General features: G+C 34.7%; 3 protein-coding genes and 1 non-coding gene across 6 annotated transcripts; 1 reads left to right on the forward strand and 3 right to left on the reverse strand.

The window, feature by feature from the left end:
• Positions 1-10,405: 10,405 nt before the first annotated feature.
• Positions 10,406-15,064, forward strand: LOC141692283 (metacaspase-1). Of its 2 annotated transcripts, XM_074497046.1 has the most exons (6): positions 10,406-10,874; positions 12,658-12,988; positions 13,356-13,476; positions 13,575-13,799; positions 14,554-14,624; positions 14,843-15,064. In XM_074497046.1, exons 1-5 carry the CDS (start codon positions 10,517-10,519, stop codon positions 14,584-14,586), a joined length of 1,068 nt encoding a protein of 355 aa, XP_074353147.1. In that variant the 5' UTR covers positions 10,406-10,516; the 3' UTR covers positions 14,587-14,624; positions 14,843-15,064. The 2 variants fall into 2 exon arrangements, with proteins under 2 accessions (XP_074353147.1, XP_074353146.1); XM_074497045.1 differs by lacking the exon at positions 14,554-14,624 and having other exon boundaries at positions 10,408-10,874.
• A 478-nt stretch (positions 15,065-15,542) lies between these two features.
• LOC141693495 (eukaryotic translation initiation factor 4G-like) lies at positions 15,543-24,556 on the reverse strand. Of its 2 annotated transcripts, none has more exons than XM_074498624.1 (11): positions 24,509-24,556; positions 24,019-24,229; positions 23,294-23,436; positions 23,060-23,197; positions 22,900-22,949; positions 22,722-22,778; positions 21,428-22,243; positions 20,911-21,315; positions 17,798-20,826; positions 16,159-16,353; positions 15,543-16,044 (listed from the first exon to the last, which is right to left on the reverse strand). In XM_074498624.1, exons 2-11 carry the CDS (start codon positions 24,180-24,182, stop codon positions 15,714-15,716), a joined length of 5,328 nt encoding a protein of 1,775 aa, XP_074354725.1. In that variant the 5' UTR covers positions 24,183-24,229; positions 24,509-24,556; the 3' UTR covers positions 15,543-15,713. The 2 variants fall into 2 exon arrangements, with proteins under 2 accessions (XP_074354725.1, XP_074354726.1); XM_074498625.1 differs by lacking the exon at positions 24,509-24,556 and adding an exon at positions 24,322-24,446.
• A 19,978-nt stretch (positions 24,557-44,534) lies between these two features.
• On the reverse strand, positions 44,535-44,641 carry LOC141694758 (small nucleolar RNA R71). The gene has a single exon (XR_012564042.1). It is a non-coding gene; the product is annotated as a small nucleolar RNA R71 (small nucleolar RNA).
• A 7,615-nt stretch (positions 44,642-52,256) lies between these two features.
• Positions 52,257-52,925, reverse strand: LOC141690721 (uncharacterized). The gene has a single exon (XM_074495497.1). The coding sequence runs from the start codon at positions 52,923-52,925 to the stop codon at positions 52,257-52,259; it is 669 nt and encodes a 222-aa protein (XP_074351598.1).
• Between the last annotated feature and the right edge of the window lie 19,164 nt (positions 52,926-72,089).

The following is a 72,089-nucleotide window of genomic DNA, read 5'->3' on the forward strand; positions in this document are numbered from 1 at the left end:
CAAGCAGCACATTTGGAACACTCTTTCTTCATGTGTCCAGCCTTCTTACAAAAGTAGCAAGTTGTTTTTCTATCCTGCTTCTCTTGCAACTACTGCTTGGGTTTTCTACTTGAAATATCCTTATCTCTCTTTCTTTGCTTATCATGAGAGCTTGATTCTAAGTGAGCACTCTTAGTCTTCTCTCGTAAACCCTCCCCTCCTCTTGCAGACAGTGTGAAATGAGCTCATTAAGAGTTTATTTTTCCTTTTGAGTATTTTAACTCACCACAAAGTGTCCAAACTGAGGAGGTAGAGAAATAAGAACCAAGTGTCCAAGTAACTCATCCGAAAGTTCTAACTTGAGTTACTTGAGTTTTCTAGCAAGATTAGACATCCCACTGATGTACTCTCTTATGTTCCCCTTTCCCTTATACTTCATGGTCACGAGTTTTGACATAATATTACTCATTTCCGCTTTCTCATTCTTAGCAAAATTGCTCAATTTCATAGAGGAACTTCTTGGCACATGTGCTCTCAGCAATAGAGCCCCGAAAGCCAGTTGGAATCGTTCTCTTCCTGATCGCCAGATATATGCTATTAGAGCATTCCCATTTCTCAATTTGATCCGTTTTGGGATCATCCATAGTGGGAATTGGTTGCTCTTTCCTTAGCGCAAGGTCAAGATCCATACAACCAAGAACGATTTCAAAATTTTCTTTCCACATCACATAATTTGTCCCATTCAACATTGAATCATGCTCAATTGAGCGGAAGCAGAATTAACACTAGCAGATATTGAAATAGAAAATAGATATACAACAAAGGCTCAAAACCATTATATAAAATAATGTGATAAATTTTAAATATTGACAACACCATCACAATATACCTAGGGCAATATTAAATTTTTAGACTTTGGATAGAAAATTTAATTTACAACTAGTACTCTCAATGCGATAATCAGATATTAATAATTGATTTATGTCAAGTAATATGGCTTTCTTTGGACCGACTTATTATTCACATCAAAATTTTAATATTGTTACACACTTATTATCATAAGAATATTTCAATTTTGGCCAAATATTACCTTCCTTTGGGACGATAAAATTTTTATAAAGTTAAATATTCAATCATCATATTAATATTTTTAAGTAAATTAATTTACACAAAAGAGGTTATTTTGGCAACATATTGCTTCAATAAATTTACTTAAAAAATATCTGACCACCTAAATAAATAGGTTAATATTAATTTCCATAAACTTAAATTTAAATCACAAATTACTACACACATATATACTTTTTATTTACAACATGATCCTAAAAAGAAATGTATTAATCCAATAGGAACAAGCTGTAATCCATTGGAGACAGGGTTTATCTCAATTACTCAATCATAATAGAAAAAAAAACTATATGACAGGGTGTACACTGGCACATAAAAGACTTTAACAATATTTTTCTCTGAGGATGACAAAACAGAAAACATAACCAAAGCATATATTTTATTGTACATCACCTAAATTGATACAACCTGATGAAATTCTATGCAAGTACAAGTATATGGCAATGTAGCACATCATGTGCTTGAATTTATAATAATAAACTAAAGCACTTTATCAAGATCATTAGGATTATACTAAACTAAAGCCGAACAAGTCATGTACAACCAGAATCATGTAAAAGTCTTCGCAGGCAACTAATGACAACTCAAGCTCGTCCAAAAAACTGAATCCAAAAATATATATAAAAATTTTAAATTATATCATCAACAAATATGCACTGTATAATTTTATCCACGGAGCATAAAAAAATTTGTCCATATAGTGTCGGAAATCAATAACCGAACAAATTCAACTAGTTAAAAGGCAAACAATACGAATCATAATTCCCAATAATTAAATATGAAGGAAGCTCTGATGTCAATTGATAGTTACTAACCATTCTATAAACACATAATTCTCTAAAATAGAGACAATGATCGTAATATCAAATCTAATTATCGAGATTAAACTGAAAGCGAAAACGTACCTGAATCCATAAGGCGATGATTATGACAATATATGAATCACGAATATGTTCTTCATTATGGTATTCCTCAACCAAGTACTTCTTAGGATTTCTCAATAGCTCTCTCTAATATGTAAAAGATGAGTCGTGTAACGTACTTGATATATTGGGGACTATAACCCTTTCGTATATCGCCTAATAAAATCTCTCAATATAATTTAATTGGGCCCAATATTATGTATTCACTTGTTTGGTCCATACAACAAATTAAAATCTAATTGAGTTCTTAGTTGATCACATAATTTAACCCAATAAAATAAATAACTAATATAATATATTCTTTTGTAGCCCATAAAATAATAATTATTATTAAATAATAATAACACTTCAAATATCGTCTTGATAACTAATTTTATTACATCTTCTTTACAATAGAATCTAAGAATATCAACCAAAGAAATGTGAGTGTAGAGATATAATATCAACATAATCACTAAATGTCGAAAATATATGATAGAAAATAGTTTAGAACTTTCAATAATCAAATTTCAAATATTCATCCATTCGTATCACACACACATATTATGTGTCTGTACAAAGACACATATGCTTTAGTGGCACGATGGTGGGAGGTTGCACCCCGTGCGAGGCACGACCTCCATGTACATACATACATACATTCTCTAATGAGCTTGTACGCATACTAAAATAATTTTAAAATACGGTAAAAATGATCTTTTAACTTTATTTTATATTTGAATAGTAATTTTATAATGTTGCGTACAGTTGTCATGAATCAAACATTATTTATCTGATAGATTTGCTAAAATTTCAATAAAGACTATAAAAATAAAGGTTATCACTTAATTATCTTCTTTTCTTTTTATACATACCTTCAAGTGGTACGGGCTTATTTTTTTGGCGTCTCAAAATTTGATTTATTAGATTGGGACTTAAAAAGTGAAGTTGAAAAAATGGATAAATTCGTTACTAATTCGTCTCATCTTTCTATTCTTAACACTAATGTTGAGTAAGGAAATTATATAAATATGATAGAGTGAAATAAAATAATAAATAATAAAGTTAATAGAGAATGACATGTCATTTTTTCAGATAATAACAAATAAAATATACACTCAGAAAAGTATACTGATAAAAATGGATTGGATGGAAAGAGGTGTAAAGCTGGTTATTATATAATTAAATAAAACTTTCGGTACTAATATTCTTAGTTGAAAAATAAACTTGATAGCGAATAATGAAATACATTACATATAAGTATTAATTTATATTAAATAAAATTTTAATATTTTATTTTTTGTATCATTACCTAAGTATTCTAAAATAATGTTATAAAACTCGTCTAACCCGCTCGCAAGGGTTGGCTCAGTTGGTTAAAGAGGGGATAACTATCATCTTGGTCACAGGTTCGAATCCCACGAGAGGAGAATTTATGATTATGCCTCCAGAGTCAGAGCATGTCGCTTAAATGCGGTTTAACTTGGTTCACGTGGTTTGCAGACTATTGTGTAAGCCCACGAGATTTACCCAGTGTGCACCCGAAGGGTAGCGCCTGCGGGTTACCTACGATAAAAAAAACTCGTCTAACCCAAATCTATTCTTGAGCTGGTTTTTTGTAACACGAATAGCAACACTATTTTGAGTTTAAATCGCGTTAAACTCGGATTGTACATCAAAAAGGTTAGAAAAGTTAAAAACGGATAAAAGAAAATTGCAACAACATAATTTTCTTTCTTTTTCTTTTTAATATAATAGTCCAACAAAATTTACTCAATCATATCTCTTAATAATGTATAGATACTTGATCATGTACAAATTTGACGATTTTCATCTCCCTAATTTTGAAATGTGTCTTATTCTCAGTTTTCAACCATCTTGTATGAATTATATTAATATTTTTTTTGTTATCCGAGAAAATATATACTGATAAGAATAAAAGTAACATGCATATGTGTGTGTGTATACACTTACAATTTAGTTTTTAAGAGTAACATTGTGATATATTTGATGATAAAAATATTAATTTTGAAATTATAATTTTAACCGTAACGATGAAACCATATTTACCTCTTTAGGATAATAATGCATTATATACAGGATATAGGGCCCATTTGGGATTTTTTTTTAAAGTATAACTTATGACTTAAAATTGGAAAGTGTCATATAAGTGATATGAACATCATGACTTATAAGTTATTTAGATTTTTGGATAAATTAAGATATAAGTCAGTTATAAGTAATTTAGGCGTCTGGATAAATTTAGATATAGGTTAATGACGTGTTCGGTAAATTTAACTTATAAGTAAAATGTTTTATTTTAAAAAATTGAAATTTAATAATAATTTTAATTAATAAATATAAAATTAAAAAATATAATTAAAAATAAAAAATATTTAATTTTTTATGATTCTTTGTACTTGTGCATGTATTTTAAAATTCAATGACCACATATTTAATTTTTTTTTAAAAATAAAAATTTTAATTTACTAGAGAAATGAAATGTCGGATGGATATTTTGTACTAATTGAAATGTTGGTGGGTATTTGGGCCATACTTATTGACTAAAAAAATAAAAATAAAATTTAAACATAATCATTATTATGCGTAAGTTTATATTACTGGAGTAGTGGAGCTAAGTTTGTGGTTTAGATTTAAGACACCTAAAATATGAAAGTACTGGTTGTCTAACATTCAGTTTTTTACCATATATGATGTATATATGGTCATTTAAGATTTTAGCCAAACCGTCTCACCAAAACATAAATGGACTATGGACCCAATATCGGCCATTTTCCTAGAAGCCAAACAGGCATATAATGTGCACATGTGTTTCATATATATGACTGTTTCATCCCCCTTTCGACCTTCCATAACTCCTCAACAAATCTTTGATTAACTTTCATTTGATTTCTCTCTTTTTTATTAATATATGCTAATTTTGGTAAAATTAATTATTTGGTCATCGTAACTAACATATTATAATATATTATCATAATGGGAGTAAAAATTTAAAACGGGGGCAAAACGATATAAAAAGAACAATATTTTTTCTACACGTATATTATATAATGTGAGATTGCAAAATATACTAGATTTGAAAGGAATACAAGATTCAAATGATAAGTTCAGTCTTTTAATCAAACATATAGACATTCAATCACGATCTTATGATAAAAAGAGATCGTTCTCGATCAATCGATGATTAGTACAAAACTGCGAACATAAAATATTACACATGTATCTACAATTTTAGAAGATACACGTAAGATTACAATATCGTAGAGTATATTTGTGCAAGGCACGAGTGATGTAGTCGTTGTTAATAGTGGACAACAAAAAAAGAATGACGCGGGCCATCAAAGTAAATATTGGACAAAATATAAAAAAATAACGAATCTTTTGAAAATATGCATAAGACCAATCACATATTACACTACAATAAAATTTCATTTTCATAAAAATCGTTACTAACAATAGTTGTTCTTTCATTTAATTCTTACACTATATTCCAAACTTTATAATCCAATTTATCGTGAAATATCACATAAAGCCGTTAATTATTTAAGCTTATAAATTAAATGTCACGTTACTTGGTTGGTTCCCAATGTTTCAATTCCTAAACTTTCATTAATGTTCTAAACTAGCACATGCAATGTTTAACTATCATCATTGTTAATAACCATGCTCGACTTAAATTTCTTCGGTAATTTCTCATTACATAATTGATTTAATATCGTTTAAAATAAAGAGTGAAGCGTAGTAAGAGAGTGAGTTACAATAATCTTTACTCTCAAACTACAATTTTAACAACCCAACTAATAAAATTTCTCAAGATAATAGTTATTTAAATCTAAACTCCATTAAAATCCGATAAAACTTTCAATTCTTGAAATAAAATACAACCAAATTACAACCAAACCAACAAACTCTAAAGAAAAATCTAAGAAAATACAAAACTCCTCAAAGTCTTGGAACTCACACTCTTCCCCTTAAACAACCCACCTAAAAGAGAGAATACATGCCGGGGGAAAACAAGAAAAACAAAGGACCGGCAGTGAGCGAAGGGCTCATATACGGATATAAAATAAAGCATAACTGAACAAAGATTAAAAGATGATGAGGTTAAGAACACAACTGAATATCTGAATGAAGCACAATAATAATAGTGAATGAGACAATATAAAAAAATGAATACTCAACTCACAAAACAAAACTAAATGCTTACCACCCAAAACTTATCATACTCTTACACATATCCTTATCAATTTTACATAATAATCACAAATAATATAATCGAAAGAATAATGATAAAATGAAATCATACCCATACACATACTCTTATACATATTCTCACACTTACAAAATAATACATAAAATAGCTTACATACGAACATGGGAGATAATCTTACACTTACAGGATGTCCTACATTTTCGGTAATCCAGAAATATGTAGTCATCAAAACTTACAGGGGCTTGCACAGCACAAAGCAAATGCTACCCAATATCTTACAGGGGCTTGCACGGCAATAAGCACGTGCTACCCAAAAGGCCAAATCATACACATACTAGCCATGGCTATACGTGTCCCACAACTTCGGCGACACGCCAATACAATTTAAGTACACCGCATAGGAGGTGCCAAGCACGAGATTATCCACTCGCGACGGATGTCTTACAAACTCTCAAGTCATACAAATAACATAAATAACTCAAAATAAATACTCAAAGATCACACACCCAAATATCTTACATCTCCAAAATCATATATAAATATATCAAGATAACCTCAAAACACTATAACCCAACATCACGAAACAAAATAACATAACAAATCACTAATTATTGATAAACTCAAATCTGATCAGTTTCAAAGAATGCCAAATAAATGCATAAAGACTAATTAAATAAAAAAGTACGAAACACGAAAGTCGTAGGAAATTCCGAGACCTTTCCAGAATGGTAAGGATCGAAAAAACGAACAAGTAACGAATTCAGAAAACAAATAAATGCGGACTGCAGAACAGAATCAGCCCCTGATTATAATTGTATTTTGATGTTTAAGACATCAAAATCACAGAATTTAGCAGCAGAATGTAAACGCAAATTGTAGATATCGAAAATAGCTTTCCAGAATGGTATTGCTCATAATATTTGAACAAATATTCAATTTATAATGAATTTATGAAGTTAAGCCGAACAAACAGAAATTTCAGCAATAGATTACACAAACAACAGATTTTGACATATTTACAAGTAGAATTTCAGAAAATACAAAGAACGAAAAACGAAGATAATCAAATTAGCTTTCCAACGAGAATAAAATCACAATCATACGATGAACAATGAATCGGATGCGAATTTAACAAGATTCAGAATATGCAATATACATACACGAATTTGAATACGAAAAGAAAGAATACAAGAAAGATATCCGTACCTCGAGATTTTAATAACCGAGAATGAAAATCAATAAATTTAGAACCCCAATCACAAGAACCCTAATTTCTTAAACTCCAAATCTATAATCACCGATTTGACTTTGTTGTTCATCTATTTATCCTTGTCTTGCCTTCTCTTTTCCTCCTTTTCTATCTATTTTACTGTCTCCTCTTCTCTCCATCTCTTTCTCTCTTCTCCTCTTTTCATAGAACGTAAGTAATCTCTTTTTGTTCTTCTGTTGTTTTTTTTCAAACCCTAACTCTTTCTTCCTCCTTTCTTTTTTTTATTAAAACTCTCACTTTTTTTATAATAGCCTTACTATTTTTTTAAACCAATACCCTTAAAACAATATTCTGAATATAAGAATAAAAATTAAATTATAAAACTATTTTAACTGCAGCACACTGACATTAATAAATAATTAAATCAAATAATTCAACTAAAAATAATTATAAAAAATCGGGATGTTACAACAATCACTTTGAATGATACACTTTCGATGAGAAATGTTATTTCCAGCGTGTTTTTCTATTTTCAGAGCAAAAACACGTGAAAAGACCAAATTATCCTCGCATTAATTTTTTTCAAGAGGTATTTATGTACATCCTTGGGGGCAGTTTTGTTTTTATACCATTTTTTGCTCTAGAAATTAAAAAATTGATGTGAAAGTAACATTTTCCCACTTCCGATGCACGAATTTTTATAAATCTATTCACGTTCATCAACTGTTAATATTTTCAAAATATATTTCATACACGTAATAATACTTAAAAGTTAAAAGAAAACTATAACCGAACAGATTCATGCATTACACGGGTTTAAGAGCTATTTTATTTCAAATAAGTAATGTTTTATTATTTTAAAATATTTAACTCTTTTTGTGAACTTATTTAATCCATTTAAACCATTCCAACCAAATTTAAATTGATGTACAATACGTAGAGTTGAGTTTTGAATTTTTTAGGTAAGTGCTTTTTTAAATAATTTAATTGAGTTGAGTTGTAAAATATTCCTGAGCACGTAATTTCGAAGAATTTAGAAAACAAAAAGTCAAAATTAGAATGAGAGACAAAAAAAGAAGATAAAGAAAGATACATTTTCTCACAATTTATGAAACTTTGCACAATATCTTGAAAAAGTAATATTTTGTTCCTTCCCCGTATTTTATTAAGTTTAAATATTTCAAATATAAAACAATCATGATTGCTAAATGCATTAAAAAAAATTCTCCGTGCAGTAATCAGTAATTACTATTATGTCCCTCATCTTTTTCTGTGCAAAGTGGACAAAATTCAGTAATACATTAAATACATACATGGTCATGAATAACTTATCAATTCTCAATTTCACGTACACGGCATCCTATGTTTGTAAGTACTTCTTTGATTTTATTTTTTATAAGGCATTTTCACTTTTGAACATATTTTAATATTTTAATATACTTTGAGTGATTAGTTAAATATATAAATTTTAAATAATATTTTATAAATTAAAATATATACATATTGTCTATTTTATTTTAAAAAATACAAATAATATTTTTAATTATTCAATCAAAAAATATTAAAATATGTCCAAAAATCAAAACTCATATAAAAAATGTTTTCTTTTAATCTACCCAAGGTAGTTTAATCTTTTTTATCTCCTTTCTCTTTTTTTTAAGTATATATTTTTACTTTGTATAAGCAAATTTTTCTATTATTATATTCCGATTACAAACATAATTTACTAAATTTTGTAACCTTACTTTTATGTGTTCACTTTTTATATTACAATAATTATTTTAATTTGAATTAAGTATAAATATTTTTTAAATCAATAATAGTATTTCCATGATTTTTTAAATAATTGTATTACATTACATTAAATTATTATTTTATCAAAAATATTAGTCAATAAGATAATTTTGGTTAACAAATCGGTGCAATATGATTAGTTTTGGTTAATAAAAGATTACAAGATTTGTAGTAAATCTTAAAAAAAAACAAAACATGTATCTTGATTACGGGGCTATTTAATGCTTGTAAGATTACAAGGTTGCTATTTAATGCTAGCATGGTCAGAGGTGAGTGACATCTATACTATACCAATAAAAAGAACTCGTTTTTATTGGAGTTAGTGACTAATGTGTGTCATTGGGTACACTTATATATATATAAATTAAGACGAGAAACGAAATCAAAATGTTGTTATACCAGTGAGCATAATAATCGAAGCTTCCGGAAAGCTAAACTTATTAATCAACATATACTTCGTACATGGGATTTTCTATTGTGTGCCCAAGGGCACACAATAGTCACTAACTCTCATACAAATGGGCTCTTCTTATTGGTGGTTGAATAATAAATGTTAATGGCTCCCTGCATTCACATCAATTCCATGGTTGGTTGGTTCACACCTTTCTAAAAAAGTTTAGCACCTTCCAAAAAGAAAAAACAATTATAATTTAACTAAAAAAAATAAACCATGTATTTAATATAACTACATACTCGTATGAATTATTATCCAACTTAATTTCTAATCACACTCAAATTCTATCTTACCTCTTTTATAGGGAACCAAACACTTTCATGATTAATTTTAGTAATTCAAATTATAATATAACAAAATAATTAATAAATCAATAAAAAATAATAATAAATCAATATTAAGAAAAACAATACCAAATCATTCAAATACATCATTTAAGGCTACCACTTTCATATAGGTACTGCATCCGCATAATAACACGGAGGTCGTAGTAGAAAGACTTATTAATATTTTAACTATTTAAATTTTTAATCCTTCAATAATATAATACATATAAAATAATATGTAAATCTTTTAACTTCATTAATCTTAATAATAAATATTTATTATTTTTCTTAAATTATTTTAATATAAAATAATAAAATTACAAATATTATAATCAGACGGTGAGGAACAAATATTTACTGCATTCAGAAACCCAAAAAAATCCATAACAAATCACAATACATATTTATATACACACACGCATATACAATACATCTCCTTCAAATTCAACCTATACATACAATATTCACACAAACATATTCTAATCAATCATGTATTACAGCAACCCGGCAATGATGTTAATCAACTGCTCAGGTTGTCAAACGCCTCTACAGCTCCCACAAGGCGCCAAATCAATCAGATGCGCGATTTGTCAAGCTGTGACCCAGATCGCCGATCCACGCGCCGTCGCCACGTCATCTCACGCTCCGTCTCATCCTTCGCCGTTCAATCACGCGCCTCCGGGACCGGCGCCGTCGCCGCACGGGAGGAAGAAGGCGGTGATTGTCGGTATATCGTATAAATTCTCGAGACATGAGCTGAAAGGATGTATTAATGATGCGAAATGTATGAAGTATATGTTGATTAATAAGTTTAGCTTTCCGGAAGCTTCGATTATTATGCTCACTGGTATAACAACATTTTGATTTCGTTTCTCGTCTTAATTTATATATATATATATATATATATGTAAGTTTTTATGTGCTCTTAGGATTGTTGAATTTTCGAGACTTTGTTTTAGTTATGATGATAGCATGTTGATGAATTAATGCTGGATGTGTTAATAGAATTGATTAATTGGTTGTAATGAATACAATGTAGTTATTATATTTCTTAACGATAATGACATGTCCATAAATTGATGCTGGATAAATTAATTGAATTGATTAATTGATACGGTTAGTTGTTCCCGTTGTAATGAATACAATGTATTTTCTTTCAGTTGATTAGCGGATAAGGCTTTATTGAATTTTGAAATTTGTAGATTGCGATTTTATTTCTTTTAAAACAGAGTGTGATGTTATTAATTTATAGAGGTTTTATCATGCGTTGCTTGTGTCTTTCTTTATAATTGTGTGATTGTTTTTTATGTTAGACTTACATTTTGGGAGCTACATGTTTTTGGTGAATAAATCGACCTTAGGTTATGTTTTTTTTAGTATAATTTATAATCTAACAAGCAGTATCCGTTCTTAGATGAATTTCGGAGTGAGAGAGAATTGAAACTACAACCTGGGATGATAAGAGACTTACCACGTGGACTATCTCATCCTTAGGATATGTTATTCCATGTTATGCGTAAAATTTTGATAATTTGTATTTTTCAATAACGGTTTGCTGCATGTTACCTGTGTTTCTACCAATCGTGGAGTTTTAGACTTGGCATGACCATTCTTGATGTGTGAATTATATTTTGGGAGCTATGTATTTACATTAGATAAATCTGCTTTAAGTTTTTTTTTTACGTTGTGCAGAAAAATTTGATGATATGATTTTTATATTATGCATTAAATTTGCATAATTCGTATTTTCCAAATAGAGGTTTACTGTATGTTACTTGTGTCTCTAACTATGTTAGAGTTTTCTATTTTGCTGTATCATTCTTGATGTTAGAGTTATATTTTGGCAGCTACATGTTCACATCAGATATATCTGCCTTAAGGTTATCTATTTTATGTTAATGTATAAGTGTTGATAATTTGTTTTTCTTAGAGTATTGCATTAGTGTGTGAATACACTTTCACATGCATGTATATGGTTGTTTTAATCTGATTGAGGCTTTTATTTGATGAGAACAGGAACTTCAAAAAATCTTCTTGGTTGGTTTCTTTATTAATCGTAGGTGATCTGCGATAACTGTTGTGTTTTATATATGCTTAGTTTGGATTTTAATTGGGATTGAAATTACGGGAATTGGGTTTATTGGTATGGTTTTAGTAGTTTTATGTTTGGATTGAAATTATTTTGTGTGGTGTAGTGAAAGAAGGAGAAGCAATTAACATATTGGGAATATAGAATAATAGCGGTTAAGAACTTGTGGAGATGGAAAACGTTTCATTTATGTTAACCAAGACTTACCTGCTATGCAAGTTCGTTTTATCATGCAAATCTTGTATTAGATCAAATCTGTAATTAATCAACTGGATGAGCATATAATATATCATTATGTGAACTATTGACCAGTAAGTTATAAATATCTGCTCTTGGCTACACATTCATGCTGGTGTGGCTTAACCTTAGTCGCATAAAAAAGTGAAAGTGAGTTGTGAGATATTTTTGTTCCTTTCAACACTCGTTATTAGTCAATTATCTAACCACAACTATATTTCCGTGCTCTGAGCTATATAATCTAAAGTCGCTTGTCTTCACTGGTTTTCTCTTTTTATTTTTCTTATTAAAATTTGCAATGCAGAGGAAGAAACAGATCCCTACAAAATTCCAACTAAACAGAACATGAGAATGGCATTATTTTGGCTTGTACAAGGATGCCAGCCAGGAGACTCCCTTGTGTTTCACTATTCAGGTCATGGTTCACGGCAAAGGAATTATAATGGAGATGAGGTTGATGGATATGATGAAACTTTGTGTCCCCTAGATTTTGAAACCCAGGGAATGATTGTTGATGATGAAATTAATACAGCAATCGTAAGACCTATTCCACCTGGAGTTAAGCTTCATGCAATAATTGATGCTTGCCATAGTGGCACTGTGCTAGATTTACCGTTCCTATGTAGAATGAACAGGTTAGGAATCATTTTAAGAAACTCTAGTATAATCTTACATCAGAATCGCATCTGTTCATCACAGTTGTACATTCCTGTTAGTGTATCACAAACTGCAAGGTTGCGAGGCCTATAATCATGTAGCATAAGACTTCTATTATAACCTATTTAAGTTACAATGGAAGTGAGGGAAGCTTAAATTTCTAGGACATATAATTGCTGAGATTGATATTACTGACATACTATTTTATAAATTGGATATGGTGGCCAATATTTCAAAGAATTTTAGTGTGATTCATTTGCGCCAACAGCTAAGCAAGCTGGAATATATATAAAAAGATCATGAAATTTAATCTTTCTTGACAAGTAATATCCTTCTCTGATTAAGGAGCGGACAATATGTTTGGGAGGATCATCGTCCCCGATCTGGTATTTGGAAAGGAAGCAGTGGTGGTGAAGTTATATCTTTTAGTGGTTGTGATGACAATCAAACATCTGCCGATACATCAGTAAGTTTTATAACTGTCTTGCATTTCTTTGAAATTTTCTATCCGGACTTGGTTTTCACTTTTTGTATTTTGACTAAATTAGTCTGGAATGTGAATAGGCTTTGTCAAAGGTCACTTCAACTGGTGCCATGACTTTCTGTTTCATCCAAGCAATTGAGCGTGGACATGGCCAAGGTGCTACTTATGGGAGCATACTAACTGCTATGCGCCATGCCATCCGTGGTGCAGGAAGTGGTGGAGGTGGTGGTGGTGGTGGTGATGTAGTGACAACTCTTATTGGCATGCTTTTGACAGGGGGCAGTGCTAGTGGTGGCTTTCAACAGGTTCCTTCTTACAATGATATATTATATGCTCCATACAAAAATATCTAATATCTCTTTATCCATGTGTTTTCAGGAGTGCATACAAGTAACAAAAAAAATTAAAAAATTAAAATTTTGTCCTAAATTTTTGCATTTCTACAAATGTACATTTCTGTGAAAGAGTGTAAACTCTAGAAGGTTGATGTTTATTGAGGGAGAAACTGGAGTGATCAATATACACTCTTAGTAAGGAGGTTATAATACCCGTTAAATTAAAAGAACATTCAGAAAGCAAAAAAGATGTTAAAAAGGAACATATAGAAGGGAAGGAGTGAGCAGCTCTTGGTAGAATAGACAGTCTTTTTTTTTATCTAAGTAATGCAAATCACTTGACATACGTTTTTGTTATACTATTGCTTCTCTACTGAAGAAGTTTTTACTTATAATAGTAAGTCATTGCATGTATGTTGCCTGGTCTATTGTATCTATATAAATCTTAACCTTTTTAATATATAAATCTAGAAAAACTCTCAACTACTACCTAGGATTGGATTTCTTAAATAAAAACCCCCATATTACAGGAACGTTGGGTTCTCCTGGATAGAATATGAAGCTTTTATAGAGTGATCTGTAATGCTGTTACACTATGCATTGTGTTTGCACTTCTGCAAACATGAAATCATGGCTACGTAATTACTTCAGAGTACAAAGATGCATATACAGCCTACTTTTATTGTGATTATTTGGTGAGACCTTGACATGTTGTACAATGTAGATGGGTGTGAGGCAAATCGAAAGTAAAAGATAATCCCAAAGAAAAAGGAGGAAATGCCAAAAAATAAAAAGGTTGAAGGCATACTGCATTTAAGTCACTGAGTTATCTTGGCAGCAAATTTGCAAGAATGTAACAAGTAGTTCCTGGCTTGTGAGAGATTGTATCTGACATTTATTATTTTGATTCTTGCTTATAATTTCACATATTATACTCCTAGAATTATATTTAATAACCATGGACCTCACTTTCTGAAATTCCCTGATGTTTATTGTGTTGCATTTGTTGACAGGAGCCACAATTAACTGCTTATGAGGCCTTTGATGTGTACAGGAAGCCGTTTTACCTATAATAGTGCCTGGTGCTACCAAAAACTGTTAAGATTCGTAGTAATTGGAAAGTTTTTTTAGTGAGGTAGTTTGTGTCTGAGCCAGTGTAAACTGTTTATACAATTTTTTGGAATGTTGTAAAATAATTAACTGCATGTGAACTTTTTGTACATTCTTTTGTTTGATCCATTGTGTTCATGAAAAATCTTTCATTGTTTAAATTTAATGAACAATCTTTATTGTTTTTTGTCAAAAACAATCTTTATTGTTTTTTTTGACGAAACAATCTTTATTGTTTTAATTCCATTGCATATGGCTAATTATCTCTATTGTTTCATGAGAAGTGAACTGACTAACGTCTTGTGTAAATATGCAGCTTCAGCTGCAAATTGTAATTGCAGATTATAAAAATTTTGAACTTCCATGCCCTAATTCTTGGTACGAACCTTACAAAAATTAGCATCGGTCCGTTTCCACTAATACCTTTCAACGTTAAGTACGGTTAAAACTAAAAAAGTGAAGCCACAACCCCTGCACAAACCTTCATTAAATTAAAATATACGTCCAAATGGTAAAGGACCTTCCTACAATTATAAATGTTCAGAATATTTGTTGATAAACTGAAATTTTTGGATGTTCATTAAAAACCATGGATGTTTGGGATTCTGGATAATATATATATATATATATATATATAATATGAAGAGGGCTATATTTATAAAACCCAACCCAAGTGACCATCTAGAGATAAATATATCTGCAATATGAAGAGATTCACTGATAGGGCTGGACATAAAATTTCTTCTATGCAGATTACAATAATCATGGCTACACTTAGATAAATTTATCTAGCGTCAATGCCCTTTTAGAGTTCGGAGGCCGAAAGTTTTCTAGACGTAAACTAGAGCCCGTGCAAATTTCTTTCAAGACCTGTTCTCCTTTTTCAGTTTTAATAATCTCCAGGACGCTTCCAAGAACTTCAGCTGCAAGCCCTATTTCTACAAGCTGTCCTTGTTGTTCCCCACCTTCATAAATTAACCTTCCAATTTCTGCCATGGGAAGCACATTTTCCAGCACAAATTTAGCAAAGATACCACCAAGAAATTCTGGTGCTTTAGGAGCATCAGTTACAGCATCCTCCAAACAAGCTAGAACAGATTCAAACCTGGCAAAAAAACAATTATGAAGTGAAAGAACACCGGACAACATATTTTGACCTTCTAGGATAAAACTTAGTCAGTGAAGTGGTGTAAGCAAGAATCAGGTAACCATTACATACCCTTCTACAAATTGAGGTCGACTTAACAAGGTGTCCCGAGATTTTGCAAGGTTGACCAGAAGCTTAGCAAGTAGACCCCTCTCCATGTCCTTCCTCTCGAAGGAATCAGTTATCCAGATGGATATCATTGATGGATAAAAGCTGGGAGCATTCAAATCTTTGACACACAGGGCAACTTCCATCTCGTCTTTGGCACTGAGATTTAAGAGCATCTTTTGAGTCAATATACAGTAAAACTGAAAGAGGAAGCAGGGCTGTATCTCAAAATACTTTAATCAACTCATCACAACTTTCGCAAACAAAGCAAATGCCTGTTATTCTAGATGAAGAATCCTATATGAAAAAACCTGGGCTACGGCTGCGTAACAAGCCAGATCAAATAGTCAAAAGAGCCTGGGAGAGGGCCTAGTAACAAGCCGGATCAAATATTGACACTTGCCCAGGTGACAAGTTTCAGGAGTACAAGGCCTAAATCAGACTAATACTACGGCCATGGCTGAAAGCAATGATTAACTAGAAAGGGACCTCAATCTGAATAGCAAATGGAGAAGGAAGCCAATCCTAAATAGAAACATGCTCCTTAATTTTGAAGGGAGAATTCAAAACCTAGTAAGTTCAAAATCTATCATGTACACCAATCTCATTAGGCTTATTGTACAGGAAATTTCGTTTGACTAATTCCCACCACTCAAAGAAGGGAACAGCCAGCCATCAATGAATTGACTAATAATAAGTGGTAACAATAGATGGACTCATAGAGTACTAGGAATACAAGACAACAAAGACCTAAGACCATTTTAAGCTGTACACAAACAGTGATGCAAGAAAAAGCCTCTCCTATGTGTGCATATAAGTTGATGGGTAAACTAAATTTTGAAAAGATGGACTCTCACGAAAGGTATAGTGGAAGGAAGCAACATAGAATATAATATTATACTGCATTTCTTCACAGTAGCAATCATTATGTATACTGGCTGACCTTATTTACAATAATCATTTTACTTTTCCTGTATTTTCATACCAAAATTCATTGATAACTCCAAAAATGAACTATTTGACTACATAGAATGACAACTGAGGCTCTACTAAAGGCCTAGAAATCAGATATAAACAGTATTTAGGTATATTTCGAATTACACAGGGTTAACTTTAAAATTAATGTTTATTTTGTAAAATATATAAATGTTAGCTCTCTCTCGACTTGCTAGTATCTTTAATCCTTCTAAACTATAACCGTCAATTAGTAAAGGTGCATCAAGATTCAAAAATACTACACCTAGAAACACAAGGGTAAACACAAAATTCTAAGATTCACATTCTTTGACTGTTTTTATTGATAGCAATAGCCGATGATCTGCTGGGCGCCTAATGACAGCAAGATAAAATGCAAATACACTAAAAAGAGCAGATATAAAGTACACAGTTTCATATTGTTGCAAGACCACTAAGAGACAAAATACACATTCACCCCATCAAATCTCAGACTTAAAAAACAATGAACTTGTAAAACTAGCATATATGATATGTTAATTTCTATCATACCCAGCACACGGAATAAAAGGGCAATTAAAATTAGCTTTTTAGTTGTAAAGATAATTAAAAAGAACAACCACAAGCAAGCAACAAGGTCTCATCATACCTGTAGAATTCTTTAATAGTTTCCAATGACTTTTTTCGCAATTGTTCTTCCGGCAACACCTTTTCCGTAGGAATGTTTCCTACAGAAATAGACTCCATACCTCTGGAAGGAGGCGTATTAGGCCGAGATCTGTTAAAAACACGATCTGGATTCGGCATTTCCCTGTTCATATAAGTCGAATTTCCATCCGTTATATTCATGTGGTCATGAGCAGACGGGCTGACAAATCTCTGAGCAGATCGCGGAATGAGTTCCTCTCTTGAGGTATAAACTGGCCGGTCTGTTACAGAACCGTACCCATTGAGACCAGGGGTAGTCCTTCTGGAATCTTGATTGTGCATGTCAGAGAAGGGTACGCTTAACATTGGGGGCTGTCCTCTAATAGACATTCCTCTGGCAAGACCACCTTGGGGCACAAGGGTAATGGAGTCACCAAGGGGTCTTTGTGGCAATAGGTTCCTGTTATCAAAAGGGTGTCTCTCATCTGTCCTAATATCTTGAGTGGCATAACCGCGTGGTTGTTGTGGTGCTCCACGGAATCCTCCCATATGGGAATTTGGCGATGATAATACATTTGACCCTCTTGGAGCAAAGTCCATGGGTTGTTGACCCCTTCTAAAAGATGAACCCATACTCGGTCCACGAGCCAATCTGTTAGCTTGTGCCTGCCTCTCATTCGCAGCATCCCTGTGCACTTCCTCGATCTTTTTTGGACCTTCAACTTTCCTCCTCTGCTGCCACTTGTTTTTCCTGAGGTCCATTGAATCCTTCAGCATGAACCTCACTCTCGAAGAGAGCTTCATGTTATTAGATAGCTTGGCCATCATATCAAAATATGCATCCATGTGCTCCTTGGCTTTAGGGTGATCTATCATCTCTCCTATTGTGCTCATTAGTTTGCACAAGGCTTCTACATCTTCCTCATCAGGATTTTGGTACTGGCCCAATAGTTTCTTAATGCATTCATGCATAATTCTCTCTGTTAACATCTTTTTCTTGTATAATTCCCCAATAAGTCTGATGTTGCCCAACATTCGCCTTCGTGCCTGGACTCTCTTCTCTTCCCTTTCTTCATCAGATTGTTTAACCTCACCTTCCTCTTCAGCTCTGTTGGCTTCTTCTTGTTCCCTCTCACCTCTCTCAAACTCCTCCTGGCACTTATTCAGAAGTAACCTCTTAAATGTAATTTTTTCGTTGTCTTCATTAAAATCAGGCAAGTCGCCAGCAAGATGATAGCAGAAATCAGCATACATCTCACAAAATGTCGGTTCCATAAGAGCTTTATCAAAGATTTGAGATATCACACCAGTGAGAGTACCAGCATTGTCAATATTTACTTGCTTGACTTGCTCAAATAGTCTTTCAAAGTTTTGCGGTGTTAACTTATTCAGAATAGCTTTCAACTGCCTTTGCTTTGCCTGTTCCTCGTCAGTTATTTTACCCACTTCATACTTTCTCTCAGCCTTATGCATCACCTGTGCGGGAGTCCGAGGAGAAGGCATTAGACCTCTCTGAAAATTAGTCGCCCGCTGCCATTTGTCGGCATCAGAGTTAGTTCGCTGCATTCCATACTGAGGACCCATAGAATGAACTGGCCCAGATAGGATTCCACTGGAATGCATAACTGGTGATTGAACACGTGGATTTCTCAATACTCCAAAATTTGCTCCAGGTTGAAAAACATTGTTTGCATGACTTCCATAACCCATATCCAGTCCAGGGGGAAGAGGCCCGGGTACCTTACTCCATTTATCATCATCGCCCATACCCATGCCAACACCACGGCGACCTGATGGAGACCTTCCCATTGACCTATCATCATTTCTTCCTGGACTGGGCAAAGGAACATTGCCAATAGACAATACCAATGCTTCTGCAATATCTAAGGTGATCTTAAAACCCACAGGAAGATCCTTGCATTGCTCTGAAAATTTAAGAAGGAAATCTCTAGAGTACTTTCTGTCCATTAAAGTTTTGTCCTCAATGTGATCTTTTACCTCTCCAAGGAGCTTCCCATCATCAAGTTTTGGAGTTGATAAATCTGCAGCATCTTCCCAGTCATCCGGTTCAGCTTTACTCTCATTTGGAACATCTTTCGGAGAAAATCCAGAAGCCAACTCTTTAGCTTGGCTAGAAGACGTTTCTGAGCTCTCAACATCGATCGGATTTTCTTTCTTTTCATCTGGACCTTTATATGCCATATAAAGATCAGCAATTCTACCAGCACGGTCTGCCTTTTGTAAAGCTTCTCTTCTCTTCTTCTTTGTATTTGTATTCTTTGACATAATTGTCTCCGGCACAGGTTTATCTTTCAAATCATTTGATGAAGAAAGCAATTCTGTGCTATCACTATCAGCAATTTCAGTTTCACAAGGCGGCTCAGACTGAGATGGAACTGAAAGAATTTGTGATTTCTGATCTAACTTGTTGGATTCTGTTTCTGTACTAGCCATGGTATTATCGATTATAGTAGAAGCATCCGAAGCTGAAGTCTTATCATAATCATGTGAGATTGTGGATCCAAGAGACAATGAGGATGTTTCAGTAATCAGGCAGTCCACTGTCCCAACTATAGAGGTTGATAAATCAGCATCTGCATCACCTTTTGTGAGGTGTACAGGTTCCATCTCCAACTTCAGCTGTTTATCTTTCACTTCCATGATAAGGCTCTCAGTTTGATCAGCATGTTCATATGGTCTTGGTGAATCGGATTTTGCACTTGCCACACAACCAGCAGCATCTGCATTTGGCTCAGAGAGCAGTATGTTTCTACTTTCTTGAGTTCGCATAGCTTCATGTTTTGGCTTATTATCCACAGATACATCAGCTGACATTTCAGCAGAATCAACTCCATCGCTTTTTTCCAACTCATGAATTCCCTGTACCTCAGAACTATTTGTATTTAAGTCAACGGCAACAGAGGTTTCTGATTCCCTGACATTTTCCTCTCCTGGCTGAGCTTCTGGTATAGAAGATGATCTTGTGTCCTCTACAACTTCGGGTAACGAAGGGGCAACAGGTCGATCAATCTGAGAACAAAATTTGTTAAAACCATACACTACAGCAACTGAAGTATACTGCTGGAATAAAAAATCTTAAAAAGAGGGTAATACCTGATTCTGCAGTACAGATTGGCTCTTCTTACTGTGTTTCTCATCATTATCATTAGACCTATCCAATAGATCATTTTTTGCAACTACAGTAATACTAGAGCCTGTGGAATACTCGGAATTTTCAGGAGGTGTACAAGGAATAGAACTTGGTAGAGGGCTAGATGCGGAAGCTGAATCAGATACTCCGCCAGTTCCTTTAATTTGAACAGGTATCGATGTATACTCTGACTTCTGTGAGGACATATCACTTGTCTTTTCAGGATCTCTTTCAGTACGAATAGATGTAGCTTCTCCTTCTTGACCAGATATCTTAGGAATATTTTTCTCAACAGTAGGTGAGCTTGCTGGCAAAGAAGTTTCAGCAATTTTTTCCAAGCGTGGGGAAGCTGCTGGCTTCACGGTGACCTGTATTTTAAATGAGCATGTACCGTAAATAACATTTCAGTAATGGCATGCAACAAAATACCAGCAGTGGATAAAACAACACGGTAATACGGTTTAATAAAGACAGGCTAACCTGTTTATATAACCTTGGAGCCTGTGAATTTGGAGGAACTTGGTTACTGCTTAAATGAAGAGAATTAGGACCTGTATAAAATACGGAACCCTGACTGTAAGAATTAGGGTAAAAGTTACTTGGACGGCCAGGAGGAAAAGATGAAATAGGTTGGGACTGAGGTGGTATATTCGTATGTGATCGCGGAGCAGACGATCCAGATTCTTTGTAAGTATCAGTCCTTTTAGATAAACTCAACTCTTCATGAGTATCAGGGTGAGTTATCTTAACTGTTTTACGAGCACCACCAAAATTTCCTGGCTGCTGCTGCGAGAACTGGGGATTGATGTTCATCCCCATATTCCCCATGTGAGGTAACTGGGTACCCATTTGCGAGGAGAAATTGACACCCTGACCCTGATGCATGACACCCTGAGGTGGCATCATGTGGGGTGGAAGACCCTGAATATACAGTTGCTGCTGCACTTGAGAAGGATTTCCCATAGGGAAGGGCATTCCCATTGGCATTGGCATAGAGCTATTTACCATGCTTTGGGACTGCAACTGTGGATTAGGATTCCCAAATTGAACTGGTATATGTTGCTGGTGAAATGGCATTTGCATAGGCATCCCAGAAATAGGGTGAACAGAAGGCTTCTGAGTTTGGATTGCATGTGGACCAGGTGCAACTTGCACATCTCTTCTTGCTTTTGACATCGAATGAGTGTCAACAATATTAGGTTGGTCAGAAGTTGCAGAATTATTGGTAGGCACATTCTGCTTAGGAACGGATTGGGCTGGCAGCACAGGCATAACTCTTGATGATTCATAGCGAGCCTGCAAAAATAATTGACAAGCAGGAAAGGAAGTTGTCAAACAATTAATATCAACAGGGATAAAGAGCAGAGCATAATCAGCCTATTCTGTAATTTAATCAACTCATCTCATTGCACTAGGGCCAAAAGTCATTCTACAGAAAGCACATCATATTACAATTAACCAAACCCTTTTTCATCCTCTATAATAGATTACTCAAAAACTAGATTGGAATTTCAAGTGTGTCGTGAAAAAATAGAGATTCAACAAATGTGGGACACCACAAAATGTAGCCTATCTATTTGGACCAGAGGGATCATAAGTAATATACTTCACATCAACCATTTAGAAATCAAAGTTACAAATGATTTAGCCTCCCATCATAATAAGAGAATACTGATATTAAAAATATTCATCTAGAAATTGCAAGTAAATCCTATTTGCAAGCCCCACCCCCACATCACAATGAACAAAAAAAGATGGCAACAATGTTTAAAACCTGTTCCCGTTTCTGCTCATCCAAATTTGGCGGCGCTGAGCTAGTTCGAGCAGGTACCTAAACCACAACCGAAATCATTCCAATAATTATAATTATATGAAGACCAATATCATTCTTAAGCTTCAGGTAACTGAGATAGCTAACAATATACATTCTTGATGAAAACTTTCAGCCCTACCTGCATCAGACCAGGACTTATTGATCCAAACTGGAGAGGAAAACCTCCACCTGAGCCACGACCACAAAAAACTCCAATTAGCTTATTATGAAATACAGAAGTTCATATATTTAACTTCATCATGTACAATGCCAAATATTTACATAGAACGAGACTCAACCTTTGACAGGGGTTGAAGGGGCCATTGTATTTGAGCTTACGGGGGTATTATTTGGAGCAGGAGCTTTCGGCACACCCCGATTAATTTTTGGTGTCGGAGTAACATTCTGCTTGACAACAGCTGGAGCATCAGACCCTCCTACAACGACAACAAAATAAAAAACCATACTTGACCATCACACCACATTCAAAAACAAAAACAATTAAAATCCTTGAACAAAAATTCTTTCAATACCATGTGATTGTGAATGAGCGCCATTCTGCACACCACGGGCTGAACCAGAAACAGCAACATTACCACCGGCAGTAGCATCATTCCTAATATCCGAATTCACAACCCGAATTTGCGATCCTTGCGCATTACTAGGCTTCTTAAAACTAAAAAATTAAAAAAAAAATCATTAGAATCATCAGAAAAGTACACAAAACAGACAAGTATACTCTATAACTTCATACTGTCCGGACCAAAGATTCTATTACTTAATTAATAAAGCTTACAAATTAACTACAGGTAAAACAAACCTAAGTATCCTTGATAAATTAAAAAAAACACATTCTTTAATCTTAGTATATAACCAATAATCACGTACTGAATTTATCCAATCAAGCACTAAACAATCTTAGGTCACCAATCACCCCCACATATTAATTTATAAAGACTACAAACCAATCAAGCACTTATTAGCTAACTAACCAATCACGTAGTATTTAATTATCGAGATTACTAACCAACCAAGTACCAACAATCTTAGGTTACTAACCAATAGCGTATCAAATTGTCAAGATTACTAACCAAGTACCAACAATCTTAGGTCACTAACCAATCACGTATCAAATTATCGAGATTACTAACCAACCGAGTACCAATTAATCTTAGACAACTAACAAATTGCATAATAATTTATCGAGGTCTAAATGTACACACAATTACAAAAAACAAAGACAGGAAACCTAATATACCTTCGACTAGTCGAAAGCGAAGGAGTAGGGGCGGTGGCAGCACCGCTACCCTTACCACCACCGCCTGGAAAATTCCTCTGCCCACCGGAGCTATTACCGGATCGATTAGTTTTTCGATGCTGTCCCGACTCGCTCTTCTCAGCCCTAGATTGATTGACGGACATAAATCCAAACCCTAATCACCTCCAATCTTATTCAAATCAACAATTTTCTGCACCAAAAACACAGATCTAATTCATTAATCACATAATCAACAAAAATTCAAACACATTACAATCAATCCATACACACAAACATATATACATGTAATTAAAGATGCTTAATTGATTAAAGATCAAAACTTTTTGGTGAAATTGAGTGAATAGAGTGAAGATATATGTATAATAATTGTGTAGGCGTGTGAGAATTGTGTGTATATGTGTATGTATAGATTGGATTGAATTGGATGGAAGGGGGGTGAAGAAGAGGAAGCAGAGAAGGAAAAACGAACCTGAGTGTATGTGCGCGTTTGTGTGAATTGTGTGTGTGAGAAAAGAAGTGTGTTTTAACTTTTATATGTGTATATAAAATCAAGAATTAAAGTATAATTGTTTTCAAATTGGAATTCAGAAAAAATTAAATTAAAATAATATAATTGTTGTTTAAAAGCTTCCTTTTGAGAAAATTACAAATTTTAGATGGTCAAAGATATCATTTTTTAATATAATATGACAAAAATACTACTTTGTAAAATTGATGGTCAAAAATATCAACCAAATACATATTTGAAGAATAGATAATCTAACATGTATTTGATGAACTATGGACTTTTACCCGCGATACGCAAGATTGTTATCCGAAAATTTGTTAAACATAAATTGTTATATAAATGAGAAAAAAATCAGTATATCGTGTTCCAAGATGATGAACTCTTAATTATATTAACGAACAAATAAAAATACATAAAGATATACCAAAAAATATAATCGTCATTTTCAAAGAAAATACAGGAACCTATTGTTTGATTAAAATCTCACATCAATGCCAGTATTATATTCGCTACAAAGATTTCAGTGTTAAGCAATTGACTATTATAAGAAGTGAAAATTGTAACAATATGAATGTTTTGTTAATTAATATAACATGTACATTATTTAATGGAAACGGAAATGTGTACCGGTGTGGCCAAATATACTATTTACCTTCTTATAATTACACTTTACTACATTAGTCTTTTACATGACACTAATTTTCTTGAGAGATGCAATATATAAAATGTTTTAACTCTAATGTCCCCACAAATATCATGTTCTGTTTAACAATACATGTTTGTCTAATTGTACAAACAATTAAATCTCGATACTATAATACTTTATAACTTCTGAAATATGGGTTAAATATATGTAACTTCGGTGAATCTAAAATTAAGTGATATGGTTTAATATCATATATATTAGCATGAAATATGTTAGGATAAAATATAAAGTTTGTCATACAACGATAACATTTTATTTTAATTTAATATTAGTAATAAATTATCCATTTAATATCATTCTAAGCAATAATATAACAAACTAATTGTTGGATTTTTAAACGCAGCGGGGCGTGGAAAAACACTTTTACACATACAAAATCCAAATAAAAGCATATAAATTGTGAATAAAAATTCGTGGGATCGAATCTAACCTTTTAAAATAATTCGGAGACAACGATCAGAGATCCTTAGCAGTTGCTCCTCAAGTGTGAAGCACTCCACCGGTATCCACCAAGAAAACGATGTTAAGGAGGAAGAAGGAGGTGGAGAGAATTGAGTTTTCCAAACTTTTTGGGTTTTCGGGTTTGATGTGGGTTAGAATAAAATTAGGGTCTATAATAGTGTATTTATAGGCAAAATTTTCAGCTGAAATTTTCCCATAAATAATATTATTATTATCCCATTTATTATTCTCATTAATAATTAAAACACCTTTTAATTATTAATCCTTTTTCTAAACACTTTAGAAATAATTCTCTCTCTTGATTTAATTTCCAAAAATTAAATCCTTAATTAATAATATTAAGAAATTTTCTTAATTAATTTATAATCAATTAAATCTCATTTAATCAATTATTAAATTTACCAATTAATTATTTATTTCATAAATAAATAATTATTAGCCATTATTAATTAATTCCTCCACCAATAAATCATTTTCTTTTTATGGTGTGACCCTGTAGATTCAATATTAAGCTGGTAGTAGAAATAAATAATAATAAAACTATTTTATCATTATTTATATAAATTCTCTAATTTATTAAATATGATTAATTAATTAATCACATTTATTCTACATCGTGAGTGATGCTTCTCAACATATCGCGACTATTCGGATAATATGAATTCACTGCTTAGAATACCAAGAACCTGTCAGTGAATAGTTACCGTACAATAAACTCCTTCTACCCTACAATGTCCCGATTAAATACAAGGTATGGAACTCGTGTCAAGCCTATCTAATTCAATCACTTTGCTTACCATTTACTATGCGTAGTTCTATGCAAATTAGAAACTCCTTTCTAATTTCATTTACGCTGGCCAGAGATTCCTGAACTAGCATAAGTGGATCAGCCTTGAACATTCGCTTCCTTCACTGGAAGGGGTAGATCCTTTATTGATCATACACTATCTTCGTGTACAAATTCCTATACCCAGAAGAGCCCTAATAATTGTCCCTGGAGACTAAGAACTAAACCAAAGCATAGTTTAGTGTACACAAGATGACTATGATGACCTCAAGTCTAAGAATACTTGTACAACTATCACTATGTGAACAACTGCTGACACGTGAGTGAACTCCATCAGTTGTTCAGCTGTGCGAGTCATGTTCAGTGAACTTATTCTATAATAAGCACCTACATACTAGCTATAGTGTCACCACACAAATGTCTATGAGAACAGACATCCTTCATAATGAAGCAAGCATAGTATGTACTGATCTTTGCGGATTATTAATTACCAGTTAGTAATCCTATGACCAGGAACTATTTAAGTTTAGAGTTATCATCTTTTTAGGTCTCATTATTATGATCTCATCATAATCCATAAAAAGCTTTACTCTAAACTATGGTATATCTTATTTAAACACTTAAATAGATAAAGCCCGTAATAAAAATAAAACAAGTCTTTTATTAATATCAATGAAATTAAAACAGATTACATAAAAGTTATTCCTAAATCCTCATACATGATTGGACTTAGGACATATTCCTTTCAATCTCCCACTTGTACTAAAGCCAATCACTCTGGTATCTAATACTCATCCTGTCATTATGACGATCAAAGTGACTTTCATAAAGTAGCTTTGTGAGTGGGTCTGCTATGTTGTTATGTGTGTCAACTCTAATTCAATACAATACAAGAAATGTTACCGCGCTCCCACTAACCCTTTTGTAGACGCGTGGTTCATCTACGTTTTTTATAAAATCAAACTCTTTGATTGTCTCATCAAAACGAATGTTCCATCTTTCGAGAAGCTTGCTTTAAACCACATATGGTTCGCAACAGCTTACACACTAGGTTTTAATTTCCCTTGGAAAGAAAACCATATGGCCATCTGCCAGATGTCATAGTCGTAGTAAGCAGCATTCGCAAGCAAAATCCGAACTGATTTTAACAGGGCTACAGGTAAAAGGTTTCATCAAAGTCAATCCATTGCCTTTGTTTGAATCCTTTTGCCACAAGCCTGGCCTTAAAGGTCTCCACCTGGCCATCTGCTATAATCTATCTTTTGTATACCGTATACATAGATTCCATTCTGGATTTCATGGCACTATGCCATTTCTCTGAGTCAACACTACTCATAGCCTCATTATAGGTAACAGGGTCGTCATCATCAATGATCGACAACTCATTGTCATTCTTAATGACAAGGCCATAATACCTCTCAGGTTGGCGAGACACTCTCCCTGATCTATGAATGGGCTGTTCCACAAAAGGTTGTTCAGTCAGAACAGGTGTTTCCACTTGATCCGTAGTAGTTTGTGCTTCTTGAACTTCATCAAGTTCAATTTTGCTCCCACTATTTCCTTCAAGGATAAACTCCTTTTCCAAGAAGGTAGCATGTCTGGAGACAAACACCCGATGATCGATGTAAAAGTAATACCCTAAAGTCTCTTTAGGATATCCCACAAAACTACATTTTCGGATCGATATTCCAGCTTATTTGGGTCAACTTTCTTGACATAAGCTGGACATCCCCAAATCTTAACGTGTTTAAGACTCGGTTTTCTTTCTTTCCATATCTCATACGAAGTTTGAGGAACAGATTTTGGAAGGCACCTTATTCAGTAAATATGCTGAGGTTTCCAATGCATAACCCCATAGGAATACTGGAAGATTTGCATAGCTCATCATGGACCGAACTATGTCTAACAAAGTTCGATTTCTCCTTTCAGATACTAATCTGGAGGAGTCCACTGGGAGACTATACCATTTACTTTGAGATAATCTAGAAACACTCCATTAAAGTATTCACCACCTCGATCTGATCGAAAAGTTATAATACTATGTTTGGTTGTTTCTCCACTTCATACTTATACTCTTTGAACTTTTCAAAGGCTTCAGACTTGTGTTTCATCAAACACATATCTGAATCTAGATCTATTATCCATGAAAGTAATGAAGTATGAAAATCCACCCATGGCTTGCGTAGACATTGGTCCACATACAACTGTGTGTACCATTCCTAGTAAATCTACAGCCCTCTCTCCATGTCCACTAAATGGAGACTACAGTGCCACTATAAAGTGAGATTTTCATCATCCCTTTTTCTTTTATTAGTTTGTTCAATCTGAAGTAAATTATGTCACATATATACAGACCATTATTTAAAGTACCACGTCCATAAAGAATATTATCTCTAAGAATAGAACATTCATTATTCTCAATAATAAATGAAAATCCAGCCAAGTCTAACATGGGAATAATATTCCTCACAATCGAGGGAACAAAATAACAATTATTTCAAACAATAGTCTTGCCCGTAGGCCTATGTAAATGAAATGATTCTACATCTTCAGCAACAACTCTTGCTCCATTTCCATCAGTAGAATCACCTCCTCTTCCTCAAGAGTCCTACTTCTCCTTGGTCCCTGCAACAAATTGCAGATTTGAGAACCACAGGCGGTATCTAATACCCAAGTAGAAATTTGATTTAATGACATATTCATTTCTATCATGAACATACCTGAATCAGAAGCGGTAGTCTCACTACCCTTCTTCTTCAATTCTGCAAGGTAGACCTTGCAGTTCCTCTTCCAGTGCCCCACCTTGTTATAGTGAAAGCAAACAACTTTGCTCTCGGGGTCTTCAGCTTTTGGTGGAACCGGCGTTTTCTCACCTACTTTCTTCTTCTTGGAAGGGTTCCTCTTCCTTTTCTTAGGATTGGAACCTTCACCAATTGGAAGAATAGAACTCTTCTTAGGGGGAAAATTCGATTCCGCAGTCTTCAACATGTTGTGGAGTTCAGGCAGGCTGACATCCAACTTATTCATGTGAAAGTTCACAACAAACTGCGAGAACGAACTCGGAAGCGATTGCAAGACCAGGTCTTGGCTCAGCTCCCCATCCATGACAAAACCAAGTTGTCCAAGACGTTCAATCAAATTGATCATCTTAAGTACATGGTCATTCGCAGATGATCCCTCAGACATCCTACTACCGAACAGCTCCTTCGATATCTCATATCGAGCTGTCCTCCCCGCCACATCATACAACTCTTGTAGATGCATGAGGATAGTGTGAGCATCCATATGCTCATGTTGCTTCTGTAGCTCAATGTTCATGGAAGCTAGCATGATGCATTGAGCAACATTTGCATCATCTATCCACTTACGATACACAACATGTTCATCATTATGCGCATCGCTAGCAGGTTCAGTAGGCTTAGGTGAGTCAATCACGTATTCCAGCTTCTCAATCCTGAGAACAATTCTCAAGTTTCGAAGCCAGTCAGCATAATTAGGACCAGTCAATTTGTGAGCATCCAGTATGCTCCTGAGTGATAGTGTAGAAGACATAACGTACAAAGTAAATTTGTAAATGATAAACACATAACAACACTTAGAAAATATTCGATTTCATTTCAAAACACTATATGAATCGGGTCTTTATTCATAAGTGGCTCCCACTAGTTTTCCTAATTTATTCAACCCCCTACGTGAAAAATTAAGCATTCATAATGCTAGTGGGAATAGGGATCCTACATTCCATTACACAACCCCGGCTGTAGCACGAACCGCCATGCAATGTTTAATAGGCAGACAACTCTTGTCAATTACATCTCATGTTATTCCCTAATCAAACTTTAGCCTCTTGAATAATTGAGTCTCGGCTGTAGCACGACAAACTCAATATTCTAAGTCAAGTCTAACCCAATATTCCGTACAGTTGAATCAGTCCCCAAAGGCCCACGGTTGTAGCACGTACCGACCTTTAGATTCTTATTCAATGTACACATCTCTATGTAATAGACAAGTATTTCTTATTTCGAAATCAAAGCCCTCGGCTGTAGCACGAACCGACAATGATTCAAAAATAAGAACTACTTTTTTATCATGTTGGAAGGCTATGACCGACACAAGCCCGTTGTATCATTGGCCAATTACTACTTGATATTATTTAATTTTAGAGGGATTATATTACGTTACAATCATAATCATATTATAAAGAGATTCTTCCTTTTAAATTAAATATTTCAAATCAATAATCAATAATCAGACGATTCCCAGATCGGGTGGAGCATTGTCAAGAGGCGTCACTTAATAACCCTTTCTTACAGATAGAAATCTGTTGTTGACAGAATCATCCTTTCTCTCATATCGAAAATTCATATTCAATTACGTGTTTCATAAACACAAGAATCTCATGATTGTATTCATAATATTATTCTTAAGGTTATGAAACAATTTCACTATACTAGGTTGTCTAACAAACGCCTTATGTTTATTTAAGTTCACCTAAATCTATCATCGCATGATAAACTAAGCATATATCACATATATCAACATGAATAAACATCAAGGTAGGCATGTTACATCATCTAGCACATTGGTCTAAGCAATATACATCTCTATGTATCACATGAAGCATTTAAAAGCAACTAAAATAGTCAAAAATAGCTTTGAAACACTTCATGGAAATATAAACAGTTTAAAACTTTTATATAAACTAAAATTGATCACTCCATTAGATTCGTCTCGGAAAAACGAATCCAACGGTATATTGCACGCCTAAAACGGAGTTACGAAACTCCCAGAAAATCAATTTTAAAATCAACAGACGGGCTGTAACGCATTACAGGAACGCGTTACTAGCCCTGTAACGCATTCCGGTGATGTGTTACACCCCTTTTAAGCCATTAAAGGGTGTAACGCATTCCGCGAATGCGCCACAGGTGTGTAATGCATTCCCGGAATGCGTTACACCCCTATATTTTTTTTTTTTGCAGCAGCGGTCTTCTTTTTCCTTTTCTTGATTCCCGTGCCGCCGTACTAACTGTTGTACCTGTGCTTTGCTGTCTCCTTGCTTTCCGTGCAGCAACACAAAAACAGCAGACAAGCAGATATATACATACATACTTTATATTATATATATATATGATTTATTTAATTACGAATTTAATTGCAAGAACTTCAATAATTCATAATAAAAAATCTATACATCCTAAAATTATGAAAAAAATACCCAGACGATCTACAACACTTGTAGAACCCAGATCAACATTCAAAATTATTATGAAAAACGATTTCTCATCAGACAAAATTAATCCATGATATAACTTGTTAAAATCATAATTAATTCATACAAGCACATAAAATTCTGAAATTTTTACCACAGATCTATATGCATACAACCTATGCTCTGATACCATTGTTGGATTTTTAAACGCAGCGGGGCGTGGAAAAACACTTTTACACATACAAAATCCAAATAAAAGCATATAAATCGTGAATAAAAATTCGAGGGATCAAATCTAACCTTTTTAAAATAATTCGGAGACAACGATCAGAGATCCTTAGCAGTTGCTCCTCAAGTGTGAAGCACTCCACCGGTATCCACCAAGAAAACGATGTTAAGGAGGAAGAAGGAGGTGGAGAAAATTGGGTTTTCCAAACTTTTTGGGTTTTCGGGTTTGATGTGGGTTAGAATAAAATTAGGGTCTATAATAGTGTATTTATAGGCAAAATTTTCAGCTGAAATTTTCCCATAAATAAAATTATTATTATCCCATTTATTATTCTCATTAATAATTAAAACACCTTTTAATTATTAATCCTTTTTCTAAACACTTTACAAATAATTCTCTCTCTTGATTTAATTTCCAAAAATTAAATCCTTAATTAATAATATTAAGAACTTTTCTTAATTAATTTATAATCAATTAAATCTCATTTAATCAATTATTAAATTTGCCAATTAATTATTTATTTCATAAATAAATAATTATTAGCCATTATTAATTAATTCCTCCACCAATAAATCATTTTCTTTTTATGGTGTGACCCTGTAGATTCAATATTAAGCCGGTAGTAGAAATAAATAATAATAAAACTATTTTATCATTATTTATATAAATTCTCTAATTTATTAAATATGATTAATTAATTAATCACATTTATTCTACATCGTGAGTGATGCTTCTCAACATATCGCGACTATTCGGATAATATGAATTCACTGCTTAGAATACCAAGAACCTGTCAGTAAATAGTTATCGTACAATAAACTCCTTCTACCCTACAATGTCCTGATTAAATACAAGGCATGAAACTCGTGTCAAGCCTATCTAATTCAATCACTTTGCTTACCATTTACTATGCGTAGTTCTATGCAAATTAGAAACTCCTTTCTAATTTCATTTACGCTGGCCAGAGATTCCTGAACTAGCATAAGTGGATCAGCCTTGAACATTCGCTTCCTTCACTGGAAGGGGTAGATCCTTTATTGATCATACACTATCTTCGTGTACGAATTTCTTTACACAGAAGAGCCCTAATAATTGTTTCTGGAGACTAAGAACTAAACCAAAGCATAGTTCAGTGTACACAAGATGATTATGATGACCTCAAGTCTAAGGATACTTGTACAACTATCACTATGTGAACAACTGCTGACACGTGAGTGAACTCCATCAGTTGTTCAGCTGTGTGAGTCATGTTCAGTGAACTTATTCTATAATAAGCACCTACATACTAGCTATAGTGTCACCACACAAATGTCTATGAGAACAGACATCCTTCATAATGAAGCAAGCATAGTATGTACTGATCTTTGCGGATTATTAATTACCAGTTAGTAATCCTATGACCAGGAACTATTTAAGTTTAGAGTTATCATCTTTTTAAGTCTCATTATTATGATCTCATCATAATCCATAAAAAGCTTTACTCTAAACTGTGGTATATCTTATTTAAACACTTAAATAGATAAAGCCCGTAATAAAAACAAAACAAGTCTTTTATTAATATCAATGAAATCAAAACATATTACATAATAGTTATTCCTAAATCCTCATACATGATTGGACTTAGGACATATTCCTTTCACTAATGATAACCGATCTTCTATATAATTATAAATTTTATCGACATTTTATATTTAATGTAAAATACATTTGATCGAAAATGACAATAGTTTATCCATAGTAAATTTAATTAGAATATATTAAAGGTCATACAAATTTTAAAGGTAAATAATGCTTAAAAACTTAAATTCTGTACCGTACTTAATTTATACATTAACAATTTATTTTATTTTCCAAAATTGTAACTTTAGAAACGTAAATAATAAATAATCATCCTTCTAATTACATTATCGGAAAACAAAAAATATATAGATACACCGTATTCCTTTTTATAAATGAAAAAAAATCGCAAAACCGTATTTTGAAATGATCATCCTATTAATTATATTAATGAACAATTAAAAAATATATAGATGTACCAAAAAATATGATCGTGATACGCAAAGAAAATTACAGGAACTATTGCTTAGTAAAACACTTGAATATAAATGAAAGGATTTTATTTTCCAAAAAGTTTTGAGTGTTAAACAAAATGTGTACTTAAATTTTTAATGGTTACATGTGTTCTTATGGATCATAAGAGGAGACCTTAGTAACAATCGGAAAAAATTTGTTAAGTAGCATAAGAGGTACAATACCTCATTTATCTTGCTTAACGGGTATAGGTAATCGCAAAAATGTTACATCTGAATGAGCCATAAAAATTTGATATACTCTATTTACTATGCAGAGTTTGATGGTCAGTGGTCATTTTACAAATATTTGACAATGACTCTTCAATGATGCAGAAGAACATGTGTCTGTATTCAAGTAGACAACCAACAACTCGCTAATATAGTTTAATTTAGTAGACTATTGAGAAGGTAAAACGTGAAGAATTAACTATAATGGAATAGTTCCTAACAGAATGACGTTTGAAGCCTCAGATTTTAAATTAACGGTGTCTCAAAAATTTGGCCTTAATCTGGTGCCTCAAATTTATAAGTTTACCCAACTTAATTTTATAATATATATTATTCCACGGCGCCGATACACCGTCTCACATTTCATTATGAGTTTCTGCACCACCACCTGATTTTACCAAAATGCTCATTATTAAATGACGTAATTAATTTTATACCAATGTGAAATATCCTTGTAAAAGAACTAAATCATTATTTTATATTTGATTAATTAGAATTATTAAACACTAATAATCGCATGTCCAACATTTTTCAATATTCTTAATAATAATATAAAATAATTATGTGTATTAGATTTAGTTATTTAAGTTTTTTTGAAATCGGATTTGAAATCATAATACAGTATAATTTTAACAAATTAGTATGTTTACTCAAGTTAATTATATATATTACTCGACGGCGTCTCACGGCGCCGTCTCGCTTTTCATTATGAGTTCTTGCATCAGTACATGATTTTACTAAAATGCTCATTACTTGACGTAATTAATTTTACACCAACGTGCCTTGTAAAGAAATAAGCATTATTGTATTTTTGATGATTAAATGTTATTAAACACTACAATAATCGCATGTCCTTTTTAATACTCTTGATAATAATATATAATAATTATGTGTTATTGTTTTAGTTTTTAAAAGTTTTTTTAAAATATGATTTGAAAATTTATCACAATAGATATATTGTGATGAATTATATATTATATATTATAATTTATAATAATATATAATAATTATGTGTTATTGTGTGTATATGTGTATGTATAGATTGGATTGAATTGGATGGAAGGGGGGGGTGAAGAAGAGGAAGCAGAGAAGGAAAAACGAACCTGAGTGTGTATGTGTGTGTGAAAAAAAGTGTGTTTTAACTTTTGTATGTGTATATATAAAATCAAGAATTAAAGTACAATTGTTTTCAAATTGGAATTGAGAAAAAATTAAATTAAAATAATATAATTGTTGTTTGAAAGCTTCCTTTTGAGAAAATTACAAATCGTAGATTATATACAGACGATGGTCAAAAATATCATTTTTCAAAATAATATGACAAAAATACTACTTTGTAAAATTGTTGGCCAAAAATATCAACCTAATACATATTTGAAGAATAGGTAATCTAATACGCATTTGATGAATGAGTATCATGTAAAAAATAACAAAAAAAAAATCAATAAGAGAGACACGCATTATCAGCGTATCATAACTTTTGAAGTAATGATATGTATCTATGTAATGCGTATCATCATTTTATATTTCTTCGATCTTTTTGAAAAACTTTTTTAACATTAGTTACCCATTTCTTAAATTCGTATTACTAATACCCGTATTGTAAATGCTTATTAGAGTGATATTTTTTACCAAAATTTTCAAAAGTGATATTCTTGTTACATAATCTAAAAAAATTGTATTTTTATCATATCTTTCATATTTTCTTATTTTCCAAAATTATGATAAAAGGAACTTCGATAGAATTTAATGTTACTACAAACTTTTTTTCTTTAAAATAAATGTTTGTATAAACTTGAATAATTTATCTATCTTAAATGTGACCGAAAATAATTCAATAGAGGTTAATAATTTGTGGAGTTACCCGCACACCTTCAATATGCCTTTCTGGGACCATAAAAGACTTATCTGGTAATAGTATCGTCAGCTTTCACTCACTTAACACGAACTTAATCTTTTTTTCTAGTGTACTCTCGAGCTTTCAGAAAGGATCTTAGCCAAACGTTTACCGACTTCACGAGACCATTTCGAACATTTTATTTTTGAAAAATATTTATTATTTTTTCCAATTTATTATGCACAACACGAATACTTCTTAGTACACTTTTTGAAATTTATGAAATTTCTTTACACGAACGGTCCATGACGTGATTCATGTTCGGAATTTGACAAAGTATACATCCTGAATCAATCTGTCTACCATATATCGTATATAATTTGTGGGTTGTGATAAAAAAAATTAGTGATAGAGGATTCTAAATACAATATGCTAAATTTTATATTTTTTCTAGTAATTATATGACACGAGCTTGTTCTTGTCTCATATAATTTTTGTTTGTAATTGGAATATTCAAGGATGTGGCCAATATTTGTCATTGTATTATTAATAAAATTTATGACTTTATAAATTTGCTTGAACTTAATTAGATATCTGATAAAGTATAAAGGGAAGAGATAAAATGGATTTTTATTATAATAAGACATGTTCATGATTACAATGTAAGAGGGACTTATATAGCCAACAACCAAACAATAATAAAAGAGAACATTCTAATAAGGAAACTATTATAATAATAAAATTATTCAATAACAATAATATTATATATGTTAACTATGAATGTATTGATATTTAACAATTTTGTAATTAGAGTCAATTTAAAATGGCTAAATTGTTGTGAATAACAGGTTATGCTTATATATATTTTATTTTAGATGGAAATTGGTTTCGTAAAAAACATTGAATCGATTATATATTATTATATATTTAATACGGCAACATGTTTTTCAATTAAAACATTTTTATTCCAGATCAGCTCTCTATTATTGGTCTGGTAGCCTCCTTTACCCTAATAAAATCCTTCAATTCTTCGATCCTTTCAAAATTTATAGCATTACATTTTTCTCTTTAATGCAAATATCCCTTTTCTATCCATCTTCTAACATTACACTTGTAAATATCCCTATCTGAGAAAGGGGATGACGAGATGTTTTTGATATCATCCGCATGTGCCCAACAGATGATTGAGTTCATCGAAAATTTCCCCCGACTATGTGTTTGATAATTTCCCAATGACTTCAATTTTGTGCATAAAATCCATCCTTTTACTGCTTAATAAATGCCTATTTGATGAGAAATCAATGAACATACCGGTGATAAGTACGTCTCAGATTATAAAATCTCGAACTTTGTTTCCACTTAAAAAATACTATGTGATTATTACATCTTTTTTTAATGGTCTCATAGCTTATGTCATAATGTTTGGAAAGTAGGCCTAAATATACATATCATATATGTTAGTTGTTATGATCTTCATATGCAATTAATTACATATATTAAATAACATTACATTACATATCCTACATATATGGCACTTTTATAGTGCCGTGTTGAACCAGTTTTTTGGGCTAGTATCAGTATCAATTTATACTCCATTTGTGGTGTTTGAATGAATGCCTACCTACAGTATCAAACTAAAGTTCACTACATATTTGATTATCTTATACTATTACTATATGATTTAGTTGTTTTTATTTTTACTTCATGTTATCTCCCTGTCATTGAATGTTTAGTAACCTATAATTTTTATATTATTCATTTAAGTAAGGATCAAATATTGACAGTTGAGTTTTCATGTACCAATTATGGAAAATTTTCTTGATAGACAATTATGGTGTGATCCTGATTGTATTATTTCTAACTAATCCCTTGTAATTTATGTCATTTTCCTGCCCAATCTCACACTAATGATCTTAATTCTTGGATTTCAGCTAGGAAAAGCAATAGTATAGGTTAGGAATTAAACCTAAATTCTGATGATAAACAAAACTATATTTGCATAATTATGTTAAGAGAAAATACAACCTCCTACTGTTATCCGTCCTAAGGGATAGAAATTGGAGGAGTAGCCCATCAAATGATGTGGTCATTGTAACATCTTCTCTGAGAACTCAATAAATAGATAACAATGAAATTATTCATTCAGAAGTCATGTTGACTCAATGGATAATTTAGAATAGGATGGCTAAGTGTAGATATTTGATGCCATGTGATTTAGATTAAGTGAAGTGAATCTTCAACTGCCAAATGAAGAGAAGCATCAACTGCTATATACGTCAGCCTATCAACTGCTAATCAAGTGACTATCAATGGCTAAGGGAAGCTATAGCTTCCAATGGCTAAGGAGATCTACGACTAACACCTATCAATGGCTAATGCAGATTATAGTTACTGATATTGACGTGACAGTGGTCAAAACCTAGGACTGTCACAACACATAGGCTGATAGGTATCTCAGAAAAGAAGATGAGAAGTCAAGACAAACTTTGTATGTGATCTTGCATTTTGAAGAAGAAGGAGAAGAAGAAGAAACTTTCCATTTCCGTGCATGGAAATTTGGAGAGATATCCAATATTGTATACCAAGATAATATCTATCCTCATTTATCAAGCATCACGAGAAAGAGAATGAAGAAGCAAACTTGTTGGACCTCGAAGACTGTAATATGTATTGTCTAGCAAGCTTTGTAACTTGGTAATATATAAACCAACTAACAACAGTGTTTCACTTAAGAAACAGGTTTTATATTTTCATACAGCTTGAGAGAGATATCCTCCTATGAGTGAAACACTGTAAACCGTAACTGTGAGATTACTCTTGTAATTATAATAAATTATTTTTCAAAAATAAACCTCAAGTGGCAAGTCAAAAAATAAACAACCTGAAATTATAAATATTTGTGTTCATCTTTCCTCTCCCATGCATAAATTAACTTTAAAATTTTAATTTGTATTCAACCCCCTTCTACAAATTAAGCTAAGTTAATTGTTAGTGAATAAAAGTAACCTAAACATTGCAAATGTGGTGCTTCTATATATATATATACATCTAAGTGTATACTATTTTATCTCCACTAAATATATTGCATTTTGTTCGTAGAATGTCTTTAGCCTCTTCCGTTGGTTTTGTTAAGTGGCATTTATGACACTTATTTATGCTCTAATAAGTTTTGAGTTGGTTTATTTGTACTCAAATTATTTGTGTTTTAACGTGTTTTCAAGTATTTTTGCATTTCTGGCTTTACTTCGTGAATCAGGTGAATTAGCATTGTTTTGATGCTAATATGGTGTTTAGGATGTGCTGGAATAAAAGCTTGAAAGACTGGCTCGAAGCTGCAAGGAATAACGAAGAAGAAAAAAAGAATTTTTGGAAGGCAGGGACTAAAATCCTGATTCAACTACAATTCGATTTGCTGGACTCCTGGGATGCATGGACTGCTATATAAACATACCTTAGGTCGTTTTTCGGAGACATCAAACAAGGAAAAGACGACAAGAGACCTTTTGGGCACAATTTAACAAAGGCGAAGACGATCTAGTTTATTCTTGTGAACCTTTTTTTAAGTTGTAATTTGGATGCTTGTTTCTTGTTTTGCTGAACCTTTACTCTTGTTTGTACTTTGGTTATTTATTCGTATAAAGACTACATTTGCTATATCATGTTGTTATTGGAACCCACATTGGCGATGAGTTCGATTATGAGCTAATCGTTATCGTGGGGTTCTAGCGGATTTATTTATGGATTTCTCTAGTTAAAGTGTTTCGATGCCTTAGTGTGTGGTGATTGTATGATATCCTAGTTATGGTTGTGCGTATTCGTCTTGTGAGCGTCGCGAACTTATAAGATAGTGTGTTAATTCTTAATGAAGCGAAAGTGAATTTAAGGATTTAGAACTTGCCATGCTAGCATAGGTTCATGTATTGTTATGCATGATTTGTAGGTAATTTTAACCATCTTACTTGCCCTGTGTAATCAAAATAGATAACTTGTGCTTAAACCGTTATGTTGTCAAATTTTATAGACATGCAGGGTCTCAATATAATTGTTGCCTATTCAGCTTCTATCTCTTTTGTGAATGTATGGTACTCGTGCAACGAAAGTTGGCGTTTATCAGTTTCGTGTTGTCTGATTAGTGTCATCACCATTGCATGCCAAGGTTAAGAATAATAAGGCTATTGAATGAAGTACTTAATGAAGTTAGAATCCCATGTTTGTCATATATATTAACCCAGCCTATCTTATTCTCGTAGTTATAATATTTAGTTTAATTCTTAGTTATAAACAACCTCACTTTGTTATCATCTTAGCATTGAATAATAACCATACATTGTTGCTTAAGTGCATGAGTTGATTAGTTAACCAATACAGTCTCTGTGGGATCGAATCTGATTTATATCTTATATTATTTGCGAACGCGTATACTTGCGTGTAATATTAGCGCGTGTTTAGTGACTAACAAGTTTTTGGCGCCGCTGCCGGGGACTGCATTGTTAATTATTAGTTTATGTGCTTTCCATCAGTGGTCGTTAAAGTTCATTGACTCGGACATTATTACTTATTTGTTTCCTTGTTTTATTTTAGGTGATCTAGTGTGGGTGTATGCATACACGTTCGCGTACTCGTAAGAGAACACTGGATAAAGCTGAGAAAGAACTTGTGGTAGTTCGTAGGGAAGTTTTTGAGGAAGAAAAGAAGATAGAAGAAGAGAAAGTTGAAGAGCCAATTGTAGTAGCTATGGGTGATCAAGCAGAAAATCCAAAGGATTTGATGGATTGTTCTAAGCCTAAGATTAATGACATTCAGTCTAGCATCATTAGACCAGCCATCAAGGCTAACACTTTTGAGATCAAGTCAAGCACGATCCAGATGATACAGAACTCAGTTCAGTTTGGGGGTTCTCCTACCGCAGACCCCAACATGCACATCAGGGATTTCATCGAGATCTGCGACACTTTCAAGTTCAATGATGTGACTGAAGATGTTATCAACTACGTCTCTTTTCATTCTCTTTGAGGGATAAGGCAAAGTGCTGGTTACACTCTCTACCTGTGACGCCCTCCAAATCCGGGGTCTAGATTTGGGGGTCACTAGCCAATAAAATAAAATAATATAATCACAGCGGAATTATATAATAAATATGACCCCTTGCATGCAACTGGATCGATCACAGGTTATAGTATGAAATAGACACTAATACAAACCAACTGTTATTACAAACCCTAAGTCTAATTAGTTTTACAATTTATTCAAATTTTATTACAAACCTCTAGACTATTCAAGCATCCCAAACTGCCTACATGGAGAACACACCAAACTATTTACAAGCACTTGAATTCTGATCAACTTGGAACTCAAGCCTGCTCTGGCTTAGCTGAAAGATTAGAAGAATAAACAAGTATGAGCGAAGAGATGCTCGACAAGTGATATGAAGTTTGTAAGTGAACAACAATAACAATATCTGAGTAAAATCAAAAGCTGATATAAACTTTAAAGTTTAAGCGACATTTTAATCAAACACAATTATGCACCATATTGTTCCTCATGATCAGTCATAAACAGCACCGGTATCCCGCCGCCATACCGTAAATATAGGTATCGATATCCCGCAACCATACCGTAGCTATTGGATATCCATAAAAAGGCATATACTCGCCTAAGAAGATATTACACTTTCGTATAATAGCTCACGTGGACCGGTGCCTCGGCCTCTTATGCTAACCAATAACCAATTCACAAAACAATTTTGATTAAAGGAGTCGGATCAATGACATCCTTATCTATTCAACTCCCCATGTCACATGTTCCGGAGTTATCTCAACAATTGATGGCAAAATAACCAGAACAATTAGTTATTCGCTAATCCCAATTCAAAGCTCTACTGTATAGAGTAATTTGTAGCGAAATGTAAAAATATTTAACTATTCAGAACTTAGATTAGTTAGGAAATTGAAAGATTAAAGTTCAGAGTCAATAACACTTGAATGATAAGTGAAGATATAAATATTTGCATAATATGATTCGAAATAAACGTCACTTGAACGATAAGTAAAGTTAGGGGTACTTTCCTGGTATGCTCGATAACCTCTTACTATAACTCTGCTTATAGTTACTGGCTACTATCTCTGTCTAACACTTGACCGCACTCCTTGCTACTCGATTCTATAAACAAAAGGACTATCTTAACTGATAGAACCAAACTCAATCGACGTAACTATACGTCTTGACCTCTACCCGATCGTTTGTAACTAATTATGGCATTTTAAAACTGTAAACAGATAGCACACATATCATATAGCACGTAATCATGGTATTCGTATAGCACATAATCACATATTCCATATAACACATAGATCAAATAGTCAACAGATAGGCTTTAGAATGCTCAAAACTGAAATTGGGTTAATAACGGTGTTTATCGATTGAATACCGACTCAGACTGATACACAAATCAAATGACATTGCAATATAAAAGAATTTAGGATTTAAAAGTATTTTTATCGAAAGCGTAATATTTTTCTGAGTCTATACGCGTTCGTTTCGTATTAAACGGCCGAACAGTTTAATTATTATGAATAAAATAAGAAATAAATAGAATTAAATCAATTAATAATAATATTAATTAACTTTTAAATACCAAAATATAATTTTTAAAAGCTTAAAAATAAATTTTAGGAATTATCTGAATTATATATAAATAATTTATATTTATTTAACTATTTATAAATAAAAATAAAATTAATTAATTAAATGAATTAACCAATTAATTAAACTCATAATTAATTAACTAAAAGAAATTATAAATAATTAAATCAAATTACATTTTTGAAAGTAATAAAAGAAAATTTTTTTAGGAAATTAAAATAATTAAGTAAATAATTTTTAGAATTTAAAAAAAATATAAGTAAATGATTTTTAAAAATAAAATAAATAATTTTTGAAAATAAGAAAACAATTTTGAATTAAAAATAAAAAGGAAATTCGAAAACACTTTTCAGAATTTGGTTTCAGGGCTGAAGAATCAAAGTCGGGTCAAAAAAAAAAAACCCACCGGGTCGCCAAGAACCCAGGCGGGTTGGGGATGAACACCGCCGGAGTTCTGGGTTTTCCAGGATCCGGCCGGTGACTCGCCAACTCCGGCCGAGTTCCGGCATCCCTCAAAACCACTGCAAACATTGCGATTTTTAGCTCTAATCGGTTCTAAATCCTTTCCAGCAATTCGGTTTCAACCATACCAACCTCCAACCTCCAACCTCAATCCGAACTCTGATTCCGACAAAATTCGACCCCTTTCCGATGAACCAAATCGGAAAAACTCGATTTCAACCAAATCGGTACCAAAACTCGAGTTCTCGGTATCAAAACGAAGCCCAGAATAATTAAAAACTAACCCAATCATCAAACATAACCAAGAACATCACTATAATCTCAAAAAATCGAATTGAAAAATCGAAAAAACTTAAAACTCCAACTTACTCAAATTGTAATCAAAATTAACAAAACAAGATGCTAAACCACTCCTTGTAATCCCAAGAACATAAATCAATACTCAAAAGCACCAAACAATCATCCTGTAAATAAAACCGAATTTAAATAGCAAAAAAAGTGAAAAAACAAAATCACAGAAGGATTAACCTCGGTTAATGATGTTTGTATCAATAGATAGAGCTTGAACAGAGCTTAAAATCGACTATTCGAGCATCACAAACGGATCCCAGAATCACCTTTAACTTTTAATTTTAATTCCTACCCTCAAGAACACCCCCAAGAACTAATTCTTAATTTTTTTATTTTCTGGAATTTTTTTTATGAAAATAATGAAATAATAAAATCAGCTGCTATTTATATATGTACAAAAATTAATACTCCAAAGTAAATTAAGGGTATTTTTATCCCCTAATTATAATAATTAGATCCAAAAATACTAATTATGGGAAATAATTTTAAAAACGATAAAATATAAAATTAATGTCAAAATTCCCCAAAAATTGCGAATAATTCAAAAATGCAGAAATACTGGATATTTAAAATACGAATAATTTTATAAAAATAAAAATACGGATTTTGTAGGGTTTGACGTTCCGGTGGGGTCCCGGTCCGCTCGATTTTGAAAAATAACACGATACTTAAATCAACAGAAAAACCCGAATACGCATAAAATACATTCAAATGCACATACACGAGATGAAACCTGCACCTCGATAAAGACGTAATTAAAGACAAGTCCGAATTACAGATCGATTCATATAATTGCAGTTTAAACACATATTAATCAGTCGAAAAATTTTCTGGTCCGCATAGAAACACAAATAGCATTTTAAAACACGTACTATCATGGCAATAAACATTTTAACTTTATAAAACACATAATATTTATCCTTTTAACACAAAATATTCACATAATTTTCCCGGATATTACAATACCAGTTGGATCTATCACCACTTGGTAAGACTGCCGCAATCAGGAATGCTCTTACTCAGTTTGCTCAACAAACTGGAGAATCTCTATGTGAGGCTTGGGATCGATATAAGGAGATGCTAAGGAAGTGCCCACACTATGGTATGCCTGATTGGATGATTATCAACTGTTTCTATAATGGATTGGGTCCTACTTCTAGACCAATGTTTGATACAGCATCAGGAGGAGCCTTGTGGGCTAAGAGTTACGATGAAGCTTATGAACTTATTGAATTGATGGCTACTAATGAGTACCAGAATCCTTCCCAGAGATTGACTCAGGGGAAAGTTACAGGAATTCTGGAGTTGGATGCAGCAACTGCTGTCACTGCCCAACTTAAGGCTTTGACGATGAAGGTGGACACCTTGGCGAATTATGGAGTTAATCAAATCTCTAGTGTTTGTGAGCTATGTGCTGGATCCCACGAGACCGATCAGTGCGCAATTTCTAGTGAATCAGCTCAGTTTGTAAGCAACTTCCAACGATCACAACAACCTGTGCCAGCCACCTATCATCCCAACAACCGCAATCATCCAAATTTCAGCTGGAGCAATGCTCAGAATGCGGTCCAACAGCCTTATCAGCAATTTCCAGCTAAGCAGTACAACCCCCTGGTTTTCAGCAACCGCAGTATGTACCGAGTCAACAACTCCAGCTGCAACAAGCTAATGAAAAATCTGAATTGGAGGAGTTGAAACTTATGTGCAAGAGTCAAGCTGTATCTATCAAGACCTTGGAAAATCAAACTGGGCAAATTGCCAATGCCTTGCTAAATCATCAACCTGGTACATTGCCTAGTAACACTGAAGTGCCAGGAAAGAGGGAAGCTAAGGAGCAGGTAAATGCAATCACTTTGAGGTCTGGGAAGGTTGCGAATCCCGAACAAACTCAAGAGTTGACTGAAGAAGCTCGAGATGAGAAAGAAGCAAAGCAGCAGGATGAAGAAGTGGAACCAAGGAAGACTACTATTGAGCACACTCTGCCTGGGGGTAATACAGGGGAGAAACAGATCTATCCTCCACCGCCTTTTCCTAAGAGGCTGCAGAAGAAGAAGCTGGACAAGCAATTCGAGAAGTTTCTGGAGGTGTTCAAGAAACTTCATATCAACATACCTTTCGCTGAGGCTCTCGAGCAGATGCCTAGTTATGTAAAGTTTATGAAAGGTATTTTATCACGAAAGGTGAAGCTAGATGATTTAGAGACTATCGCTCTCACGGAGGAATGCAGTGCTGTGCTACAGCAGAAGTTGCCTCCAAAGCTTAAAGATCCAAGAAGCTTCACTATTCCATGTACTATTGGAAAAGTGTCTTTTGATATATGCTTATGTGACTTGGGAGCTAGCATCAATCTGATGCCCTTGTCAATCTTCAGGCAGTTGGACTTACCTAATCCAAAACCGACTTATATGACCTTGTAGTTGGTTGACCGTTCTATTACATATCCGAGAGGTATTGTGGAGGATGTCTTGGTCAAGTTGGATAAACTCATCATCCCTGCTGATTTCATCATTCTTGATTTTGAGGAGGATAAGAAGATTCCTATAATCTTGGGAAGGCCTTTCTTGGCAACTGGTCGAACTTTGATTGATGTGCAGAAGGGTGAGCTTACAATGCGAGTGTTGGATCAGGATGTGACTTTCAACGTGTTCAATGCTATGAAATTTTCTACTGATAATGAAGAGTGCTTAAAGGTCGAGTTGGTCGATTCGGTGGTCACATCGGAACTTGATCAAATGCTAAGGTCTAACGCCTTAGAAAAAGCCTTATTGGGAAATTCAGACAGTGAAGATGACGAAGGTGATGAGCAATTACAATATTTGAATGCTTCTCCCTGGAAGAGGAAGATCGATATACCTTTTGAATCTCTTGGAATGGAAGAATTGAGCAAAGCTCCTAAACGCCTCAAGCCTTCTATTGAGGAAGCTCATACTCTTGAGCTTAAGCCTTTACCTGAACATTTGAGGTATGCCTTTTTAGGTGATGCATCTACTCTACCTGCTATTATTGTATCTGACCTTTGAGGTAGGGATGAGGAAAAGCTTTTGAGAATTCTGAGAGTCGGCAATTGGATGGACTGTAGCGGATATCAAGGGAATCAGCCCTTCTTACTGCATGCATAAAATTCTGCTAGAAGAAGGTAGCAAGCCTACTGTCGAGCAACAAAGAAGACTTAATCCAATCATGAAGGAAGTAGTGAAGAAGGAAATTCTAAAGTGGCTAGATGCAAGGATCATTTATCCTATCTCTGACAGTTCATGGGTAAGCCCAGTTCAATGTGTACCATGGAAATGTGGAATTACTGTGGTGGCAAATGAGAAGAATGAGCTTATCCTACACGGACAGTCACGGGGTGGAGAGTCTGCATGGACTATCGGAAGCTGAAAAAAGCCACTAGGAAGGACCATTTTCCATTGCCCTTCATTGATCAGATGTTTGACAGGTTGGCCGGTCATGAGTATTACTTTCTTCTGGATGGATATTCTAGTTACAATAAGATTTTTATCGCTCTAGAAGATCAGGAGAAAACTACCTTCACTTGTCCATTTGGTACTTTTGCCTTCAAACGAGTTTCTTTTGGTCTGTTTGGTGCACCAGTCACATTTCAGAGATGTATGATGGCCATCTTTTCCGAAATGATTGGTCAGGATGTGAAGGTGTTCATGGATGACTTCTCAGTCTTTGGCGATTCTTTTGATGAATGCTTGCAAAATCTTGGACATGTTCTCAAGAGGTGTGTTGAAACCAATCTGGTTCTCAATTGGGAGAAATGTCATTTTATGGTGCGTCAGGGCATTATTCTCGGGCACAAGGTTTCTAATAAAGGTCTAGAGGTGGACAAGGCCAAGGTGGGGGTCACTGAGAATCTTCCTCCACCTATTTCTGTTAAGGGAATTCGCAGTTTTCTTGGTCATGCGGGTTTTTACAGGCGTTTCATCAAAGATTTCTCGAAAATTTCAAACCCTTTGTGCAGTCTGTTAGAGAAATATGTTCCTTTTAAATTTGATGACGAGTGCCTTACAGCTTTTGAGACATTGAAGAAGAGTTTAATCACGACACCCGTCATAACCGCACCTGATTGGAATGAGCCTTTTGACATGATGTGCGATGCAAGTGATTATGCAGTTGGAGCAGTTCTTGGGCAGAGGAAGAACAACATATTTCACTGGTCTACTATGCTAGTAAGACCCTTAACGGTGCTCAACTGAATTATACTACTACGGAGAAAGAACTTTTGGCTATTGGCTACGGTTTTGAGAAATTTCGATCTTATCTACTTGGGACTAAGGTGACAGTATTCACTGATCATGCTGCAATTCGATATCTCGTCTCAAAGAAGGACTCGAAGCCGAGATTGATTATATGGGTTCTGTGGCGCCCCAAAACCCGGGGTCAGGAGTCTCGGAAGCCACACCATCTAAACTCACACAACTCACACTACAATATATAAATACTCACACTTCATGACCCCAAACTTATCACACACACACTTATAGGTTATTGTCTTGGAAACGAACCATCATAACTAGAGTAATTGTTAATCATCAAGTGATATTTATTACAACCCAAAAGTAATTAATCTTACCGGGGAGTGACCTTTAGATAAGGCTAGTCCACTGGCCAAATATACATTTCTTATTTCTTATGTTACATAAGTCATACTTATAAATAATCCGAACTATAAACAACTGAAAACTAATCCAGCTTATTCTGACTACATGTGGTATAACACCAAACAATCTACGGAACAGCTGGCCATTTCCTACCCGTTTCCTGGCTGTGGTTCTCATGGCAGGCATCTTGATTCACTGTTGTGTTGTGTCAATTTAAGAAAACAAGTGTGAGCTATAATGCCCAGCATAATAATGTACAATATAAAAATGACTGTATGATACCATCATTTATGACATTTATGTTTTATTCGAAAATAGTTTTCCTTGGTGATACACACTTTTTTATGAAAACAATTCATTAAGGGGGGTTTTTAATAACCTGCGAATACCTTAATAGTAATCCCAGCACCTAGGCTTGGGTTACGGTATTGCATCACAATTCCAATTGGAAGAATTTGGACATTCACTGGAGCCACCGCATACGATGATCAGTAGTACTGCGATAAAAGTAACATTTTCTACTAGTAGAAGGACGAAACCGTCATCTCTTGGGTATCACCCTTGCCGTATACGGGCTATGTGTCCTCAATTCGGGTATACACACACTTCGCAGGTCCATAAGTACATATTGTACCGTCTCCTACGGTACCAGTAGCCTATCCAATACACGAAGTACTTGGATTCTACCCCTCCCTTGTCCTTTAGGAAATCCTATCATATCTCGAGAACTCGAACCACATCGAAGTTCCTCCAAGCGTTTTGCTTGTTGATAGGCATAGCTTTACTGTATATATATATATATAGCTACTTCCGAAAGTTTCAGAGGAAGTACTAAGGATGTGAGTTGACCGTTGTCAACAGATAATTAATAAAGGGAAAAAGTTTCTCCTTGAAACTATATTCAATATATTAATAAGTGGGGATAATATTCACCGACGATCTAAAATTATTCGAATGATATTCCGAAATCAGAAAGTATGTTTTAAATCAGGATCTATAATTTTTACATTAATAATAAACCCTTAAATAAATGATAATTAATTAAATAATAGTCGATAAATAATTAAACCTCGAATGAGTTTACTTTCTAAAAGAATATTTAAAATAATATTCCTCAACTAGTTTTTGTCTATATAATTAATAATCTATAATGATTAATCGGGTTTGAAATAAATCAACGTTGAGTATACTACTCCCATAATAAAGGAATAAGTATGTAATATTTATTATCCGAACAATAAAATATAGTTGAGGGAATATGATCGTTGGGAAATCGTTTTAATAAAGTTTGAGGTGTTTTATTGTTTCGTAAGTAGACGATGAGTCCCTTTTAAAAACGTACTACTATGGACTTATAACCGTCCTATAATACCAACGGAAATGACTCCCGGGTTTTATCTTAAATCCCGACCGACTCTCGGTCTTATATAATACTTCACGCTTAAAGCGGAATAAACATTTCACGATTATTAGGTATGAATACAACACAAGGGGGGTGAATGTGTTTTGGCTTAAATGTTTGATTTTCGATCGACTTATGCTTTAGCAGTTGGTTGTTGTTTATGATTTAGTAGAATGGATGTTAAACATAAATAGCTGTGCAAATATGTAAAATAAAGATCTTCAAAATTCACTTAATTTTATATTAAAAATCAAGCAGTGTTTTGCTACAAAATCTCTAAGTTCTTGTTTTAGAACTTAGCTTCTTTCTTGAGAAAGAACACACACTTTTCTATTCTGATTGTTCTTCTTAACTTAACTAGAGGACCAGTGTTAACTTTATAATTCAGTTAACTGCTGGTTTACACAGTGGATAATAAACATGCTATTAGCTTTTCTAAACTGTCACTTGTCATTTCTATTTATAGAAAAGCAAATCTTCCATTTCTGGCTTAGCATATCTTTAGCATCCCGTGTTAACTTTAATCTCCTCTGTCAGTTAATCTTTGTCGTTGATCTTGCACATCTCTCAAGCTGCTTTTTGTAGACTTGTCAATCCAGCTGTGTGAATTGTTTGTTGATTTGCAACCTTGGATATTGAACTGTTCTGCAATTCTGTACTTAGAGAAATTTCTTCACTTCGAGATCTTCAGTTAAGCTGTAGAGAACTCGACATCTCAATAGGCATGTTGGCTTGTCGATATCTCTGAAACTTCATTGTTGCCTAGACTTATCGATAACTCTGAGTTCTCTAGTGAATTTTGGTTTATCGATAACTCAGAGTTCTCTAATGAACTTTGGCTTATCAATAACTCAGAGTTCTCTAATGAATGTATACTTGTTGATATCTCTGAGTTCTCGACAGACAATTCCTGAGTTCTCTACACCCGGTGGATGTTGCTTATCCGTCAATTAGTGATGGCTTATCCGTCGAGTAGACATTCCTCATCCGTCGAGTAGATATTGCTCATCCGTCGAGTAGATGTTACTCATCCGTCGGTACTCTCCGGAGTTTAAATGACTTCTCGATAAGTAATTCTGAAGTTCTCGAATGATTTCTCTATAACACTAATTCTGTGACTTGTAGAGATCTTGACTTAGAATGTTTTACACCAAACAGATTTATTCAACTCCAAGCTTCTTCATAATTCTTCTGAGGCATGATCTTTTTGATCTTCTTCCAGATAGAATTCTTAGGCTTGACACTGTTTAGAGAAAAATGCTCCAGTCTGCTCCATTTACATTTTACAGACATTAAGTGTTACAAGTATGAATTACAGATTAAGGTTACAATACAACTAATCTTAGGGTTGTCAATATGACTTAGTCTTGTTATAATACAGGCATGTCTTGCACAACAATCTCCCCCAATTTGTGAGAAGATTGCTTATCACAAATTCATGCCTGTTAACAAGACTAACCCCAAGTTAAAGAATGAAAATAAAATGATACAAAAGCTAATACAACACATGTACATTGGACAGTTTACAATAATTAAGTAAAGCTGAGCTGTCTGATTCTTTCTCAATTATGTTCTTAATTTGCACAAGTATTTCCAATTCTTCTAGAATGGGGGTGTCAGCTAGAGCCTCTATTAGTTTCAGCAAATCTGGCTTAGGATATCTAGCTAACATCCCTATCCTGTAACTTGACAAAGAGCCAGCTTTTATATTCAGAAATCTTCCATCCTTTGATATTCTGCTCTTGCCTGCTGCCTTCAAATCTTCTGATATACTCAAATCATAGATGTTGATGATATTATTAGCTCCAGTAATCTTTGACATCATCTATTATATATTACAATCTCCCCCAACTTGTTCATTATGAAATTATGCACAAGTTCTGATTGATGTCAAAACTTTAACTAAATGCAGAAACCAAAACCAGTCTTCCCACCAGGTCTTCTTCTGTTGAGTTGCATTTAGATATATTCAACATCTATTAGCTGTTTTGGCATTTAGATATATTCTCCCCCTTTTTGACATTATCTCCAGGAAGAAAAATCCAGCTAAATGCACATTGTTCAAGCTGTTGTCATTGTCCATTTGGAACACTGTCTGCAGCTTCAAGCTTTATTGAGATTCATGGTGATAAGTTTTAAACAATAGAAGTTTCACTTAGATCTGTAGAAAAATCTGTTAGTGATAAAAGTCCTAAGCTCTCTGTTCTTTTGAATAAGTAGTCTCACCAATTCTCACTGCACTAGTCTCATGACTTTTGAGAGTCAGAGTTCCCTCACAAGGATTACTAAATCCATAAATTCATCTACCTCTCCTTTTGCCAGGAAGGATCCTGCCTCTCTTATTCTTTGTTTTTCACTCAATCTTTTCTCTTATTCTCACATGAAAGGCTCAAATGTTGTTTGACCTACAAAAATAAGAGGTGGCTGAGAAGAGGTAATCTGTGATCATATGATTAGAGAAAGACCATATAGGGCTAATCATACTCATTTCACCAGAAAAATGAGTGCATAAGCATCTATGACTGGGGTCACAGTTTGACTCACAGATTGCTCTGTGGTTGTGACAGTGTGTTGTCCTCCACTTGTAGTGAGAACCTCCAATGGAATTGGAGAGGATTGGACTGGGTTACTGTCATGTACACTAGCCTCAAACCTTTGTGCACCTTGCAGAGCACTGTCACTTTTTTTTGCCACGTAAATAAAATTTTATTAATCTTTCAAGTCCTCATACAAAATAATTAAGAAATCCGGATGAATATTATCCATCCTCCAACTACGATCAGCTAATGAACAAGTGTGTCTAGCTACATAATGAGCTACTTTGTTCGCAGACCGCTTAATAAACTTCAACGTCACTTGTTGATCTCTAAAACTCGATAATAATTGCTTGCACTCCTCTACAATGCCACTAAGGTATGAGAGTTTGATTGCATTGCTTCTGACTGCTTGTACGACAACCAAACAATCAGTTTCAACTTCGACCTTCGTCCATTTGTTCTTCTTCACCCAACTAAGAGCTTCCTTGACACCTATCGCTTCTGCTAACTCAGGCTGAATAACTCCTTTTCTACCCACATATTTAGCCTCTATCATCTCACCACTGTGGGAGCGAGCAACCATTGAAAAACTGAAGTGGTCTGAGCTACTGAAAATTGCAGCATCTGTGTTTACTTTAACCGTTCCTTCCGTTGGTAACCTCCAGTGATCAGCTCCGTCCTCTCGAGTCATGAGACCAAGAAAACTGTCAAATGTTTTATCCTGAGCACTTTGCCATTGGTAAAGTAATGATTTTACAGATTCCACAACTTCTATAACACTCATTCCCCTTTGATTCCACACCAGCTCGTTCCTGCTCTTCCATACTGACCATAAGACCATTACAATATTATTGATCTCCTTAATCTGCTTCGTGTTGAAAATTTCAGCGAGCCATGACAAGAAGCACTGCTGCACTTGGTCTCTGTTACAATTTATCACATAACCCAGACAATCTCTTGCAAATTGACAAGAGATCAGACTGTGAAAAATGGACTCCGACGCATTGTTGCAGATGGCACAATTATCAGTAATATCCACATGTTTAGTTCTTAACTGTACCTTTGTTGGTAGACATCCAGTTGCAGCGCGCCATACCAGATTCTTCACCTTGGCTGGAACCTTCAGATTCCATAACTTCCGCTAGAAACCAGAGTTATCAGCAGTATTGCTATTAGCATTCTTCTCCCTTTGCAGCATCCCATATGCACTCTTCACTGAATAATGGCCTAACTTCTCTTCTTTCCAGTACCAAGAGTCCTCCATATCACTTCGAAGCAGAATAGCAGATATTAAGTTAGCGTCCCGTTCCTCAAAAATGTCTGTTATTAACTCCTTATCCCAAACTCTTTCCCCTGTAACCATTAACGACTGAACCTTGTTATTAACTAGAGCTTCATGCCTCGTACGAACAAAAGGGTCATCAACACATGGTAACCACGGATCGTTCAGAATATCGATCTCCCTTCCTGAACCAACTCGACGGACAACACCTCTTTTCAATAGAGTCTGGGCCTCTATGATACTACGCCAGATGTAACTCGGATTACTTCCTAACTTGGCCATTAAAAACGAACTGCTAGGATAATAACGAGCTTGAAAAACTTTGCTTACCAGGCTAGTAGGATGTTGAATGAGTCTCCACCCCTGCTTTCCCAATAGGGCTACATTGAAATCCCTCAAACTACAAAAACCGAGACCGCGATCAGCCTTTCTTCTACACATTCATTCCCAAGACATCCAGTGAATACCCTTCTCCTTGTTTGAATCGTTCTTCCACCAATACCTACACATTATTCTTTCTAAATCTTTGCAAACCTCCAAAGGTAGAAGGAAGACATTCATTGCATAATTAGGAAGAGATTGTGCAACTATTTTTAACAAGATTTCTTTTCCTCCTTTAGAAATGCTTTTCTTGTCCCAGCCCTTCACACGATCTTGAAGCCTGTCCTTTATATACCCCAAAATAGCCGATTTGTTCCGTCCCAATACGTTTGACAGTCCCAAATACTTGCTGCCTGCCTCAGCCTCCTGGAAATGAAGCTTATCACAGAGAGCTTGTTTAGTTGTTGTCTCTGTATTAAGACTATAAAATACAGAAGACTTATCAATATTTATTTGCTGACCCGAAGCTTTCTCAAAGATACTCAACATATTCATAACATGGTCTGCTTCCAACTCACTTGCCTGATAATATATATGGCTATCGTCGGCAAAAAACATGTGAGACAATGTAGGTGCACCTCTTGCAACATGTATGCCCTGAATAAACTTCCTTCTTTCATAATCTTTAATTAGAGCTGTAAAACCCTCCATGCAAATTAAAAAAAAGATATGATGAAAGCGGATCGCCTTGGCAAATACCCCTCTCCGGAAGTATAGTTCCAAATTCCCTGCCAGCATGACATATCTGGTAATGAGCTGAAGTAGCACAAGACATGAAAAGAGTTACCAGATTATTACTAAACCCAATTCTTGTGAGCATTGCTTTCAAAAAGCCCCATTCAACTCGGTCGTACGCCTTACTCATGTCTAAATTCAAAACCATCCAGCCTTTCTTTCCTTTAGTCTTCCTTTTCAGAAAGTGCATGACTTCATAGGACAACATGATATTATATGTAATTAAACGATCAGGAATAAACGCACTTTGTGTTTCAGAGATTATCCCGTTAATAACACGTTTAAGCCTATTTGCCAACACCTTAGAGATGACTTTATATGCCACATTGCACAAGGAAATCGGACGTAAATCAGTCGTATAAACTGGACATTTCTTTTTTGGAATCAGCACTATGTTTGTGTTCGTAAGGTGGTTATCGAAAGAGACAGTGTCAAAGAAACGCTTCACCAAAGATATAAGATCATTGCCCACTGTATTCCAATATTTTTGGTAAAAACCGGGACTCATACCATCCGGTCCCGGAGATTTTCCCGGATGCATTGAAAATAATGCTCGTTTAACCTCCTCTTCCTCAATTGGCGTTAAGAGCTCCAGATTTTGCTCTTCTGTAATCCGTCGGTCCACACACTCAATCACAGGCTCCCATTCCGATTCTGCAGATTTAAAAAGAGTTGAGAAGTAAACGATCATCAGCTCCTGCAAACCTGAGTTCCAACTAACAGATTGACCATTGTTGTCCAGGAGAGAATGGATGGTGTTAGTTTTCCTTCTAATTTTTGTCGCCGCGTGAAAAAATCTGCTGTTACTATCCCCTTCTTTGAGCCACAACTGTTTACTTCGTTGCTTCCAGAAAACTTCCTGTTGTGTATATGTTTCATGCAGTTGTTTGGCTGCTTCTTTATACTGCTCTATAGATGCTGCATCACGTCGACCCTTCAGATTTTTGAGAATGTTCTTACTCCGTTTTATTCTACTCTTGAAGCTGCCAGTAATCTCCTGGCCCCATATCTGTAATGACTCAGCACACTTAGCAATTTTTTGCTGCAGTGAAAGACCTGCGTACATCCTCCACATTTCTTCTACTATTTGCTGACACATTGGCTCTCGAAGCCACGCGTTTTCAAACCTAAACCTCTTTGAAGGAACCACATTGGAAGTAATCACTGGCTCAATCAAAATAGGGCTATGGTCAGAGGTCGTTAATTCCAAGTTTGTGAGCTGAACATTTTTAAAAATATTCAAAAAACTGTGTGAAACCAGGGATCTGTCCAATCTGACTTCGATCTAAGCGTTCGTGCCATAGCTTTTCTCAAAAGTAAATTGATATCCTTTTAATTCCAAATCGATTAGCTCACAGTCTTCAATAGCCTGTATAAACCCCTGAAGTAACCAGTTAGGATATTGTCGACCACCCCTCTTATCTTCATGAGTAATGGTGTTCATGTCACCAATTATACACCAGGGAAGCTGCGAGTTCTGGTGAAGATAACGAATCAAATCCCACGTATTTCTTCTTCTGGCTCTATTAGGCTCTCCATACAGACCAGTAAGGCGAAATTTATCCCACCATGCACTGTCACTTAAATGTGATAAGATTGCCCTTTTTATGACATTGTCATAGGCAATTGTTCTTCTAGCTTTGACTGCTGAGACAACTTCTGCTAGAGTTATGAGGGGAGTTAACCATTTTGAGGAACCTCCAGTTGAATTGGAGAGGATTTAGATAGCTCCCCCTCAGGAGTACTACCCTCAAACCTTTCAGTCCGTGAGGACTGTTTGTGCACATGAAGGTGCATTAGTGATATTCATGAAATATTCTGTAAACTGATAAACTTTCATGTTTGGTGGATTCTTTTCTCAAACAACTGAATCAATCTGAAAGTCATCAAGACATTGCTGTCCTTTTATAAAACAGGTTCCTTTTGAGAGTTACCTGAGTGGGATTGTGTTTGAGTTTGTGTTTGTGTTGCTGTTCCATATTTAATGAAAGTTCTGATTCTTGTCTGAAAGTTCTAGTTTGTGTTTGACACACATACCTGTTGATTGAAACTTGAATCTCCTGTTATTGTTTGAGTGGATTGTGTTGAACCTGTAATGCATTGAACATATTTATCTATATTGATTGGGCATAACCATTGAGACATATAGTTGCATGCATTATGACAGGAAAACTAATAATCAATCAATTTGTAAACACAAGGCAATCATGACATAAACAATCAAGCAACAAAAACAAATTGATAAAGAAGAAGATAATTTCATTAATATTAAACATAGAGTACATTAAGATGCAGATTACATAAAGTAAATCCTAATCCTAACTACTCTAATTTAGACTTCTTCTTCTCACCCTCCAACCTCCTTGCCCTGCGCTGGTAAGCCCCGAACATGGAGTGTGCAAGAGAGATGATCCTCTCCTGCAACTCCAAAGCAGCAAGGCATTGCTGCTCAGCCTCCCTTGCTCGCCTCTCCTGCTCGAAAGAGGCTTCCATCTCAAAGAAAAGAATGTCAATTTGATCATCCCACGAGAGTCCGTAAAAGACCTCAAGTGGAACATCAAAGGGGCTGTAAACTACCCCTTGATGAGGACTTGAAGTCCGAAGGGAGTTTGAAATTTGATGTTTTTGATGAGAGTTGGAGAGTGATGAGTGATAAAGAGTGAAGCATTTTAATTTATAAATGGAGTAAAGATAGAAACTAAGAGACTCTTGAGTTGCCTGGATAATAGGAGTAATAATCACATAAGCCTACTTGACAGCTAGAAATGACTAGTGACTATTCCCCATGCAGGTACTCAAGAATATTAGATTATATTAAAAAGTAACTATTCCCCATGCAAATAAACGTGTACTCCCTACACAAAAAGTAACTCTCCCTATTAGCAAGCAATCAGATATGATTATCACTATCAGCATACGCAAAACAACACAACTAATGTACCAGTCTACTAATATTGGACTAACATATTTCAACGTAAGCAAGAAATTATATAAGCACGCAAATGTGTCAATAAGTCAGAGAAATTTAGAGACTAAATATGTCAAAAGTATTTTTATGAACAGAATTTATGAATTAAATTTGTTCAGTTTTTCATACTTTTTGCTTCTTTTGATCTGTTATTTATTAAGTTCACATACTGAAGATATGACGTAATAAATATTCAGTTTACTTAGAGTTTTGAGAAATTCCAAGTTAATATTAATGGAGAAGTCTGGGTATTTATAGAAAAAGTAAAATACTTATCGAGAAGTCAAATAAACATTTGATATTAAACTTATCGAGAAGTAATTTTAAATATGAAAAAGGTACATTCGAGAAGTCAAGTGACTTATCGAGAACTCTAATAAATGCCCAGTTTGTCCAAAAAGGACTGGAATAATTCTAATTTATTTGAATTGAATCAAATTGAGATCAAAATAAATTTTCAAAAGTATTTGTCTAAAATAATTCATTAAATTAAATTATTTTAGTTCCGAGTTATTGATAAGTCTCAAAATATTCTTGTCGAGAACTCTGTGAATTAACACTGTTGTGCATATGTTGTGTACTTGATGATTTCATAAACAAAATATCTAAGTAGATTTTACTTAGTGAAATAATGTAGCACTCGACGGATAAGAATTATAGTCCCGACGGATAACTCATTATAGTCCCGACGGATGATTAACTTATTATCCATCGAGTGAGTAGCTTATGGAATAATAAGTTTGTAGCACAATGATGTATGCACCTTTGTATAGATTCTGTAGTAGCCTATAAGTCATGTTGACTTTAACTAGATATGCAGAATAGGTTGATTAACTGTACATAAGTAATGTCTTGTAATTCTGTATAAGTGAAATGAAGTCAAGTGCCAAAATAGCTACCGACGGATGATCAACAAAGCCTTCGACGGATGATCAAATGACTATCAATGGATGTTTAACATAGCAGTCGACGGATGATCAATCAAGTCATCGACGGATGATCTGAAAGTCGACGGATGATCATATCAAGAATTCAAACATCAGTTGAACAGTGAAAGCTGACACACAGCCGTCGAGTTGGATACAAACATATTGTGGAAGCCCATTGACTGGGTAATAGAGGACAAAAAGTAGCAAAGATTAAGACTGTTAGATTTTATATTTGTTCAGTCCTTTTGACTTTGTAATCTTGGTATTATATAAACCAAGAGAGTAGCAAATAGAAAAAGAACTGAGAAAGCTGAAAAACACTAAACAGAGAAATCTTTGTAAGCAGAATCATTAGCATTTCCTGTATTCTCAGTAGTTCCATTTGTAAGCAGCTGTGAGCATTTCTGCACACAGAGTCCTCTCGATATATTATATATATCTCTGGTGGAATTGTTTAAATCCACCAGAAAGTTTTTAAAGACTCTTGTTTTTAATTACTTACGTTTTGATTCAATTAAGTTTACATTCCGCATTGTGCTAATCAAAACAAATATATCTATAATCGAGTTGAACATTTTTATTTCAAGAAAAAGGTTCAAGAATTCCATTCAACCCCCCTTCTGTAATTCTTGCTATATTGTTAAGGGACTAACAATTGGTATCAGAGCAAGCTCTTAATCTACAAAGAGTTTAAAGATCAAAACAATTCAGCAAGATGAACAAGAAAGATGTTAGAGTCAAGATTCCTTTTCTTGATAAAGATAATTACCATCATTGGAAGGTAAAGATGCATCTTCATATGCTTTCTCAAGATGAGGCCTATGTGGACTGCATAGAAAGAGGCCCTCATGGTCCAATGAGAGCTGCAACAGGAAATGAGCCATCTGTTCCAAAGCCAAGGCATGAATGGTCTGATTCTAACATTGAACAAGTCAGGAAAGATAAAAAGGTCATGAACATTCTGTTCAATGGTGTTGATGCAGACATGTTTGATAATATCATCAACTGCAAGACTACCAAGGCAGTTTGGGACACAATACAGATAATCTGTGATGGTACTGAGCAAGTAAGAGAAAATAAAATGCAGCTCCTCATTCAGCAATATGAGCATTTTTACAATGAAGAAAGTGAGTCACTCACTGACATTTTTAGTAGATTCCAAAAACTACTAAATGCTCTTAAGTTGCATGGAAGAGTCTATCAGACTAAAGACTCCAATCTGAAATTTCTCAGATCTCTTCCAAAGGAATGGAAACCAATGACAGTCTCATTGAGAAACTCACAAGATTATAAGGAGTTTACTTTAGAGAGACTGTATGGCATTCTAAAAACCTATGAGCTTGAGATAGAGCAGGATGAAAGAATGGAGAGAGGAAAGAAGAAAGGAGGATCCATTGCACTAGTTGCTGATCTGGAAAAGGAGAAAGAAGTGAAGATGGAAGATGTGGAATCAACTTCAAAGGTCTGTGAAAGCAAGGGTAAGGGGCTAGCTGCAGAAAGTGAAGAATCATTGAGCCAAGATGACATGGAGGACATAGATGAGCACCTAGCATTCCTTTCAAGAAGATTTGCCAAGCTCAAGTTCAAAAAGAACTTTGGAGCAGCCAAGCCAAATAGAAACATGGTGGATAAGTCAAAATTCAAATGTTTCAAATGTGGCTTGGCAGGGCATTTTGCAAATGAGTGTAGAAAGTCAGATTCCAGTAAGAAAAGGTTTGAGTCTGTAGATTACAAGAAAAAATACTTTGATCTACTTAAACAAAAGGAAAGGGCTTTTATTACACAAGAGAATGATTGGTAAGCTGATGGCTTGGATGAAGATGAAGATGTCAGCTATGTCAATCTAGCCCTTATGGCCAAGTCTGATGAAACAGAGACAAGTTCCTCAAGCAATCAGGTAATCACTACAAAACCTTGCACATTTATCTAAAGCTGAGTGTAATGATGCAATAAATGACATGTCTACAGAATTGTATCATTTGCGTGTTACACTTAAGTCTCTTACTAAGGAAAATGCTAAAATCAAAGAAAACAACTTGTTTTTAAGTGAGAGGAATAATGTGCTTGAGTCTCAATTTATTGAGTTTGAGAAACTAAAAATTGAGTGTAGGATTTCCAAGGAGGAATTAACAGAGTCCTTGAAAAAGGAAGAGATTTTGAAGAAGCAGCTCGAGCGTGAACAAGAAGTGATTAAAGTATGGAAAACATCTAGGGATGTTCATGCTCAAATCACCAAGGTTCAAGGAATTGAGTCTTTTTGTGATGAAGCCTGGAAAAAGAATAAGGAGAAACTAGAACCTATTTTAGTAGATGGGTTGCTGACAGATGTAGACTCGACGGATGATGAGGACTATCCGTCAGATAACAAAAAGTGTTATCCGTCGAATGATAAAAATCCTTATCCGTCGGCTGTAAGCAAACCCATTAGCAAAGCCAAATTAATCAAGCTAAATGAAAAGTATGGGTCTGTTTCCAAGAACTTTGTTTCAGGAGAGTCAAGTCAAGGTAAGAAAGGGAAAAAGGCTAATGCTGGTCACATGACTGTCAAACAGTTAAGTGACAGACTTGAGAAGATAGAGGTAAAAACAGAGACTAAAAGGAAAAACAATAGGACTGGTAAAGTAGGGATTAACAAACACAATAACTACACACCTGATAAATATGCTCCTAGAAAAATCTGTGTCAAGTGTGGTAGTGTAAATCATTTGTCAGTTAATTGCAAATCTGCCATGCCTACTCCCGTATCTGTTCAGCCTCAATTTCCTAACATGAATGCCATGCCTCCCATGCCTGTTAATGCTATGCCTACACAGAATATGAATGCACAGTTTGCTAATATGCCATTTGCACCTAATTCATATTATGCTGCATACAATATGCCTCAAATGCCATTTAGCATGCCTTACTGGAATAACATGTTTGCACCAAGCATGCCATTTCCTGTTAGCCATAACATGCATGATAATTATGTTGCATCTAGTGGTTTCAAAGGCCCAACCCAAATGACTAAGGAAGAATCTGAAATTCCTAAGTCAAATGAGTTAAGACCTAGAAACAGAAGAAGAAAGCTAACAAGGCAGGACCCAAGGAAACTTGGGTACCAAAATTAACTTGATTTGATTTTGATGTGTGCAGGGAAACAGAAGGAATCTTTGGTACTTGGATAGTGGTTGTTCAAGACACATGACTGGTGATTCTACCCTGCTTACAGAGTTTAAGGAGAGAGCTGGCCCAAGTATTACTTTTGGAGATGACAGCAAAGGATATACTGTGGGATATGGCTTGATTTCAAAGGACAATGTCATCATTGAAGAGGTTGCCTTAGTGGATGGTCTCAAACACAATCTGTTGAGTATCAGCCAGCTTTGTGACAAAGGCAACTCAGTAACCTTCAACAAAGAAGCCTGTGTTGTGACTAACAATCAAAATAACAAAGTGGTTCTCACTGGTGTGAGAAGAGGAAATGTGTATCTAGCTGACTTCAACTCAACTAAAGCAGAATCTATAACTTGTCTTCTCAGTAAAGCAAGTCAAGATGAAAGTTGGCTATGGCACAAGAAGCTATCCCATTTAAACTTCAAGACCATGAATGAGCTGGTAAAGAAAGAGCTAGTTAGAGGCATTCCTCTAGTGGAGTTTACAAAGGATGGACTGTGTGATGCCTGTCAAAAAGGGAAGCAGATCAAAGCATCATTCAGGAAGAAACTTGATTCAACAATTGAAGAGCCTCTGCAACTGCTTCACATGGATTTGTTTGGACCAGTCAATGTATTGTCAATTTCAAAGAAAAGATTTTGCCTAGTAATTATAGATGATTTCTCAAAGTTCTCTTGGACATATTTCCTAAAATCTAAAGATGAGGCTAGTGAAATCATCATCAATCACATAAGGCAAGTTAACAATCATCCTGATTTCAAAGTTAGAAGAATCAGGAGTGACAAAGGAACTGAGTTCAAAAACTATGTCATGAGAGCATTTTGTGAGGAAAATGGGATCTTGCATGAGTTTTCAGCAGCAAGGACTCCACAACAGAATGGAGTAGTGGAAAGAAAGAACATATCTCTTATTGAAGCTGCAAGGACAATGCTTGAAGAATCAAAATTACCAACTTATTTCTGGGCTGAAGCTGTAAATACTACATGCTACACTCAGAATATCTCTCTGATTAATCAAGCAAGATGCATGACTCCTTATCAATTGTTCAAGAACAAGAAGCCAACTCTAAACTTTCTTCATGTCTTTGGCTGTAAATGCTATATTCAGAGAAATCAAACTGATCAAAATGGGAAGTTTGATGCTAAAGTAGATGAAGGAATTTTTGTTGGATATGCTGTTGGTAAAGCATATAGAGTCTACAATCTAAGAACCAACATTGTTGTTGAATCTATACATGTTGTGTTTGATGATAAAAAGATTGAAGGACTAAAAGATGGAGATTACCATGAAAGGCTCAAATTCGACAATGTTGAGATGATCATTGATGAAAGTGATGATGAGAGTGATCAAGAAACAGTGTCTAAGGATAATGTAGACAAATCTACCACCAATGAAGCACATAACTTAACATCCATCGAGTTACATAATGCTTCATCCGTCGGAAGGCAATCTGTGTTATCCGTCGGAAGACAACCTGCCTCATCCATCGGTACTCAAAATTCACCATCCGTCGGGTTATCTAAAGGAGCAGGAAATCAAGGAAGGTCACCTATAGAAAGTACCCCTTTCTCAAATCAAAGATCCACAAACTCAGGGGGAGTTTCTAGCAATCAAAACTCAATCACACATCAAGACAACATTGAGGTCTCTTCATCTAGAGCTAATCTACCTCAACCAAGGAAATGGACAAAAGATCACCCCTTTGAACTGATTATTGGTGATGTTTCTTCTAGAGTTCAAACCAGGAGAGCAACTCAAGAAGAATGTCTATACATCAGCTTTCTGTCAAAGGAAGAACCAAAGAAGGTAGAAGAAGCCTTGTTAGATCCTGATTGGATTTTAGCTATGCAGGAGGAGCTAAACCAATTTGAAAGGAATAAAGTATGGAAGCTGGTACCCAAGCCTAAAGGAAAGAATCCAATAGACACCAAATGGGTATTCAGAAACAAGATGGATGAAAATGGCATAGTAGTAAGGAACAAAGCCAGATTGGTTGCTAAAGGCTATTGCCAGCAAGAAGGAATAGATTTTGATGAAACTTTTGCTCCTGTTGCAAGACTTGAAGCCATCAGAATCTTCTTAGCCTATGCAGCCCATGCCAATTTCAAGGTCTATCAAATGGATGTCAAAAGTGCATTTCTGAATGGAGATTTGGAGGAAGAAGTGTATGTTAGTCAACCTCCTGGTTTTAAAGATCCAAATTTTCCAGAGTATGTCTATTATCTACTGAAAGCACTTTATGGACTGAAGCAAGCACCTAGAGCCTGGTATGACATTTTATCAAAGTTCCTTTTGGAAAAATACTTCACAAGAGGTACTGTAGATAAAATTTTATTTTTCAGAAATGTTAATGGCTCTAGCATACTTGTTCAAATTTATGTAGATGATATTATTTTTGGCTCTACAGATGAGAAACTTTGTAAAAAGTTTGCCAAACTGATGCAAAGTAAGTATGAAATGAGTATGATGGGAGAACTAACTTACTTTCTTGGTTTACAAGTTAAGCAAGTTAGTGATGGAATATTCATTAGTCAAACTAAATACATTTTTGATCTTTTAAAGAAGTTTGATCTAATGGATTGCACATCTGCAAAAACTCCCATGGCCACTGCCACTAAGCTTGAACTAAACACTACTGAAAAGTCTGTGGATATTTCAAGCTACAGAGGCATGGTTGGCTCACTTTTGTAGTTAACAGCTAGTAGGCCAGATATAATATTTGCTACATATTTATGTGCTAGATTTCAGGTTGATCCTAGAGAGTCTTACTTGATAGCTATCAAGAGAATTTTCAGATATCTCAAGGGAACACCAAAACTTGGCATTTGGTATCCTAGAGATTCTGGTTTTGATCTAACTGGTTATTCAGATGCAGATTATGCAGGTTGCAGAATTGATAGAAAGAGCACAACAGGAACCTGTCAATTTTTAGGAGACAAGCTTGTGTCCTGGTTTAGTAAAAAGCAAAATTCAGTTTCTACTTCTACAGCTGAAGCTGAATATATTGCTGCTGGCAGTTGCTGTGCACAGATTTTATGGATGAAAAATCAATTCCTAGACTATGGTTTGCAAGTTGAAAGGATTCCTATTTTCTGTGATAACACAAGTGCAATTTCCATCACTGAAAATCCAGTGCAAGATTCAAGGACAAAGCACATAGACATCAAGTACCATTTCATAAGGGAACATGTAATGAATGGTACTGTAGAGTTACATTTTGTTCCAAGTGAGAAGCAACTTGCAGATATTTTTACCATGCCACTGGATGAATCCACCTTTTCTAGGTTGGTAAGTGAGTTAGGTATGCTTAATTACTCTTGAACTTATCTGAGTTATTTTGCAAGTTGAAAAGTAGCCAGAAATTTAACTGATTTTTAGTCATGGATGAAATTTTGGCTAAGTCAAAATTTGCATCTCGACGGATGACCATTATCCATCGAGTTGAGTCATCCGTCGATATAAAATGTGCAAATAAAAATCAATTATTTTTCTGGAAACTTTTAAAACTCGACGGATAACAGTTTATCCTCATCCATCGAAGTGTCTAAATCTTAACCGTTAATTCCCTGAACATTATCCATCGAGTATACTTACAGTTTGTAAGCATTACGCGACGGATAATGAGTGAAATTTTTACAGTTTATTTTTAAAATGGCTAATTTAGGCAATGTCTATTGGGTAATTTACTTCTCTTTATTATTTTTATCCATTGTTTTTGAGCAAAGTATAAAAGCTTTTTTCATTCTAATCATTTTCTTTTATCATTCTCAAATTCAACTGTGTTATTTCATTCTCTTTCAAGCAAAAATCCTCTTTCTTTTCAAGCTTTAATTCTCTAACAATGGCACCCGTAGTAAAGATCATGTCACAGACTGGGTTCATCTATGAGAAGAACAACTTCACTGCTTTGGTAAATAAGGGTATCCAGCAATCAGAAGACTATCACAGGATGATGGACTTCGTGAAAAGCTGTAAACTAAGTTATGCCATGCTGGAATCACCCACAATTTACTGTGAAGTTGTTGAAGAGATGTGGACAATAGCAATCTACAACTCTACTGACAAATCCATCACTCTAACTATCAAAGGTAATGAGTTATGTATCAATAGTGATGTAATAAAAGCATGTTTCAAGATTCCTGATGATAATATAACTGCACCACACACTGACACTGATATTGTCAATATGCTCAATTCCATTCATTATGCACTTCCTACTACAAAACTAAGTGACATTAGAAGACTAGGTCTTAGGAAAGAATGGAGTTACATGTGTGATGTTGTAACTAAAGTCTTTTCTGGAAAAATCAGTAATTTTGATTCTGTGAACATTTCCATGCTAAACATGCTATACATGCTAGTTACAGACAAATTTTACAATTTCAGTGACCTTATTGTGTATGAGTTAGGTTTTAAACTAGGTGACTTAGCCAAAAGAGGAAAGAATGTTTACTATGCTAGATTTTTTATGCTTTTGGCTAACCATCTTTGTCAAGAGATTGTACTTGAGAACCCAAACAACAAATTGGCTTGTTGGGTTCAAGAGAGAAGAATCATTGCAGACTTGAACAGAGCCAACCACCATAGGGATGTGCCAATGTTCTTTTTCCCTATAATGCTGACACCTCAGGTAAGTGAGGTAAGTTCATCCATACCCTCAACTATTCCAATCTCCTCTATTTCTTTGACTTCAGGCATAGCTATGGCAACTGTGACAATGACCAAACAGTTGTCTACCAAAGCTGCCAAATCAACTGTAATTTCTAAATCAAAATCAAAGAAAACCCCCTCTGGTATCTCTCAAAAGGTATCAGTTGAAAAATCTACCAAAGCCAAAGAGGGGAGTGTGAAGGAGGGTCAGATAGGTGAGGGAAGGGGTGAATATCAAAGAAACCCCAAGGATAAGGTTGGAGAGTTGAGTGAATCCCAGCCTAGCCACACTGCAGTTTCCCAACAAACTACAGTGCTTAAAAAGGACAAAAGCTCACTTCTAGCTGCATCCTCCCAAAAGGATGTGGCTATTGAACAAAGCTCTCATCCAAGAGCACAGGCCAATAGGGTTAGGGACACAAGCTCACCCCAAACTTACACTAGAAAGAAGAAATCCAAAACAACTGGGGATGCACAGGGCACACACACAGTGCAAATTGGTGCTAAAGACACAGTCCCTGCACCTTCTCAAATTCAGATTGACGTGGCTCCAATAAATATGGAGTCACAGCCAAAATCTCTCATTATAGAAGCCACTGAAACACCATACTCACCAACTAACTCACTGGAAGTGGACATGATAAACACTTCAATTCCTGATTCCCCTTCTTTAACTCTGTTGGGGAAGCCAAAATCTAGTGCAAATGAGCATCATCTTTTAGATGATTTGTTGGCTCACTTGCCAATTCTTTCAGATTCTATTATGACATCTGTGCCTCAAATAACTTCAATCAACACAGAGTCAACAATAGTTTCTCTTCCCACCTCATTCATTTCTACTCTCTCGATGGATATTGCTCATCCGTCGAGTAGTGATTGTATCCCGACGGATAAGTTTAACAACAGTTATCCGACGGATAGCTTTACCACTCACCCGACAGATATCACTTATCCGTCGAGTGTCTCTGTACAACTTCAAACTTCAATAATTTCAAGTGCAGAAGATTTAGTGGTAATACAATTACTCTTAGGACTGAGAGAGGAGAGTGCATTGAGTGAGAGATTGGGTTGCTCCCAGGCAAAAGGAGAGGAAAAGAGTGAATCTCAGCAATCCATTTCTTCAGGATTGGCAAAAGTGAGTGAGAGGAGTCCCACCTTAGTAGGTGAAGGTGAGGGTGTGAGGGTGGGGAGCCAGGGTGAGACCCTGATGCAACAAAAGAGAGACTATGAGAGAAAGGCAGGTACAGGAGAAATAAGAATGGATCCAGCCATTGCTAGTGAGTCAATGATTGTGGATGATGCTGAAAAGGAAAGACAATTTCAGCAACATTACAAAGCTGTAATTGATAACATTTCCTTGGATGCTGACACTTTTACTCACCCTGTTCCAGCCTATCAATTGTTGGCTGCTCAGGGCAATGTGGAGGCAGAGCAGACTTTGAATTTAGTGCACACCACAGAATCTCTTCAAAGAGATAAAGCTACTGTTAACAGGATGCCTTCTCAAGCTGGAGAGCCATCTGAAGAATTTGGAGTAAATTCTAATGATGATGACTCTGGTTCTTTGGATGGAAGCATGGACTTAGGGGGAGCTGAAGGCCCAAGTTCTGCTTTAAGTTTACCTGAATGGGCATGGGCAAAGGAATCTACACCAGGACAATTTGAGGTGTCTTTGGTCAAACAAGTAATGGCTATTCAACAGGCCCTTCAGGAAACCTCAGATGCTGGTACCAACGCTGTTCTTCAAGCTCACCTAGACTCTCTACATTTAATGAAGATCCAGCACTTAAGACAGAATCTCAGTATGGATGAATTGAAAAGAGATATAGCTGACTTGAAGACCTATAACTCTGAGAAACTGGATTCAGTAATGCCATATAGTACCATGCAAGATCTACTACTAAGATTGAGGAGAGAATCAGACTCTGACAAGAAGCTAGCCAAACTGGAAAATAGAGTTTAAGTTATTGAAGATTCAGTGGCTATTCTTCTTCAAAATCAACAGACTCAGACAAATCTTCTCATGCAACTGGCTAAAGCACAAGGCCTAACTCCTCAACTTGATGATAACAAAAAGGGGGAGAGAGAATCAAGTAAGGGGGAGAAAGGACCAACAGAGGGGGAGAAACTTCAAGTACAAATCAACAAAGTAATTGTACCTTCAATTACTATCTCCAAGCCACCAGTTGCAGATGGTATAGATCTAATTGAAGCTGCAGCAGCAAATTTGAAAGTTGCTGAAAAAGGAAACTTGAGTTTAATCAACTGGGAAAATATTGATGAGAAAATTCAGAAAAAGTTTGAACTAGTCACGGAGCCAGTTAAGTCAGCCATCCATCACTCTCATGTCAAGCCAATCAGTGTGAATGAGATGAGCATGAACTATCTGGAGAAAGGACAATCTTCATGCATCAAATCATAAAAGGCTGAAACAATTCTTAAACCAAGGGAAAATTATACAAAGTCATCTTTGAAGAATCCCTTGGACACTGTGTATGAGACACCCAAGCCTGATGAAAAGAAGCTTATGTCTAGATCCATTATCTTCTATAAAGATCCAGCTGATTCAGCCTCAAAAAGGAGAATTGCTAAGATATTCAGAAATGGAAAGGAAATTTGTGTGGTAGCTGGACATCCACAGTTTGCTCAAGCAAAGAAAGAAGAAAAAGCCAGATTAAAGCAGGAAAAGAGGCAAGCTGCTCTAGATGCAAAGAAGTCTAAACAAAAGAAAGAACATATTGCTATCTTAGCCAAGCTACAGGCTGTAAACTCTTCTCAACAAATTCCCTCTCAACCATCTGAAGCTGCTGAATCAATGAAGAAGATTGAAGAACAGAAAAGATCCCCAAGAAAGAAAGAACTGGCTAGAAGAACAAAAAGGAAACTGGATGTTGTTGACAAGGAATTGGAAGATCAATTTCCTAAGGAATCCACTCAAGCTAAAACTCAAACATCAAAGCCCTCTGTGGTATTTGAAGACATAAGGGTGGTGGACCCCTACAGGAACATACATGGAGAGCCTATTGTGCCAAAGGATGAGCCAATAGAGTGGGATAAATTACCAATTCCTGACTTCAACTTGCCAATTCTTACTAAGCCAAGAAGGACAAAATCAAGGGCAATCAAGAAAGTGAAGCTGTCACCTCTCAAATCCAAGTCAGTAGTCAAAGCTCAACCCAAGGTCAACAGGGGAGACTACTTGTACTTGTGTGACATCAAAGAATTCTCAGATCTAAATCTTTATCTGGATGAACTGGATGAAGTAAGGGCAATTGATGCATACAGAAACCTACCTGAAAGGTTGGTGTTCAAGTACAAAGGAGGAAGGGAGATGCAGTGGCCTCTTCACAGGATACTTCAAGAAAGCCAAGCTGTGTTGATCAAAGTCTATTCATCCTTCAAGAAAAACTTTGGGTTCAATGTAACCGCAAGAAGACTAGTATTGAAGAAGATTGAAGAGCTGAGGAGTGTTAGAGCTAAAGATTCACTCCCAAAGACTTTAATCATCCCATACACAGGGAGAAGAGTGCATTTAAGGCCCTATTGGCTGATGGAATTCATGGATGACAAGGGTGTGAGAAGATTCTTCAGACTAGAAGACCAATTGAGTATCTCTAGCAATGAGACTCTCTTGGAGATGCAAGAAATGCTAGATCTCTCAGAATCTGATGAACTAGAATTCCACAGGCAGCTCAAGAATCAAATTGAAGAAAACAACAGAAAGCTTGGAAGAAGATCCAGACCTTCAAGAAACTAGAAAAACCTGCTCAGGCTAGAGGAGCATCTTGAATTGACTGTGAGCCAAACCTTGTACATTTTGTTTAATTAAAGCACTTTCAGTTTTATCTACTTATCTTTAAAGATATATGTTTAGGATGTTTTGTTATCATCAAGTATCTCTTAATTTATGGCTACAATTCCCGTAGACATAAATTGGGGGAGATTGTTGTGCATATGTTGTGTACTTGATGATTTCATAAACGAAACATCTAAGTAGATTTTACTTAGTGAAATAATGTAGCACTCGACGGATAAGAATTATAGTCCCGACGGATAACTCATTATAGTCCCGACGGATGATTAACTTATTATCCATCGAGTGAGTAGCTTATGGAATAATAAGTTTGTAGCACAGTGATGTATGCACCTTTGTATAGATTCTGTAGTAGCCTATAAGTCATGTTGACTTTAACTAGATATACAGAATAGGTTGATTAACTGTACATAAGTAATGTCTTGTAATTCTGTATAAGTGAAATGAAGTCAAGTGCTAAAATAGCTACCGACGGATGATCAACAAAGCCTTCGACAGATGATCAAATGACTATCAATGGATGTTTAACATAGCAGTCGACGGATGATCAATCAAGTCATAGACGGATGATCTGAAAGTCGACGGGTGATCATATCAAGAATTCAAACATCAGTTGAACAGTGAAAGCTGACACACAGCCGTCGAGTTGGATACAAACACATTGTGGAAGCCCATTGACTGGGTAATAGAGGACAAAAAGTAGCAAAGATTAAGACTGTTAGATTTTATATTTGTTCAGTCCTTTTGACTTTGTAATCTTGGTATTATATAAACCAAGAGAGTAGCAAATAGAAAAAGAACTGAGAAAGCTGAAAAACACTAAACAGAGAAATCTTTGTAAGCAGAATCATTAGCATTTCCTGTATTCTAAGTAGTTTCATTTGTAAGCAGCTGTGAGCATTTCTGCACACAGAGTCCTCTCGATATATTATATATATCTCTGGTAGAATTGTTTAAATCCACCAGAAAGTTTTTAAAGACTCTTGTTTTTAATTACTTACGTTTTGATTCAATTAAGTTTACATTCCGCATTGTGCAAATCAAAACAAATATATCTATAATCGAGTTTAACATTTTTATTTCAAGAAAAAGGTTCAAGAATTCCATTCAACCCCCTTCTGTAATTCTTGCTATATTGTTAAGGGACTAACAAACACTATTAGAGAACTCTACATGGTCTTATCGATAAGTCATAATAGAGCTTATCGAGAAGTCATTCGAGAAGTCTGTAAATTGACTTATCGAGGACTCACTCGAGAACTCCAAAATGACTTGTCGATAAGTCATTTTGACTTATCGAGAACTCAGTTCTCTATACCTTTGAGTACTGTTTATCTGCCTTGTGCTAATTTTTACACATTTAAGATGTAAAATAACAACTAAGCAGTTTACTTAGAATTTGAAATATTCTAAGTTAATTTTTGAGTTTTTTTAAAGAAAAATAAATATACAGAGCTTCTGAAATATTTATAATTCATATTTCAGTTAATTTCCAGTTAAATCAAACTGGGTTGATTTATTAGAAATTAATCTGCTGCAAACATTAGCTGAGTTCTTGCCTTAGGATGAAGAATTGAGCATTCCAATTTCACTCACAAGTCTAGTGAAGGTTGCTTCATCCAAAGGTTTAGTAAAAATATCAACTAATTGTTTTTCTGTTGGAATAAAAATGAGCTCAATGGTACCATTTACAGCATGTTCCCTGATAAAATGGTACCTAACATCAATGTGCTTTGTTCTAGAATGATTAACAGGATTAACTACTATAGATATGGCACTAGTATTGTCACACATAATAGGAATTTTGTGTAACACTAGACCATAGTCCATTAGCTGATTTCTAATCCAAAGCACTTGAGCACAACAACTTCCAGCAGCTATATATTCAGCCTCAGCTGTGGAAGTTGACACAGATTGTTGTTTCTTACTATACCATGACACAAGTCTTTGACCAAGAAATTGACAGCTTCCACTAGTACTTTTCCTATCAACCCTGCATCCAGCAAAATCTGCATCTGTGTATCCAACAACTTCAAAACTAGTTCCCTTAGGATACCATAATCCTTTTGACATCCATCAAATGTGATTCC

Source organism: Apium graveolens, chromosome 10 (genome assembly GCF_009905375.1).
Source record: "Apium graveolens cultivar Ventura chromosome 10, ASM990537v1, whole genome shotgun sequence".
Taxonomy (NCBI): Eukaryota; Viridiplantae; Streptophyta; class Magnoliopsida; order Apiales; family Apiaceae; genus Apium; species Apium graveolens.

What these genes read in the sequence shown, in the direction of transcription:
- LOC141692283 (XM_074497045.1), top strand. Translation starts at nt 10,517, where the DNA reads ATGTATTACAGCAACCCGGCAATGATGTTAATCAACTGCTCAGGTTGT. An exon ending in TTCCTATGTAGAATGAACAG is followed by an intron (nt 12,989 to 13,355) that starts GTTAGGAATCAT and finishes TCTCTGATTAAG; the next exon opens with GAGCGGACAATATGTTTGGG. An exon ending in CTAGTGGTGGCTTTCAACAG is followed by an intron (nt 13,800 to 14,842) that starts GTTCCTTCTTAC and finishes ATTTGTTGACAG; the next exon opens with GAGCCACAATTAACTGCTTA.
- LOC141693495 (XM_074498624.1), bottom strand. Translation starts at nt 24,182, where the DNA reads ATGTCCGTCAATCAATCTAGGGCTGAGAAGAGCGAGTCGGGACAGCAT. An exon ending in TCGCTTTCGACTAGTCGAAG is followed by an intron (nt 23,437 to 24,018) that starts GTATATTAGGTT and finishes TTAATTTTTTAG; the next exon opens with TTTTAAGAAGCCTAGTAATG. An exon ending in TAAGTCCTGGTCTGATGCAG is followed by an intron (nt 22,779 to 22,899) that starts GTAGGGCTGAAA and finishes GTTGTGGTTTAG; the next exon opens with GTACCTGCTCGAACTAGCTC.
- LOC141690721 (XM_074495497.1), bottom strand. Translation starts at nt 52,925, where the DNA reads ATGGTCTTATGGTCAGTATGGAAGAGCAGGAACGAGCTGGTGTGGAAT.